Source organism: Zootoca vivipara, chromosome 10 (assembly GCF_963506605.1).
Source record: "Zootoca vivipara chromosome 10, rZooViv1.1, whole genome shotgun sequence".
In the NCBI taxonomy this organism is placed as follows: Eukaryota; Metazoa; Chordata; class Lepidosauria; order Squamata; family Lacertidae; genus Zootoca; species Zootoca vivipara.
The window spans coordinates 70551190-70621767 of NC_083285.1; the positions used below are offsets into that span (position 1 = coordinate 70551190).

The 70578-nt window shown below is 46.9% G+C and overlaps 4 protein-coding genes across 9 annotated transcripts; 3 read left to right on the plus strand and 1 right to left on the minus strand.

Moving 5' to 3' along the window:
• Window positions 1–4565: 4565 nt before the first annotated feature.
• RABL2B (RAB, member of RAS oncogene family like 2B) lies at window positions 4566–19395 on the minus strand. 4 transcript variants are annotated; one of them, XM_035128191.2, is made up of 9 exons: window positions 17052–18368; window positions 16678–16820; window positions 15402–15431; window positions 14420–14499; window positions 11353–11432; window positions 8950–9061; window positions 8333–8430; window positions 8063–8146; window positions 4615–6478 (listed from the first exon to the last, which is right to left on the minus strand). In XM_035128191.2, the coding sequence occupies exons 2-9, from the start codon at window positions 16791–16793 to the stop codon at window positions 6398–6400; spliced, it is 681 nt and encodes a 226-aa protein (XP_034984082.1). In that variant the 5' UTR covers window positions 16794–16820; window positions 17052–18368; the 3' UTR covers window positions 4615–6397. The 4 variants fall into 4 exon arrangements, with proteins under 4 accessions (XP_034984084.1, XP_060135297.1, XP_034984082.1 ...); XM_035128190.2 differs by lacking the exon at window positions 17052–18368 and adding an exon at window positions 19263–19395 and having other exon boundaries at window positions 4616–6478; XM_035128193.2 differs by lacking the exons at window positions 14420–14499; window positions 17052–18368 and adding an exon at window positions 13730–13761 and having other exon boundaries at window positions 4566–6478; window positions 16678–16773.
• On the plus strand, window positions 19372–35496 carry LOC118091325 (nucleoside diphosphate kinase 6). 3 transcript variants are annotated; one of them, XM_060279317.1, is made up of 6 exons: window positions 19372–19414; window positions 22582–22742; window positions 26061–26163; window positions 28325–28364; window positions 31834–31994; window positions 34243–35496. In XM_060279317.1, exons 2-6 carry the CDS (start codon window positions 22650–22652, stop codon window positions 34407–34409), a joined length of 564 nt encoding a protein of 187 aa, XP_060135300.1. In that variant the 5' UTR covers window positions 19372–19414; window positions 22582–22649; the 3' UTR covers window positions 34410–35496. The 3 variants fall into 3 exon arrangements, with proteins under 3 accessions (XP_060135300.1, XP_060135299.1, XP_060135298.1); XM_060279316.1 differs by having other exon boundaries at window positions 19404–19533; XM_060279315.1 differs by having other exon boundaries at window positions 19412–19537.
• A 19921-nt stretch (window positions 35497–55417) lies between these two features.
• On the plus strand, window positions 55418–56972 carry LOC118091323 (olfactory receptor 5T7-like). The gene has a single exon (XM_060279448.1). The coding sequence runs from the start codon at window positions 55471–55473 to the stop codon at window positions 56425–56427; it is 957 nt and encodes a 318-aa protein (XP_060135431.1). The 5' UTR covers window positions 55418–55470; the 3' UTR covers window positions 56428–56972.
• A 9795-nt stretch (window positions 56973–66767) lies between these two features.
• LOC118091563 (olfactory receptor 5B12-like) lies at window positions 66768–67727 on the plus strand. Its single transcript, XM_060279774.1, has one exon. The coding sequence runs from the start codon at window positions 66768–66770 to the stop codon at window positions 67725–67727; it is 960 nt and encodes a 319-aa protein (XP_060135757.1).
• Window positions 67728–70578: the final 2851 nt, after the last annotated feature.

Here is a 70578-nt window from a genome sequence, read left to right on the forward strand (position 1 = left end):
CAGTGGCCGTCCCTTTCTTCCTGCCTTTCGAGGCAAACACATTTGGTTGCTCACCCCTCACTTCTTCTGCGTGTCTTGTTGCTGCAGGGAGACAGTGGGAGCCCCCTCATGTGCAAGGAAGAGGCAGCTCAGCCGTTTTGGGTGATTGGAGTCACCAGCTGGGGTAAAGGCTGTGGCAAAGCACACCAGCCGGGAGTCTACGCCGCCACACAGCCCTTGTATGCCTGGGTGAAAGGGTGGGCAGGACCCATGCCCCAGCCCCCACCCACACCACAGCCTGCCCCTTCGGCACCCCGGAAGCCGAAGACACCTCACGCCACTATCTATTTCCATCCTCCGACAAACCCTTTCCATTGGTCTGAGACCAGCAGCAAAACCACAGCCTCATCTCAGTCGAAGCCACAACCAGAGACCGCATCCACAAGCACATCTCAACCCAAACCCACACCCGAAACCAAGCCCGAAACCACATCTCAACCCATACCCATGCTCGAAACCAAGCCTGAAACCACATCTCAACCCGAAACCAAGCCTGAAACCACATCTCAACCCATACCCATGCTCGAAACGAAGCCTGAAACCACATCTCAACCCGAAACCAAGCCTGAAACCACATCTCAACCCATACCCATGCTCGAAACGAAGCCTGAAACCACATCTCAACCCGAAACCAAGCCTGAAACCACATCTCAACCCATACCCATGCTCGAAACCAAGCCTGAAACCACATCTCAACCCGAAACCAAGACCGAAACCAAGACCGAAACCACATCTCAACCTGAAACCAAGCCCGAAACCAAGCCTGAAACCACATCTCAACCCGAAACCAAGCCCGAAACCAAGCCTGAAACCACATCTCAACCCGAAACCAAGACCGAAACCAAGCCTGAAACCACATCTCAACCCGAAACCAAGACCGAAACCAAGCCTGAAACCACATCTCAACCCAAACCCGAAACCAAGCCTGAAACCACATCTCAACCCAAACCCAAACCCAGGCACACAACTCAATCCAAGCCCACAATCACCATTCATTTCAGGCCTGCAACCCCAACTCAAACCAAGCCTGGTACCCAATCTCAACCCAAACCCACGTCAGCACCTCCAACCAGGCCCACAATCACAATTCTGTTGAGGCCTGCAACCCCACCTCAACCCAAGCCCACATCTACACCTCCAATCAAGCCCACAATCTCAATTCATTTGAGGCCTGCAAGACCACCTAAACCAAGACCCCCACTTCCACCTCAGGCAAAGCCAGAACACATACCTCAACCTGAGCCAGAGACCCCACCTCTGCCAATGCCCAAAGTCCCACCTCAGGCTAAGATAACAACCACACCTGAACCAAACATCACACCCTCATCTCAACCAAAGCCAGAAACCACACCTGATCCAACAATCACACCCTCACCTCCAGCAGAGCCAGAAACCACACCTGATCCAACAATCACACCCTCACCTCCAGCAGAGCCAGAAACCACAACTCAACCAAAGATCACACCTTCACCTCCAACAGAGCCAGAAACCACAACTCAACCAAAGATCACACCTTCACCTCCAGCAGAGCCAGAAACCACAACTCAACCAAAGATCACACCTTCACCTCCAACAGAGCCAGAAACCATACCTCAGCCAAAGCCCACATCCCCTCCTCAAGCAGATCAAGATGACGTATCTGCCTCTCAGCCACCTCCCAACCCCCCAACTCCACCTCAACCTGAGAACGATACTATGCCGCAAGTGAAGCCCCCATCCCTACCTCAAACGGTGTCCGAACCCTCACCTGAGCCCAACAATGAAACACAACCTGAGATGGAGCTAGATGTATCACCTGAGCATGAGCACGAGCATGAAGGCGAGCCTAACGCACCACCTGAGCATGAGCATCGGCACGAGCACGACCCTGGGCCAATTGTGTACGAGCCTGAGCCCGGACCAATTGTGTATGAGCCTGAGCCTGGACCAATTGTGTATGAGCCTGAGCCTGGACCAATTGTGTATGAGCCTGAGCCTGCACCAATTGTGTATGAGCATCATGAGCATCATGAACATCATGAGCATCATGAACATCATGAGCATGAGCATGAACATGAGCATGAGCATGAATATGAGCATGAACATGGACCACCTGAGCATGAAACCCCACTGGAAGCCACGACGGAAGCTCCATCGGAACCTGTGACAGAAGCCCCATCAACACCCACAAAAGTCCCATCAAAACCCACGACAGAAGCCCCAACAGAACCCATGACAGAAGCCCCATCGAAACCCACGACAGAAGCCCCAACAGAACCCATGACAGAAGCCCCATCGAAACCCACGACAGAAGCCCCATCAAGACCCACAGAAGTCCCATCAAAACCCACGACAGAAGCTCCATCAAGACCCACAGAAGTCCCGTCAAAACCCACGACAGAAGCCCCATCAACACCTACAGAAGTCCCATCGAAACCCACGACAGAAGCCCCATCAAGACCCACAGAAGTCCCATCAAAACCCACGACAGAAGCCCCATCAAGACCCACAGAAGTCCCATCAAAACCCACGACAGAAGCCCCATCAACACCTACAAAAGTCCCATCGAAACCCATGACAGAAGCCCCATCAAGACCCACAGAAGTCCCATCAAAACCTACAACGGAAGCTCCATCAACACCCACAGAAGTCCTATCAAAACACACAACCGAAGCCCCATCAATACCCAAAGAAGTCCCATCAAAACCTACAACGGAAGCGCCATCAAAACCCATGACAGAAGCCCCAACAGAACCAATGACAGAAGCCCCATCGAAACCCACGACAGAAGCCCCATCAAGACCCACAGAAGTCCCATCAAAACCCACGGCAGAAGCCCCATCAAAACCCACGACCAAAGCCCCAACAGAACCCACAACAGAAGCCCCATCAACACCCACAGAAGTCCCACCAAAACCTACAACGGAAGCGCCATCAAAACCCACAACAGAAGCCCCAACAGAACCCACAACAGAAGCCCCATCAACACCCACAGAAGTCCCATCAAAACCTACAACGGAAGCACCATCAAAACTCACGACAGAAGCCCCAACAGAACCCACAACAGAAGCCCCATCAACACCCACAGAAGTCCCATCAAAACCCACGACGGAAGCGCCATCGAAACCCACATCCGAAGTCCCATCAAAACCCACCACAAAAGCCCCAGAACCTCAGCCCAAGCCAGAAGCCTCAGCTGCCCCCAAGCCCCACAAAAATACCAATACCACAGTGGCCTCTTTCTTCAGACTGCTTCAGAAATTCTTGCGTGCTGCCAGGGAGGAGAAGTTGACTGAGCTGGAACTCAAGAACAACGGTGCGGAGCGAGAGAGTCCTTGCGCGCAGGCGAAGAATTCCAAAGCACCACTGGCGCGCGAGTGCCTCACCAAAGTCAGTAGGTCTTAGCAGAGCGACAGCCAAATACTAGGAACTCTTGCAGCAGATTTTGTATTGAATCCAGAAGGGAATAAACTTTATGTTTGTTACCTGCGTGTGATGCTCGTCTCGCCACACCCTCCTGAGGCCAATTCTGCTCGGCACCACGCTCTGGTGCCCTGGGGCTGCCAGCCATCTAAAATAACGGCCACTCTGGGGCTGCTTGCATGCTTCCTCGCTGTATTGTAAAGCTTAAGGGAGGGGGGGGAATCCTGCTATTGCGTGCAAGCAGACAAGAGGGGTCCGGTCGAGTAACACTTCCTCTGCTGCTAGAGCTAGCTTCTTAATGGTCTCCAATAGGAGGCTGTCCCAAAGGCTGCCTGCAGAGGTCTGAAGCTCCCCCCCAGTTTGGGATTGCTTGTGTTTCATCAAAGCTATGGAAGATGACAACTCAGTGGTTCCCAAAGAGGGTGGTAGTGCCGCTGGGGGTGGGGAGTGCGATTACCTAGGGGGGCACGAAGAGGCAAGGGGGTGGCGGAAAGGGGGGTCTGGAGGTGGGCCCCTCTGAGCATGTCGATTGCTTATTTACAGTTGGCCAAGCTAAGGTCTAGAACCAAACACCTTCCTCACTTCCTACATAAAGTTTCACCACTCGTCGCTTCCAAAGCTATTTCCTTTGGTCACACGTGTTTGTATTTGCAATTCTAAGTTGCTGCAAGCCACAAGATAACCAATTACAGTGGTGCCTCGCTTAACAAATGCCCTGCTTAACAAAATTTCCGCTTAACGAAAGGTTTTTTCTAGCGGAGGTTGCCTCGCTAGACGAATAAATTTTACAAAAAAATCGTCTAGCAAATCGCGGTTTCCCATAGGAATGCATTGAAATTCAATTAATGCGTTCCTATGGGCAAAAAAAAATTCAAAAAAATTTCAATGCATTCCTATGGGATTCGCTAGACGAATTTTTCGTTATAAGAAAAGACCCATGGAACGAATTAAATTCGTCTAGTGAGGCACCACTGTGCGGTTGTACCTTGGAAGAGTGGCTGGGGAAACCCAGCCGGATGGGCGGGGTACAAATAAATTATTATTATTATTATATCTAACGGAATCCATTCCGCAAGTCCATTGGACTTCCAAATAATAAGAATAAGAATAATTTATTATTTATACCCTGCCCATCTGGCTGGGTTTCCCCAGCCACTCTGGGTGGCTTCCAACAAAATATTAAAATACAATAGTCCGTCAAACATTAAAAGCTTCCCTAAACAGGGCTGCCTTCAGATGTCTTCTAAAAGTCTGGTAGTTATTTTTCTTTTTGACATCTGGTGGGAGGGCGTTCCACAAGGCGGGTGCCACTACCGAGAAGGCCCTTTGCCTGCTTCCCTGTAACTTGGCTTCTTGGAGCGAGGGAACCACCAGAAGGCCCTCGGCGCTGGACCTCAGTGTCCAGGCGGAATGATGGGGGTGGAGAAGCTCCTTCAGGTATACTGGACTGAGGCCATTTAGGACTTTAAAGGTCAGCACCAACAATTTGAATTGTGCCCGGAAATGTACACAACATTAAAAAACCAAAGTGTGGCTTCTGATTGGCTGCAGGAAGCTCCTGCAGCCAATCAGAAGCTCTGTTGGACGTTTGGCTTCCAGAAGAACATTAAAAAACCGGAACACTCACTTCCGGGTTTCGATCGTTCAGAAGCCAAAACGCTTGAGAACTAGTTTGTTTGACTTCCAAGGTACGACTGTATTGATAACAGCGATTGATTTTCTTATAATTCTTTTCCTGTGTATGTGAAGGTTTTGGGGTCTCCACCTGCCCCCATTTTGGGTAAATATTTATATACACCTATTTTATGCTATAAATTTCCTTTGCCCTTACGTTTCCGTAAGAATGCGTGAAAATATTTCTCATTTAGCAATATTCTTTGCTAAAATCTATCAGGCTATCTTTCTGAGGGGATCATGCAAACAGCTGTTCTGAATAATGATCTTTTATGGGTCAGGGTAGGATGAATTTAGGGAACCGAGGATGAACCTAAGCAAGTTGTGCTTCCTTTTTCTGGTTATTTGGATATAACATTTGATAGAATACAGATAATTGAACATTACATTCTTCATTAAATTATCTTTCCATTGATAAATAATTTTATGGTATTACTACGAAAGAAAGTGGTGTTATGAGCCATCAAACTGTGGAAATACACTTTTTCCAAAAGGTTCCCCCAGTTTTGGCTGCTAGTGTAGGCTAGTGGCCACCCCTGCCTCCTGAGATCTGATCCAGCCGCGGGGCTCTTCTCGCTTACGCCAACCTGACTTCCTTCGCTTTTTGGGGGGGAACGCAAGAAAACAGGGGTGTCCAACAGCTTGATCTGGATCGACTGGTCAATCCCCTGGAGGTTTTGGTAGATTGCTGGCTCCTTCATCCGGCCCCTCCCCGTCCTGTAGATCGCTAGAACGGAAGCGAGGCTGTCTCCTTAGCGCCTTTGAACCCCCCACCCCAAAAGGGATGTTCCTCCCTAAAAAAATCTCAACAACTTTGACCTGACCCCCCCCAGGGGTAGATCACTGCCAGATTTTAATCATTTGAGTAGATCGCTGTCTCTTAGAAGTTGGACGTCCCTGCAATAAAAGGTCTCCAAACTCTGCCGCAAGTCCTTCAAATATTTATTTCTGAAGGCAGACGCCATCCACAATAGCTCATGGGTGAAGATCCCCAAAATGTGGGGTGGGGGGACCCGTGATCCCAACTCCCACCAAACCATATATCCCCCCCGCACCTTCCCAGCATTCTTAAGGGGAGGGAACTGCTACGGGTTCTCTGCCTGGTCACCCACACCGCAAGGATCCAGAGGAGCAGAGCTGATCTCCGTCAGGTAGCCTCCCTTATGGAGGGAGGGCTGGCACCTCTGTGCAGGGACCACTGCTCCCCACCCCCAAGTCCCTGCCAAATTGGGCGCCTCTAGCTACTCGAGGAAGCGGAACTAGGCCACCCCATTCCCTGGCCTCAGGTTGACGGGGGGTTTTCTTCTGGGCTGTTCTCCTCTTTGTCAGTCGAGTCCTCCCCCTTCTTCTCCAGTTCGAAATTCTGAAGGAAGACAAGAGAAGAGAAAGTTGGAACAGCAAAACATCAGAGAAAAAGCCCAGTCCACCTCTTTGGCGGCTCCGGCATGGAATGCTTCCTTCCGAGTCCTTCTCAGTTCCAACAGCCACTACAGGCAGCGGCAATTGAGGCTTCCGCTGCACCAGTTTGCGTCTGCCTATCTGAGTTTGGGATTGTTTTCACTGTATTTAAATTACTGTTCTTGTATTATTATTTCCGTAAAGCGCCATTTGAACACAGGGCATACACTAACTATTAAGTACAACTACCACCCGTCCCAGTAAGGAGGCAGCCACTGTTGCCATCACCCTGTTCCTCTTGCCGCAGCACCTGGCTTTTCCGTCGCAGAAGAAACAAGGGCCCTGCTGCTCTGGCTGTTTTTTATTGCTCGATCCCTGACAGCAGCTGCTCTCATCTGAAGCCAGAAGCGAGAGTAGCAGGGAAGAGCAGGTATGGCCACAGAGGAAAAGGAAAGCAGCTGGAGCCTGTAGCTGCTGAAAGCAGAAGTGTGGCAGGGGTGGGACTGGCAGCTAGACCCATGAGCCAAGGTGAGGGGTGAAAAGGGGGTCTTCAGCCACAGCCAGCTGTAGTGGCTGTCAAAACCAGAGGTCACTACAAGCTCGCAGGGGCTTCAAAGCAGTTCAATTAAAATGCAAAATGTGATCCCTGCATTGCAGGGGCTTGGTCTAGATCAGGCATGTCAAACCTGCGGCCCTCCAGATGTTTTGGCCTACAACTCCCATGATCCCTAGCTAGCAGGACCAGTGGTTGGGGAAGATGGGAATTGTAGTCCAAAACATCTGGAGGGCCGCAGGTTTGACATGCCTGGTCTAGATCATGGGTAGGCAAACTAAGACCCGGGGGCTGGATCTGGCCCAATTGGCTTCTAAATCTGGCCCGCGGATGGTCCAGGAATCAGTAAGTTTTTACATGAGAATGTGTCCTTTTATTTAAAATGCATCTCTGGGTTATTTGTTGGGTCCGCCTGGTGTTTTTACATGAGTAGAATGTGCACTTTTATTTAAAGAAGAAGAAGAAGAAGAAGAGTTTGCATTTAATATCCCGCTTTATCACTACCCAAAGGAGTCTCAAAGCGGCTAACATTCTCCTTTCCCTTCCTCCCCCACAACAGACACCCTGTGAGGTGAGTGGGGCTGAGAGACTTCAAAGAGGTGTGACTAGCCCAAGGTCACCCAGCAGCTGCATGTGGAGGAGCAGAGACGCGAACCCGGTCCACCAGATTACGAGTCTACCGCTCTTAACCACTACACCACACTGGCTCTTATTTAAAATGCATCTCTGGGTTATTTGTGGGGCATAGGAATCTGTTCATTTCTCCCCCCCCAAAAAAAAATAGTCCGGCCCCCCCACAAGGTCAGAGGGACAGTGAACCAGCCCCCTGCTGAAAGTTTGTTGACGCCTGGTCTAGATGACCTCCCTGGGTCCTTTCCAACTCTATAAAGTGCTAGGATTGTATGCTCTTCCAAAGGGATGCGGCGCAAGTCTCCTAGGGCTTGGGTGTCTCACAAGGACAGGGTGCGGGAACACACTGGGGAGATTTGTTCTTACCTCCAGTTCCTTCAAGACTTCATCCATAAAGTCTTCTGAATTCTGTTTGTAGGCCACAGCCAGCTTGATGGCATCGTTGAAGACCTGGTGGGAGGGGAAGGGAGAGCGCTGAAGCGGTAAGAAGATGGGGTCTGGGTTTCTGCCACCCCTTTCTCCATTGTAGGAGGTCGGCTGCCAAGCTGATTCCACCACTCAGCAGCTCCTCCCCCCAGGAAGCCTGCCAGCCACCGGTCCGTCCTGCCTCCCTCCCAGGCGAAAGCCCTCTCCTACCTTCACCACATTGGTGCCATCTGCAGCAGACACAAAATAGAAGGGTAGGTTGAACTTCCGCGGGAAGCTGAAGCCTTTCTGAGTCACCTTCATGTCAGCTGGAGGAGCAAAAGAGGAGGTCATTGCTCAAGGAGCCATTGTGGGGAAGGAACACTACATAGGTGCAGCCTGCTTGATAATTTTAAAAAAGCACGGCATGCAAGTTTAATAAAGCGCCCATCTTTCTCCCTGTTATTGCTATTGTTTAAAGTACAAAAAGAATAGTACAATGATGTTGCAAAACTGCTCCATGAATAAGGGGCAGGAAGGAAGGTGGTTGACGTCGCTAATGCTAGCCACTCAGTGCTGTGTCCAACCAGCTTCTGCAGAACTACCTTCCTCCACTGGCTTCGACCCAGGAGAAAAAGCAGATTATATCCTTTACTGCATTCAGAAAAGAACTGGCTTTCAAGGCAGGGTTGACGCCAGCGGAGCTCATCCTGCTGCCCCACAGGTGCTCTTAATTCATGTGGTTGATGGGGCTTGTGAGCTCTGCTTTTACAACTACAGGCCAGCACATATCTGGTATCTTCCCCAGTGGATCCCCCGTGATCCTCCAGAGCGTTGAGGAGACCCACCGTCAATTTTGTTGGCAACCACAATGCAAGGGATCTGGGGGCGGAATTCCCGCAGCTCCTTGTACCAACTGCTGAGGTTCTTGTAGGTGACCTTTCTCTGGACGTCAAAGACCTGGCAAGAGAGAAGGAAGAGCCCATTGCAGGCACAGGTGGCCTTCTGGGCTGAAGGGGTTAAGAATCACAGAACTGCAGTGTCAGAAAGGGACGCCCCAGGGTCCTCCAGTCAGGGGCGGAGCAAGCGGGGGTGGTCCGCCCCAAGCGACGCCCCGGGGGGAGGGTGACAGACACTCGGCCTCCCTGGCCCGCCCCTCGCCTCCACCCGCAAATGCGCAGTCCATTCGGGATGCCTCTGGCGTGCGGCGGCTCCAGTGTTCTGCACGCGCTCGGCGGCTCTTACGGGATGCCGTGCGCGAGTGGCGCTCTGTGGAGCCGCTGCAGGCCGGCGGCACCCTGATCGGACTGCGCAAGCGCCGGATCTAATGCATGCGCAGTCAGCACGGGGGCACAGCGACGTCACCGTGACCCTGTGCTGACTGCGCACGCGCTGGATCCGGCGCTACGTAACGATGCATGCGTCGTTACGTAGCGAAGCCGCACTCCCGGGTGCATAGCAATTTGCCGCCCCGGGTGTCACGGCGCCTCGCTACGCCCCTGCCTCCAGTCCAACCCCCAGCAATGTAGTAATCATGACAGATGGCTATCCAACTTCTGCTTAAAAACCTCCAAGGGAGGAGATTCCCCACTTTCCCAGGAAGCCCGTTCCACCGTTGAACGACTCTTACAGCCAGAAAGTTCCACCTAATTATAGAATCATAGAGTTGGAAGGGACCCTGAAGATCATCTTGTCCAATCTCCTGCAATGCAGAAATATGCACCCGACCCACACAGGGATCAACTCGACCACATGTTTAGTTGGAATCTCCCTTCTTGCAATTTGAAGCCATTGGTTTGGGTCCTCCCCTCAGGAGCAGCAGAAAAGAGAGGGTAGGACCCCAACCAATAACTTCAGGGGTTGACTGGGGGGACGGGACAGCAGGGTCCAAATGCCTCCAGGGAAAAGCATGCTCTGCGGAAGCTAGCAGGAATGCCAAAGGCATCCAGTCTTAAATGAGGTCGTACTGTGCAGCTTGCCCCATTGCAGACCAAGACAAACCACAGTGCAACAGACCCACAGCTGGGGCAACAGGTGACCCCTCCCAGCAACTGAGCTATTGGGAGCTCCTTATTTATTCAATTTATATTTCACCCTTCCCTCCCAAAGGAGCCCCCATTGGCAAACTCATTTTACTGCAGTATGGTTTCATGTTTTTATATTCTTGTAAACCACTGTGACACATTTACACAGTGCTATATAAATATTTTAAAAACACACACCAGTAATAAACATTCTTAAAATATATCTGACCATCACAGTCTCCCATCCAATGTTTTTAGGATTGCCATAAAACACTTGGGTAAACAGGAATGTTTAAAAATTCTTCCCGGGAGTCTATTATTACAGGAGGCAACCTCACTAGGGAGCCGTGGTTCCCAACATTGGGCACACACCCCACAGGGGGGGGGGCAATTAAATTTTTAAGGGGGACAATTTGAGAACGAGTTATTAACACTGAATGGCCTTTTAGGCTTCCTCCAAGTGAATATGAGTTTACTTTCTGAATAAAAAGAATTATATGTCACGGTTCCAGGATTTTAGAGATGCTTAAGTGGGGCATGGCCAAAAAAAGGTTGGGAACCACTGCTGGGGAGGGAATTGCACCCATGGAAGACCCTGGCACAGAAAGGGCTGATAAGCCCACCTTCAGTTTCAAAGGTTTCTTCAGACACCAGATTCCTCAAGCACTCAGGCTTCATGGCCATAACGACCGGATGCAGCGGTACCTTGGTTGTCGGACTTAATCCGTTTCGGGAGTCCGTTCAGCTCCTGGAACTGTTCGAAAACTTCCTGCACTCAATCAGAGGCCGAGGAAGCCGCGTCGGACGTTCGGCTTCCAAAAAAGTTCGCAAACCGGGACACTCGCTTCCTGGTTTGTGGCGCCCGGGAGCCGATTTGTTCGGGAGCCAAGCCGTTCGATAACCAAGGTACCACTGTACTTTTAAAAAAACGGCAGCCAATATCCCCCCCCCCCCCGGACGTATGTAATTCTGCACAGGATTTCCTACTGTAGAATCCCGGCTCTGCAGAATACTCTCAGCCCATAACATGAATCGCATACGGAAGTCTAGGCTGACCCAGAACAAGCAGGGGACAAGACGCAGCTCCATGGAAGAGCTTGGCAAAGCACAGACAGCACAGCCCAGGCCAAGCTGAAGCCTCGCCTGAACTTCTCAAAAAGCCGCACCAGGCTTCCCCGCTTCCAGCCTGCCACCCCTGGTGCCCCCTCTGCAGCCCCCACCACTTACCATGATGCAGGCGTGAGCCTTGTAGTAGTAGGAAGCATGCATGCTCTGAAAGCGTTCCTGCCCAGCCGTGTCCCAGAAGTCTGAAAAGCAGGAATGGCCCATGGCTGCATTAACCACAGTGGGGAAGGAAGCCCCACTTGTAGCTTACCCAGAGGTTTAGAAAGTTGTTACAGGGTTTAATCTGCTCCCAGCCTATCTTAACTTCTAAAGTATCACCCATTTCCACCACCCTTCTGAGTGATTCCCCCTCCCCATCCCCACCCCTCCCCACCCCTTCTCTACATAAGTGCCTGGGGACTTCCATTTCACTGTATCTGAAGAAGTGTGCATGCACACGAAAGCTCATACCAAAATAAAAACTTAGTTGGTCTTTAAGGTGCTACTGAAGGAATTTTTTTATTTTACTTCGACCCAGACCAACACGGCTACCTACCTGTAACCTTAACTTCTAAAGTTATTGCTGAGGTTGCTTCGTGGAAATTCTATCGCTTTACATTCTTTGGAAACCCCCCTGAGGTTTTCTGATGATCAAGCGGTGTGTAAATGGATAAACAAAGGAATAAATCTCTAGATACAAGCACGCTCTGGTCACAGAATGCTTCTTGAGTGCTTAGCAGGTCAAGGAGGATGTAGAAGCTCTTCCTCCATTGCCTGGGGCAACAGGAAAACAAGGCTTCCTGTCTGTGATCTGCCTGACTTATATTTTCCTGGCTCTAGCTAGCCTACCCCTTGTTGTTGTTGTTGTTTAGTCGTTTAGTCGTGTCCAACTCTTTGTGATCGCATGGACCAGAGCACGCCAGGCACTCCTGTCTTCTTCCACTGCCTCCCGCAGTTTGGTCAGACTCATGTTTGTAGCTTCGAGAACACTGTCCAACCATCTCATCCTCTGTCGTCCCCTTCTCCTAGTGCCCTCCATCTTTCCCAACATCAGGGTCTTTTCCAAGGATTCTTCTCTTCTCATGAGGTGGCCAAAGTATTGGAGCCTCAGCTTCACGATCTGTCCTTCCAGGGAGCACTGAGGGCTGATTTCCTTAAGAATGGATAGGTTTGATCTTCTTGCAGTCCATGGGACTCTCAAGAGTCTCCTCCAGCACCATAATTCAAAAGCATCAATTCTTCGGCAATCAGCCTTCTTTATGGTCCAGCTCTCACTTCCATACATCACTACTGGGAAAACCATAGCTTTAACTATACGGACCTTTGTCGGCAAGGTGATGTCTCTGCTTTTTAAGATGCTGTCTAGGTTTGTCATTGCTTTTCTCCCAAGAAGCAGGCGTCTTTTAATTTCGTGACTGCTGTCACCATCTGCAGTGATCAAGGAGCCCAAGAAAGTAAAATCTCTCACTGCCTCCATTTCTTCCCCTTCTATTTGCCAGGAGGTGATGGGACCAGTGACCATGATCTTGGTTTTTTTGATGTTGAGCTTCAGACCATATTTTGTGCTCTCCTCTTTCACCCTCATTAAAAGGTTCTTTAATTCCTCCTCGCTTTCTGCCATCAAGGTTGTGTCATCTGCATATCTGAGGTTGTTGATATTTCTTCCAGCAATCTTAATTCCGGCTTGGGATTCATCTAGTCCAGCCTTTCGCATGATGAATTCTGCATATAAGTTAAATAAGCAGGGAGACAATATACAACCTTGTCGTACTCCTTTCCCAATTTTGAACCACTCAGTTGTTCCATATCCAGTTCTAACTGTAGCTTCTTGTCCCACATAGAGATTTCTCAGGAGACAGATGAGGTGATCAGGCACTCCCATTTCTTTAAGAACTTGCCATAGTTTGCTGTGGTCGACACAGTCAAAGGCTTTTGCATAGCCAATGAAGCAGAAGTAGACGTTTTTCTGGAACTCTCTAGCTTTCTCCATAATCCAGCGCATGTTTGCTATTTGGTCTCTGGTTCCTCTGCCCTTTCGAAATCCAGCTTGCACTTCTGGGAGTTCTCGGTCCACATACTGCCTAAGCCTGCCTTGTAGAATTTTAAGCATAACCTTGCTAGCGTGTGAAATGAGCGCAATTGTGCGGTAGTTGGAGCATTCTTTGGCACTGCCCTTCTTTGGAATTGGGATGTAGACTGATCTTCTCCAATCCTCTGGCCATTGCTGAGTTTTCCAAACTTGCTGGCATATTGGGTGTAGCACCTTAACAGCATCATCTTTTAAAATTTTAAACAGTTCAGCTGGAATATCATCACTTCCACTGGCCTTGTTATTAGCGGTGCTTTCTAAGGCCCATTTGACTTCACTCTCCAAGATGTCTGGTTCAAGGTCAGCAACCACACTACCTGACCCCTAGTAGCCCACCATCACTAGCCTACCCCTAGTAGCCCACTACTGGGCGGGGTGAGAAAGGAGGAAGCAAAGAAAATTTAATTTCACCGAACTTCTGTATTTACTCCCTGATGAAGAGCCTGAGTAAACCATAAGGAACCCCCCACTTTTGGGGGACTAAATTTTAAGAAAATGAGGGGAGATGGCCCAAAGCTGTTGAGCCTCTCTCCCCACGCAGCTGCATGCAGGAAACATTCCCTAGATCATTTCTCATGCGCAGCGGCAGCAGGTGAATTTGCGCTCCCGACAAGAGATGGCTGGCGCCATGCAGCTTCTCCCCCCCCCCAACGCAGCTGCGGGCAGGAAACACCCCCCAGATCGCTCCCCACTCGCTGTGGCATCGGGGGAAGCAGCGCTCCCGCCAACTGAATGGCTTGCGGCACGCCTCTTCCCCCCCCCCCCCCCCCGCCCGCCATGCCACTATCTGTGTATTGGACAACCCCCGTTTTTTGACATGATTTTTCTGTCAAACATTTGTGCCCCAAGCTTTTTAGACTCATCTACATCCGAAACCCAAGGGGCATACTGGTTGTCACATGTGATTCCCACCCCCACCCCCCAGCTCTCCTACTACCCCACTAAACTTTGCATGAGCCCACTGGGAGGACTCCTGATCTGACAGGGGGCAAGATGCAAGCGCTTCCCCCAGAACTGGTGCCACTCTGAAAGAGAGTGGGGGAGACCCCAGTTCCCGAGTCCCACGGGGCCCAAAGCTGCCCTGCCAAGCAAGCCTCTCACCCACGAGGATCGTCTTGCCATCCACGGTGGCTGTATGCTTGTAGAGCGTCAGGGCAAAGGTGGAGAGCTGGTGCGGCTTGCTGCGGGTGCGAGTCAAGGCGCCTTTCAAGCGATGTCACTGTTTTTTTATCTAACCATGGGGGTGCCAGAGAAACTAGCATTTCAGACGGCCATCATTTCACCGCTAAGCAAGAGATGCAGCCGTCAGCTACATGTCAGGACACCTCCCTGCCCTTTTATTGCTTATTCATTTTATTAATCTACCACCCTACATCAAAAGATTCCAGGGCGGTTCACGGAATAAATACAGGATAAGAACAAGTAAGTGAAACAAAACAGCAAAACAATAATGCCTCCCCCCATCCCACAGACACATTTTAAAGGCTGTAGAATATTAATCAGCCAAAGGCCTGGTTGAAGAAAAATGTTGTAAGTAAAATGACTATTCGCTTTTTAAACCATTTCCGCTCCCTATCAAAGAAAAGTGTGTCCCAAAAACACCTAATACTTCATTAATTAATATAAGAGAAGCTTATATTACACATCTATTGCTCAGGAGACAGCGTTCTGCATGCTGCATGTATGTTGGCGGGGTGTATACAGTATGCAAATATGGATGAGCTGCAGACAGAATCGTAGAAGGGACCCTGGGGGTCATCTAGTCCAACCCTCTGCAATGCAGGAATTACGCAGCATGGCGCTCTAACCCATGCTTCCCCAAACTTGGGTCTCCAGCTGTATTGGGAATACAATTCCCATCATTCCTGACCAGTGCTCCTGCTACCTAGGGATGATGGGAGTTGTAGTCCAAAAGCAGCTGGAGGCCCAAGTATGGAAACTCTGCTCTAATCACTAAGAACTGTTGCCATGAGTGCAAGGGAGTTTCAATCTCAAACAAGCAAATGAATTAAATGTCGCCGCCACCCCACCCCCTGCTTTCTGGGCTGCAGCTTGTGTAAGTTTGCAAGATCTCAAAGGATACAACCCATCCAGGAGAAAGCGTTCCATTAACCTGAAAGAGAAGGAAACAGAAGCCTGGTGAGGAACGGGCCTATTCAGAAAAACCAGAGAGGTGGAAAGATAAAAAGGCTTTTTTGGCCACACTCTTCCCCCAACTCTCAGAATAATCTGCATCCTCCATTCTGAGATGCGCCACAGAAGACGGACTCAGGCTACTTGCCACAATGGCTATGCTCTACCTCTGGGGCCAATGGGAGCTGTAGTCCAAAACACAGAGAGGGTGCCATATATTAATCTAGGCCGCCCGTCCAAAAGAAAACAGGTTTTACTAGCGCTGGAACCAGGGCCGGATTTTGGTCTGATGAGACCCTAAGCTACTGAAGGTCATGGGGCCCTTGTTATGTCCAGTGTCCTTTGTCAACAACAAATGGTCGCTCTTTTTTGTGTTGAATATATGCTATATGGTAATTTATGGATGTAATAGGTTTCCAAAGCCATTTGCACATAACAAAATATGTATTTTATCAAAGTAATTGTTGAGCTGAAATACAATTAAGAAGTATATTAATAGTGAGAGACAATTAAGAAGAAGTCTATGAATAGTGAAATAATTCTTAAGCTCTAACTTAAAACGATTTTTTTATTCATAACAAACTTAATAATGCAAACACATTGGCATTTGGCAATAACAAAAGTTCCTTTAGAAACACAATTTACTAAGACTCGTAATGTAGTCTCTAGAACAGGCATCCCCAAACTGCGGCCCTCCAGATGTTTTGGCCTACAACTCCCATGATCCCTAGCTAACAGGACCAGTGGTTGGGGAAGATGGGAATTCTAGTCCAAAACATCTGGAGGGCCGAAGTTTCGGGATGCCTGCTCTAGAAACTTGCTATAACATGAAATAATAATAGGTGTGTATATGCAATGCAAACTACTAATAATTATAAAGAGCAGAATGTAGGCACCCTATATATAGAAATGAGCAAACCAGTGATATTTTAGGGAGCAGGCGAGGCCCATGAGTTACATCCTAGGAGCCTACACAACCCCAAACACGGTTGCTGTATGTAGGTTTTATTTTATTTGTTTTTTATCTTATATTTTGGAAATGTACATCCAGGTTTTTTCCCCTTTAAATTGTTTGGGGGGGCGAAGAGAGTGGGGCCCTAAGCTATAGCTTGTAAATCCGGCACTGGATGGACCTCTTAACGGCAATTGAAATGTCAGCGACAGAAGCAAAGCGTGAATAGTCAGATAAGCCAGACATCCTTTGGGACTTTTTCTTGGCCACTCACTTGGACTTCCCCACTGCACTGTCCCCAAGGCAGATAATCTTCACGTTCTCATCCGCGTCGTATTTCTCCTGATCCAGCTCCAGGCTGCCGTCTCCATCGGCCATCTCCTCCGCCATCGGGCTTTGGCAGGATCAGAGCGGCACCTGTAAGGCCAGAGGGACAACGGTGGAATTCTGCATCCTGTTAGGCCTGGTACCCTGCCCAGGACTATTCCCTGCCCAGGACTGGAGCTTGCCACAGGGCAAAGGGGATGCCAAAAGCTCCAGTCAAGGTTAGGTTTTACGGGATTTGTAAAGCCTCAAAGTGATTTGGACTCATTTTTTTAAAAATGACAATACTGATTGATAATGAAATAAAATAAAATTGCAGCTTACTAAGAGCAATAGGCCTTTGCAATCTAAAAGACATGGCACAAGAGGGAAATGAATTGGAGGAGTCTGGTAGAACGGCTGCTGTCAGGTCAATGGGATCTGGAGTTAATGAGACTGTTAATTACACAATTCACCAAGTTCTATACGAAGGAAGCTCAGCCTGTATTTCAGCAGAAGAAGAATCCAATAAATTGTAAGATGTTTTGTTTTCCTCAGTTTGTCCAGGATTTGGATCCAGGCACTGCTGCCAAAAGCCCCCGTTTAAATTATTAGGTTTTCCACATCGTTTCCCACCAAGAAAGTACTGAAACGATTTACAATCCATCACACACATTACTAAAATTGCATAAATGATACTACTGCATTTATAGCAGATTTCATTTTGCAAGCAAGGTTCTGCATCGCAGGGGGTTGGACTAGATGGCCCCATGTGGTCCCTTCCAACTCTATGATTCTGCGACTAGCGTGGTGACAGACAGGCCTCCAAAGGGAAGGCATTTGATTGAATGGGGCAGGGGGGGGGTCTACTACAGGGACGAACCCACTTCCTTCTTGCCCCCCTAAGAGGAAATGTGCACAAAAGGGCCGGAGGCAACTATTTTGGGGTCTGGGTGGCTTCCTTTGGAAATTTCAGCCCTTTTATTATGTTTTTATATCTGCTGGAACCTGCCTGGATAGCGTGGCTGTGGCAAACCACACCTGATGCCCTTTTAAAATGTGGCTCTTTTTTGGGGGGGTGTTACTGGGTTGTTTTTATTTTGATCTTATAGATTGTGGTTTTTATGTTGATCTTTTCTGTGAACCACCCTGAAACCTCCAGGTATAGGGAGGTACATAAATTCAATAAATAACTAAAAATGAACACAGTCAGATAGGTGGGGATACAAATAGCAACATTATTATTACTATTATTATTAGCATCTAGGGGTCCCACTACCAAGCATAGCTGCCAAGTTTTCCCTTTTCTTGCGAGGAAGCCTATTCAGCATAAGGGAAAATCCCTGTAAAAAAGGGAGAACTTGGCAGCTATGCTACCAAGCCTGATGCTGTTTAGAGAAGTTTTTAATGTTTTATGTTTTATTGTGCCTTTAATTCTGTTGGGAGCCACCCAGAGTGGCTGGGGAAACCCAGCCAGATGGGCGGGCTATAAATAGATTAGTAGTAGTATCAGTGCTTTTTTTCTTAAAAAAACTGTTTAGGGGTACTCTCATTTTCTGACTCATATTGAAATGCTTCCCATCAATAAGGCCGAACTTAGATTCACAAAATGTTTAGGGGTATGCGTACCCCTGCGTACCCCCAGAAAAAAGCACTGATTATTATTATTGACCGCTGGCACCACCACATCAGGACCACCTGTGCATCACGGACACAGGCATGCGGAGCCCACCTCTTGTCAGAATGAGCCCCCCCCCCCCGCAACAAGGCATCTTTCCTGGCTGAGCTGCACCCCTATTATTATTATTATTATTATTATTATTATTATTATTATTACTGCTCCCCCCCTAAAAAAATGCTTAGGGGACTCTCATTTTCCTACACATATTGAAATACTTCCTGTCGATGAGGCCAAGCTTAGATTCATAAAATGTTTAGAGTTATGCGTACCCCTGCATCCCCCCAGGAAAAAAGCACTGGTTGTTATTATTATTATTATTATTATTATTATTATTATTATTATTATTATTATTATTATTACTGCTCCCCCCCTAAAAAAATGCTTAGGGGACTCTCATTTTCCTACACATATTGAAATACTTCCTGTCGATGAGGCCAAGCTTAGATTCATAAAATGTTTAGGGGTATGCGTACCCCTGCGTCCCCCCAGGAAAAAAGCACTGGTTGTTATTATTATTATTATTATTATTATTATTATTATTATTATTATTATTATTATTGACTGCCTGCACCACCCCCACCAGTCAGGATTACCTGTGCATCACGGATACAGGCATGCAGAGCCCACCTGGTGCCAGAATGAGCCCCCCCTGGCTCAGCACCCCCTTTGCCTGCCTATAGCAGGGCAGACCCCCTGCCCATAGGGGACCAGCAGAGACACACACACCCCAAATCTGGGGGGGGGATCTCCCCATCTCCTAAGGCGAGGGGACCAGAAGCAGCGCCCCCCCCCAACAATACTGCCCCCCTTGCAAAACGAAACAACCCCCCCCCGCTCCTTTGGGGAAAGGCAGCCCCCCCAGCCCCCCTCCGCACCTCTCCGGGCCCCCGAGGAAAAGGGCGGCGTCTTCTGCCTTCTCGGCCCCCTTCCCCGCCCAGGCGCCGCCGCCGCTGCCTCCGCCTCCTCCTCCTCGCCGGGCCAAGAGGCTACGCGAGGCCGGGGCGCCCCGCGCGGGAAGGAAGGGAAGGTAGGCCTCGCCGGAGGAGGAGGAGGAAGAGGAAGAGACGGAGCCCCGCGTCGCCACGGAGACCAGGGAAAGGGAGGCAGGAAGGAGGAGGAGGGAGACGGAGACGCCGCCGGGGACAGGCAGGTAGCGGAGCAGGATGAGGCCTCCTCCCTCCCTCCCTCCCCTCCCTCCTCTCCCCCGGGCAGGATCCTCTCGCCCCCCTCTCCCTCCCTCGAAAGCGGAGAGACCCCCCCTCTCCCTCTCCCTCACCCCCCCCAGCCCCACTCGCGAGGGGGGAGGAGTTGGGGGGCCCCACCCCCGTGGCTGGGCTTCAGGGCTCTCTTTCTTTTCCCTTCCCTTCTTCCATTCCTTCATCCTTCCTTCCCTTTCCCTTCCCTTTCCCCTTTCTGTCTGTCTGTCTGTCTGTCTGTCTGTCTGTCTTCCTTCCTTCTATCCTTCCCCTTCCATCCTTCCTTCCATCCATCCCTTCTTCCTTTCCTTTCCTTTCTTTTCCCTTCCTTTCTTCTTTCCATCCATCCCTTCTTCTTCCTTCCCTTTTCCCTTCCATCCTTCCCTTTCCCCTTCCCTTCTTCCTTCCTTCCTTCCATTCTCCCTTCCTTCCTTCCATCCTTCCCTTCCCTTCTCACCCCACTCTTCCTCTCCTTCCTTCCTTCCTTCCTTCCTTCCTTCCTTTCTGTTTCTTCCTTTCTTCTCCTGGCGCCCTCCTACCAGGTGCCAAGGGGATCAATGAACCGCCCTGAGACGGCAGGCTGTAGACAAATTCAAATAATAATAATAATGACCTTCAGAAGACAACTGAAAACAAACCTGTATTGGGAAGTGTTGTGTTTTGTTTTGTTTTGTTTAAATGTTCAAAGTTTCATTATGCTTTTTACATATATAAGCCAGGTGACTCCTCTGCATCCCACAATATCTGGAGCAGAACTGGCCATCTCTGTGCACCATTGCTTTTTATATTATTTATTCAGTTTATGTCCCACCTAAAAGAGCAATAATAATAATAATAATAATAATAATAATAATAATAATAGAATTTGTTGTTATTGTTTTGCTTGCTTTTCTTTGATGTACTTTATACAAAATGCAAGAACTCAATAATACAATTTTAAGAGAAGGGTAATATTTTTTTTGCAATGTAGGGTCCTCCCCCCCACCCACTATTGACCTGCTTGCCACCAACATTGCAAAAAAAATACTACCTATTATTATTATTATTATTATTATTATTATTATTATACTGCTGTATACCCACAGGTCTCAGGGTAGTCCTCAGCATAAAATCACAAAGGGATAATAAAGTATTAGCTCCTACAAAGAATCTTTTTTACAAATAATGAAGATTTACAAAACTAAAAGCATTCTCCACCCGCTGTGAGTCCCATCAAAGGTTTCATATAGTCTTAAATGAGCTATACATTTTGCATAGACGGATGGCACGGAGTCACCTCCATGTGCCTCAATATCTAGTTCCCACACCTTCAAGGAACATGGGCTGCCCCTAATACGCCCCCTGTTTTCATCCTTTCAACAGCTCCTTGTATATTAATGCAGGAATCTTGGACCTAGCCTGGTAGCGCAAGGGCAGCCAGGGCAGAATTTTGAGCACTCAAGTGATGTTCTGGTGATAGCCTGTGCGCGCCGACAGTCTGGAGGCAGTGTTTTGCACCAGATGGAGCCTCCGCACCGGGCACAAGCGTGGTCCCACATAGAGCACATTGCAGTAGTCGACCCCTGAGGTTGCCAATGAATGGCATTGGCATGACTAGGCTATTTTTCCAAGGATGGCTGTAGCTCAGGGGTACCCAAACTACGGCCCCCGGGCCGGATGCGGCCCAATTGGCCTCCCAATCCGGCCCACGACGACCCCCGCCGCCCGCCGCCGCCCGCTCTTACGGCACGCGGCGCGGCGGCGATCTTCAAAATCGGCAAAAAATCGCCGAAAATCCTTTGTGCGCATGCGTATGGGCCTCTCCCGACCCAGAAGAGGTCATTTCTGATGCACTTCCGGGTCGGGGGAGGCCCATACGCATGCGCACAAGCGATTTTCGACGTTTTTTTTCCAACCGTGTGCGTGTGCGCATGCGCACGGGCGCGCACTCCCCCGCCCTCTGGCCCGCTGCGCGCGCACTCCCCTGCCCTCCGGCCCGCCGCGCGGTCGGCGCGGCGGGCACCGGCCCGAAGCCCGGTAAGTCTGGGGACCCCTGCTGTAGCTGGTCAATAATAGTAACCCACTCACCTTCCTGTGGTTGTTGGAAAGCAAGGTGGATAAAAATCAATGTTGTTGTTTTTTATTTTAAAAAAAAGGATTTTTAAAAATTTAAATCGGAGTTTTAAAATAAAATGCTTTTGGAGGAAAAAATCTTTCTAAAGATAGTTTTCTATTGAAGTTACATTCTAGTCCAAAGGCTATTCATCAGGAAATAAGGATTTGTTTTAAGTTTTTCATGTGTGCTAAAACTCAGGGTTGACAGGCTTCCTCTCTTCACAGCAAGAGAGGCGTTTTTCTGGCTTTCTTTACAGTATTTATATCAAGTCATTAGCACGTAATAATCACTCATCTGAGTCATTCCATTCAGATCTCTGCTGAGCCCTGCGCTGGCCCTTCCAGCAACCCAAAAAATGATTGACTCGGGCAGCTGAGACTTGCGCCCTCTTGCTGGCTGTCCAATGCTCTCCAAATCTTGCCCCCCACCTCTTTTTTTTTTTGCATTTTTTGTCTTTATAGCCCACCTTTCCCTCCAAGGAGCTCAAAAGTGGCAAACACGGTTCTCCCCAATCCCCACAACCCTGTGAGGCAGGCTGGAGAGGCAGTGACTGGCCTGAGGTCACCCATTGAGCTTCATGGCTGGCCAGGGATTCGAATCCTGGACTCCCATGGCCTAGTTGGACACTCTAACCCAGGGGCCGGCCACCTAAGGCCCGTGGGCCACAAGCGGCCCACAGGGGTCGTTTAACTGGTCCACGAGCCGCCCGCTCGGCGAGTCGTCGTGTGCTGCGCTAAACTGGCGTGGGGACTCGTTTCCGCGGTGCCGGAAATCGCAGGCGCGAGCACACGCAATCCGGCCCACGGAGGGATCTCCGCTGGAGTGAACAGGCCCAGGCGAGGTAAACCTTGCCGACCCCTGCTCTAACCACTATACCGCACTGACCTGACTTTGTATTGCCAGGCTGATGCTTTGGGGACGAGACGGACAGACAGAGCACCCCCCAGCCCCAGTCCCAACCTCTGAGCAGGATGAGGGCCGTCCTGCGTGCTCCGCGGCGGGTGCTGCAACTCACCCTTGCCATCATCAAGCCTGATGCCGTGGCCCACCCTCTCTTCCTCGAGGTAAGGACAAAACAGGGTGGATTTGATTTAAATCAAATCGATTTACATCACGATCTAAATCACTGGTCATTATGACTTCATTTAAATCACTAGTCAGTATGACTTCATTTAAATCGTTTATTTATTTTTACAGAAAGACTCATTCTTGCTGGTATAATCTTAATATTTACAACCAGATGAAGGTTTCATTTTTGGAATCATAAATTTTCAGAGTAGTTTTTACAGTTATTATCAAAAATTGCTGATTTGGTTATGCTATTAGAAATACATAGATCATTATGAAATCATTGTGAGGTTTAATAAGTTAACTGTTTATATTTGGACAACTTTTCTGCTGTACTTTATTGGAAGGAGAATAATAATAATTTCCTCAATAACAATTTAAACAATTTATTTAACTTATTAAATTTTGTGTGTTTGGTTTTTGTTTTTCTTATTTGGTTAAGCCAAAGGGCACTTTATTTAAAATTATTTAACTAAAGCAATAACCAAAATAAAAACTTAGTTGGTCTTTAAGGTGCTACTGAAGGAATTTTTTTATGAAGCAATAACATTATAGCATATGTATCCATGTTCGGAAAAAATGTTTGAATATTTCTCACTTTCCGATTTCTTTGACCATTGACCAAACTTTCCGGTCACACGTTGTATTAACCTCAAGCGGCCCAGGGTTGTGCACGAGAGTGAGTAGGGGGAGCATTGCCCACAATGTGCTTATCTGTCGCCCACTACCATAAGTGCTTGGGGCAGGGCTCAAAAGGGGAAAAGATCGAAGGACCCTGCGGCTTGTAACTCCTTTTCAGGCATTAGGAAATGCTGTGTCTCCCCTCTGAAATCTCTATGGTACCCTGCCTCATGTATTCTCAGGGTTTCTTTATACAATACAGTGGTACCTCGCAAGACGAATGCCCTGCAAGACGAATTTTTCGCAAGACGAATGTGTCCTGCGATCTGATGGTGACTCGCAAGACGAATTCGTTTTGCAAAAAATTCGTCTTGTGAATCGCAGTTTCCCATAGGAATGCATTGAAATTTAATTAATACGTTCCCATGGGCAGAAAAAGAAATTTCAATGCATTCCTATGGGAAACCGCGATTCGCAAGACGAATTCTTCGCAAAACGAATTGACTCGCAGAACGAATTAAATTCGTCTTGCGAGGCACTACTGTATGCTGCTTTTGGGCCCCCAAGGCAGCAAAGAGCATGTTGAGACAAAAGAAACAGGCAGCAAAAGTGCAGGAAACATAATGAAAACAAAATAAATACAACAGAACCAGTGAAGGCGGTGAAGGTCCTGTGTGAGTGCCTGGAGGCGGTTGGAGGATGGATGGCGGCTAACAGATTGAGGTTGAATCCCATCAGATGTCAAAGAGAAAAACAGCTACCAGATTTTTAGAAGACATCTGAAGACAGCCCTGTTTAGGGTGGCTTTTAATGTTTAATAGTTTATTTCCTTTTTCTGTTGGAAGCCGCCCAGAGTGGCTGGGGAAACCCAGCCAGATGGGCGGGGTATAAATAATAAATTATTATTATTATTTATATTTAATAAAATATTATTATTATTATTATTAATAATAATAATATACAGTGGAACCTCTACTTACGAATTTAATCCGTTCCGAATGCACATTCGTAAGTAGAAACATTCGTAAGTCGAAACGATGTTTCCCATAGGAATGCATTGGGAATGGATTAATTCGTTCCGGAGCCTAGGGAAAATACACTTTAAAAGAGACTTTGAAGACTTTTAAGGCATGGAACCTGCACAGCAACATTACCTTGCAGTGCAGAGAGCACGGCGAGGCTGCGGGAGACCGGTTAGTGGTGGCGGTGGGGGCCTGATCCAGCTGTAGGCCGGCCAGTGGCGTCGGCGGGGCCCGATCTGGTCGTGGGCCGAGCTCCAGAGGCGGCGCGAGGCCGCTGTGAGCGGCGGCGGGGCCCGATCCGGCCGTGGGCCGATCGGCAGAGGCGGTGCGAGGCCGCTATTGGTGGCGGCGGGGCCCGATCCGGCCATGGGCCAAGCTCCAGAGGCGGCGCGAGGCCACTATGAGCGGCGGCGGGGCCCGATCCAGCCATGGGCCGATCGCCAGAGGCGGCGAGAGGCCGCTATTGGTGGTGGCGGGGCCCGATCCGGCCATGGGCCGATCGCCAGAGGCGGCGCGAGGCCGCTATTGGTGGCGGCGGGGCCTGATCCGGCCATGGGCTGAGCTCCAGAGGCAGCGCGAGGCCGCTGGGAGCGGAGGCGGGGCCCGATCCGGCCAATGTAGGTCTTTCAGGACCAGTGTTAATATGGTCTCGGCGGCCGCTCCCAGTCACCAGTCTAGCTGCCGCATTCTGGATTAATTGCAGCTTCCGGGTCACCTTCAAAGGTAGCCCCACGTAGAGCGCATTGCAGTAGTCCAAGCGGGAGATGACCAGAGCATGGACCACTCTGGCAAGACAGTCTGCGGGCAGGGAGGGTCTCATCCTGTGTACCAGATGGAGCTGGTAGACAGCTGCCCTGGACACAGAATTGACCTGCACCTCCATGGACAGGTGTGAGTCCAAAATGACTCCCAGGCTGTGCACCTCGTCCTTCAGGGGCACAGTTGCCCCATTCAGGACCAGGGAGTCCCCCACACCTGCCCGCCTCCTGTCCCTCAAAAACAGTACTTCTGTCTTGTCAGGATTCAACCTCAATCTGTTAGCCGCCATCCATCCTCCAACTGCTTCCATCCAAATAAGCAGGCAGATTATAATAGTTATAGCTAATAATTATAGTTAATAAGAACAGCATGTAATGATAAATTATTATTATTATTATTATTATTATTATTATTATTATTATTATTAATTTCTATAGTGCTATATGTTCTAAAGAAAATAATCTCAAAGAAACATCAAAGAAAACAATCCAGAATAAAACAAATTAAATGTTTTCCATTGCTGGGCTGTTGAAATCCCAGCTGCAGTTCACATCCATGTCAGAAGCTCTTGCATGTTGTCAGTCCACCTATTCAGCAGTGACAGTTGTATGGGAGGCCTGAACAGGTGATTTCATTCTATTTAGATGTTTGCTGCTCCAATATTTCACAGCCGTTACACCCCGAAGGAGAGACCTAAAGGGGCCACTTGCCCTGTGGGGCTTCCCCACTGTATGGCATTCGGAATAACTCTGGGCCACTGCACACGGAACAGTTCCAGAGCGCTTTGCCGTGAGATACGCTCGAGGGCGTGGCCAGTAGACTCGAACCTTGCTCCCAAGGCAGCAAAAAGTCTCCCCGCTGCCCCTTCTGCCCTTCTTCAGAGGGACTCATCCTCTTCTCTTCTTTTCCCAGGCCGTGCACCAGACCATCCTGGACAACCGGTTATTGATCGTCAGGAGCAAGGATCTGACGTGGAGCAAGCAGGAGAGTCAGACGTTCTACCAGGAACACTCAGGTCAGGAGCATCCGCGCGCCCCCCCCCAAAAAAATACCCCATTGCTAAGTCCAGGAAGTAGGTGGGGTCAGCAGAGAATCCAGGAATGGGCACTTAGACAGATGGCTCTAATCCAGGGGAAACAGGGAAGCTGTTTCCTTAGAATCATAGAATCTTAGAGTTCAAAGGGACCCCCAAGGGTCCTCTAGTCCAACCCCCTGCAATGCAGGAATGTCAGGTCAGACATCCATGACAGATGCAACTCATGGCAGTTACCCACTGGTCCATGCAGCTAACAGGGCAAGTTAGGTACACAAAGAATTATTATTATTATTATTATTATTATTATTATTATTATTATTGTTAGGGATTTTTGCACTGCAGGGGGGTGGGCTAGATGAACCTTTGGGTCCCTTCCACCACTGTGATTCTTTTTTTAAAAAAATACTTTTTAATAGTTTCCAATTACAAGAATCCAAAAGACACCTCATTATATCCATATCAAATCACAATACCAAATCAAATATCAATTAATCAAATATCCAGTTGTATAATTTTGGTGCCCCCCCCCCACGCCGCGTGCTAGAATTACAGGTTTAATAGTTTATTTACTTTTTTATTCTGCTTGCAAAGCCTTATTTAATCCAGTTGTATTCAAGTCATAATAGTAATCTGATCAACAGCTGCAATGTTGATAACTTCTACCCATATTAACACATTCAATAATCCACCTCCATGATTCTGTTATGATGATTAATCAACTGCCCCGCACCCTAAGGTCTCAGGGCAGGCTGCAACATTAAAACGCAATCTTGTGGGCTCACCTTCCTTGGAGGTTTTCAAGCAGAGGTTGGATGGCCACCTGTCATGGACGCTTTAGTTGAGATTCCTGCATTGCAGGGGGTTGGACTAGATGGCCCTCGGGGGTCCCGTTCAGCTCTACAATTCTGTGATTCTGTGGTCTTGAACATAACTTACGAGCTCGCATGGTCTTGCCTCCTGCCCATGTCACGGGATGTCCTTCATACAGGTTACGACAAGTGTCCTACATGGAATTGATGCATCCACGTAGGAACTGTGTCTTGTCTGGGGTAGACGTGAAACTTTTCGTGTGGAGCCTAGGAAGCTGGCTTTTACTGAGACAGGGCCGGATTTTGGTTTGATGAGACCCCAAGCTAGTGAAGGTAATGGGCCCTTGATATGTCCTTTGTCAACAACAAATTATCGCTTTTTTTTTGTGTTGACTATATGCTCTATGGTAATTGATGGACCTAATAGGTATTTCAAGCCATTTGCACATTTTGCCATGCAACCAGTCCATGCAGAATGTAGCCACCCTATATATAGAAAGGAGCAAAGCAGTGATATTTTAGGGAGCAGGCTAGCAGGCAGGACCCATGACTTACATCATAGGAGCCTACACAACACAAAACACTGTTGCTGTAGGTAGGTATTATTTTATTTGTTTTTTATCTTATATTTTGGAAATGTACATCCAGGTTTTTCCCTTTAAATTTTCTGGGGCCCCCAAGAGAGTGGGGCCCTAAGCTATAGCTTGTTTAGCTTATACGTAAACCCGGCACTGCTAAGTCAGACCTTCCGAGCATCTCCCGCAAAGCTTCCAACCCTCGCTGGCAGCATTTGCACGCCAGGGCTTTAGGTAGGAATAATAATAATAGTAACAATAATAAATTTATTATTTATACCCTGCCCATCTGGCTGGGTTTCCCCAGCCACCCTGGGTAACTCCCCACAGAATATTAAAAATAGAATCAGATAGTTGTTTATTTCCTTGAGATCTGATGGGAGGGAACCGCCAGAAGGCCCTCAGAGCTGGACCTCAGTGTCCAGGCTGAACGATGGAGTCTCTCGTGACCTTACCTGGAGATTGAATTTGAGACCTTCTGCATGCAAGGCAGGTGTTCTGCAACTGAACTGGGGCCCTTCTCCAAGGGTCTGTCCTCAGGGCCCTGGTGTCCTTCAAGAGATGGCTTGGAGGTCACGCGAGACAGTGCAGGTGGGGGACCCCCGGTGGTCCTTCTGGCGTGGTCCTTCTGACTGCAGATCCCACCCACCCTTGGCGTGCATAGTGGAAAGGATGGCAATAACTCTGGAGAAGGGTGCTCTCAAGACCTCTCCCAGAAGGGTGCACTTGTCTCAGGACTCTCAATCTCTTTTTCAGGGCGCTTTTTCTACCAGAGGCTGGTGGAATTCATGGCCAGGTATGTCTGTGGCGCACATATATACAATATATATAGAGAGAGACACAGAGAGAGACAGACAGACAGAGAGAGAGAGAGAGAGAGAGATTTTTCAAGGAAACAAAAATTGCGTAATAAAAAAACAAAACACATAAGGCATAACGGAGGCTGGTGGAAGTTGTAGTTCAAAACATCCGGATGACACCAGGTTGGTGCCCTAATGTATATTATTATTATTATTATTATTATTATTATTATTTATTGATTTATTTATTTATTGCCCCTTCTATACCACTTTATATTTTTAAAAACAAATCTCTTTTTTGAAATCATTTTATTTGGTTTTTACAATGCAAAATTATATTTTAAAAATTCAATTACATATCCATATAAAGAGATTCCTCCGAGTCTCAGGATTTCGCCCCCCCCCCCGGAGTCCCTTTTAAATCATTTAAAACTGCATCTTCTCCTAATATCGTTCCATATTTTCCATGGTAATTGTTACACTACAAGTGAAATCCAAATCCTGCCTGTGTTTCCATCTGCTTACAGTGGTCTCTTTAAGGTTAATTTCCCCATCTATATATATATAAAAATGTTCCCACTGTGTGCACGAATGAGACAGCCTTTCACCGTAACCGCTGAACTGAATTGCATCAAATTAGGACAAAGCGTACCTTGCCCATCAGGGAGGGATCTTGCATGAAAATTTTTCCAGAAAAGCACACCTTTCATACCTAAAATAATGATTAAACACACAAAAAAGTGGCGCCCAAATTAGACATCACCAGCAGAAGCTCTGAAGACTCCAGCAGCATCCAATAGAAAGGCAGATCGTGCGCTGTCACCAGCAAAAGCTCTGAAGGGCGGCACCAAATAATGACGTCATCAACCGAGCAACTGAAACCACCAAGGTGGCCATTACCAGACAACCCACAGAATCAGGCCAGGGCCAAGGAACGGAGATACAGGGCGGAGGCCTCGGCTCGCATTTAAATACTAGCCCAAGCCAAGGCCGACAGACTAGGCCTTGCCTCTACTTAAAGCCTACAAACTAGGCCTTGGTTCTACTTTACAGACTAGGCCTCTGCTCTACAGCCTACAGACTAGGCCTCGGCTCTACTTTACAGCCTACAGACTAGGCCTCAGCGCCGCCCTTCAGAGCTTTTGCTTTACAGCCTACAGACTAGGCCTCAACTCTACTTCACAGACTAGGCCTCGGCTCTACTTAACAGCCTACAGACTAGGCCTCGGCGCCGCCCTTCAGAGCTTTTGCTTTACAGCCTACAGACTAGGCCTCAACTCTACTTCACAGACTAGGCCTCGGCTCTACTTAACAGCCTACTACAGACTAGGCCTTGGCTCCACTTTACAGACTAGGCCTCAGCTCTACAGCCTACAAACTAGGCCTCTACTCTTACTTTAAATACTATCCCGAGTGGAGCCCTGGGTGGGGGTGGGGGAGGAGGGCCCAAATAGGTCATGGGCTGATGTAGGGTGGGGGGAGCCACAGGGTGGGGTAAGGGGGGACGGGATACCTCATGGGTCGCTACAGGATGGGAGTAATCACAGGGATGAGACACAACAACGGGGGGGGGGGCGGGACACACATAGTCCAGGGGGGAACGGACACATCCTCTCCCTTTCCTGGGAAACAAGGACCCTGATTCAGGCACAGCAAACAATCATAAGAAAACAAAAATAAATTTCATACATCCGGAAAAGCATATTACATCAAAACACTAACCAAAAACAAGTTACGCAACCATTACCATTCAAAACACAAATGACATCAATACTCCCCCCCCCCCAAAAAAAACCCACAGCAACGCGTGGCTGGGTCAGCTATCCTCTTGGTCCCTGAGTTTTCCGGTCAGCTTTGCCATTTCAGCATAGTCCACCAGCTTGGTTTGCCGTTAAAGAACCAATCTCAATGTGGTTTACAACACCTGGATAACTCAGTGGGGTAAAGCATGGTGCTGATAATGCCAAGTTTGCAGGTTCGATCCCCATATGGGACAGCTGCATATTCCTGCATTGCTGGGGGGTTGGACTAGAAGTGGTGTCCAAAAAATTTTCAAAGAGGGCCAGATTTGATGAAATGAAGGGCTGTGAGGGCCGACCCTTTTTGTTAACCTTTTTTTTTAGAATTGAAGTTGTTGAGTTTTTTTTTAGGATTTTACCCCAGGAAATAAATGGCTACAGGGGCCGGATTAAACTGACCGGCGGGCCGGATTAGGGTCCCTTCTAACTGCAATTCTATGGAAACATCAAATAAAACAACCCAGTCTAAAACTTTCTTTCTTTCTTTCTTTCTTTCTTTCTTTCTTTCTTTCTTTCTTTCTTTCTTTCTTTCTTTTCTTAGCACATTAAAATGATTGCATTTATTAGCAAATATACAGCTTGAGCATAGGCAGAGAGAAATTAAACCCTGGGTGGGCAAACTAAGGCCCGGGGGCCGGATCCGGCCCAATCGCCTTCTCAATCCGGCCTGTGGACGGTCCGGGAATCAGCGTGTTTTTACATGAGCAGATTGTGTCCTTTTATTTAAAATGCATCTCTGGGTTATTTGTGGGGCATAGGAATTTGTTCATTTCCCCCCTCTTCAAAATATGGTCCGGCCCCCCACAAGGTCTGAGGGACAGTGGACCTTCCCCCTGCTGAAAAAGTTTGCTGACCCCTGAACACTCCATCAGTACACTGCTCCCATGTTGAATCTCCAGAGACACAGCATTCATCCTTTTAAAAAAACCTTTATTGCAAAACAATTTACATATAACAACACAGACAACCAAAGACAGTACCTCAATGACAACTAAACATTAACTAACAACACATCGTCTAACGTCACACACACTTTTGACTTCCAATTCACCTGATTGTGCTTTCTACATATTCTTCACCTTTACGCCTTTCCTGTTATATCTGTTACATACAGTCACACCTCGGGTTACAGCCGCTTCAGATTGTGTCTTTTCGGATTGCGTTCCGCGCCAAACCCGGAAGTACCGGAACGGGTTACTTCTGGGTTTCGGTGTGTGCATGCGCAGAAGCACTAAATCACGCTTTGCGCAGAAGCGCGACCCATGCGTGCGCAGACGCGGGTTGTGAACATGCCTCTCGCACGGATCACGTTTGCAACCCGAGCGTCCACTGTACAGACTAAAACTATTTCAAGCTTCAAGGAAAATATTTCTGACCCTTCTCTTAAGTGACGTTTTGCTTTCCCCAGTCGACAGCCTGCCATCCAGAGATCTCCTCTTGGTTGCAATTGGAGCTGTGCCAGTCGCAAGATGCAACTGGCGCCTGGCCAGTTTTGAACACTGGGAGGGAGATATCCTGGGCCAAGGCCACTTAGGGCTTTTAAGATTTATCACCTGCACTTTTGACTTGTGCATGGAAGCCAGTTGGCTGCCAGTCGGGCTGCTTGCAAGATCCGTGTGACGCGACCCCCTGACCTTCCTTGTGCCTTCTCTCGCCTCCTTTCCAGCGGCCCCATGAGGACGTACATCCTTGCCCACGAGGAAGCCATCCCGCTCTGGAGGTCTCTGATGGGACCCACCAAAGTTTTCCGCGCCCAGCACACAGACCCAGGGTCCATCCGTGGGTCGTTCGGCCTCACGGACACTCGGAACACCGTGCACGGCTCAGGTGAGTCCAGGAGGGGCGGGAAATGGGGGAGAAGGAGAAATTTGCAAAGGAGCCCCAAAGTCTGGGCCCAGCAAAGAGGGCTAAGAAATGTCGTAGCCAAGGGAGCAGGATTGTACCAAGGGATCCTTTGGAATCCACCCCATTGCAGGGGGTGGGACTAGATGACCGTCGGGGGTCCCTTCTAGCATTACAATTCTAGGATTCTGAGAAAGGCAGCTGGGACGTGGAAGTTCAAAGCTGGAACAATGATAAATCCTGACACTGTTGGGTTTGGGTTGGGGGCGTGCTCTGGTCCATGGGGTCACGAAGAGTCGGACACGACTAAACGACTAAACAACAACAACAACAGAAGTGAGTTTATGGGGTTTTTCAGTGAATAAACAATATCTTGCATGGAGGAAGACTTAGCGAAGTCTGATAGGTGATATGATAAAAGGTAAAGGGACCACTGACCATTAGGTCCAGTCGTGACAGACTCTGGGGTTGCGACGCTCATCTCGCATTATTGGCCGAGGGAGCCGGCATACAGCTTCCAGGTCATGTGGCCAGCATGACAAAGCCGCTTCTGGCAGACCAGAGCAGCACATGGAAACGCCGTTTACCTTCCCGCTGTAGCGGTTCCTATTTATCTACTTGTACTGGCATGCTTTCAAACTGCTAGGTTGGCAGGAGCTGGGACCAAGCAATGGGAGCTCACCCCGTCACAGGGATTCGAACCGCCGACCTTCTGATCAGCAAGCCCTAGACTCTGTGGTTTAACCCACAGCACCACCTGGGTCCCAGGTGATATGATAGCCATCTTCAAATGTCTGAAAGGCTACCCCATGGAAGATGGAGCAAGCTTGTTTTCTGCTGTTCCAGATGGTATGACCTTCTCTGGGTTAAACATCCACAACTCCCTCACCCATTCCTCACAAGATTTGATTTCCAGACCCTTGATCCTCTTGGTCACCCTCCTCTGCCCACCTTCCAGTTTGTCAATATCCTTCTTAAATTGTGGTGCCCAGAACTGGACACAGGACTCTAGGTGGGGTCTGATGATGATGATTTATTTATAGCCTGCCTTTTCCCCCGACGGGGAAGGTAGCTTACAGGTAAAGACAAAAACCGCTAAAAACATTTAAAATATCATTAAAAGCAATTAAATGTTGATAGAATCAAAACTCTAATCATATATAAAATCTGTTTGAAACGTACAAATAATTACAATTATTACAACCAACCCTTTTGTTAAAAGCAGTCAGTTCCCCCAAGTCTGTTGGAACAAGAAGGTCTTTACCTGCTGACTATAGGACATCAAGGAGTGAGCCAGTCCAGCTTCTCCAGGGAGGGAATTCCAAAGTTTGGGAGCCACCACTGAGAAGGCCCTCTCCCGCTCTGATGGCTGCTCCCTGAACTTCCCTGATCGAGGCCGAATATTGTTATGATTGGCATCCTCTGTCTGTTTTGAGGGCAGAGCGATACTATTACAGTGGTACCTTGGTTCTCAAATGCCTTGGTACTCAATCAACTTGGAACCCAAACACTGAAAACTCGGAAGTAAGTGTTCCGGTTTGCAAACTATTTCCAGAAGCTGAACATGCTCCGTTTTGAGTGCCATGCTTCCGTTTTGAGAGTTACGCTGAGCTCCGTCTGTTTTTGTTATTTTGGGGGTTTTTTGTGTGTCTTTTTGTTTTTGTGACTGTGTGGAACCCAGTTCAGCTCCTGATTGATTGTGTGACTGCAGTACATTGTTTATTGCTTTCATTTTATGGATCTATGGTCTTGTTAGATCGTAAAATTCATGTTAAATTGCTGTTTTAGGGGTCGTTTTAAAAAGTCTGGAAGGGATTAATCGGTTTTGCATGACTTTCTATGGGAAGGCGTGTCTTGGTTTTGGAACGCTTTGGCTTTGGAATGGACTTCCGGAATGGATTAAGTTTGAGAACCAAGTTTGAGAACCACAGATCCCTTGGTCTGGCCACTGCACTTCTGCGGATTCAGCCTAGAACTGAATTAGCGCTTTATTTTTGTTACTGCAGTTATGAAAGTGCAAAGCTATGCAGGACACTGAAAGTGATTTCTAACACCTTGAAATCGACCTGCTTGGCAGGGGGTTGGACTGGATGGCCCTTGTGGTCTCTTCCAATTCTATGATTCTATGACCTGGGATTTTTATCGGCTGCCGGGTGCAGCCAGCTGATTTCGAACTCCACTCTAAAGATCAACCTGGCCCCGCACTCGCTCACATTTTCCCCCTCCCTTGCAGATTCAGCAGCATCAGCCAGCCGAGAAATCGCCTTCTTCTTCCCAGATTTCAACGAGGAGCGGTGGTACCAGCAGGAAGAGCCTCAGCTGTGGGAGAGGGAGGTTGGCCGTGACACCAAGGCGGTCCCTCACCACGTGCCCAGAGATGGCTGGGCAGAGGCAGACTGAAGGACACTTTACACGGGAGACACTGCCAGAACGGATGCAGGGATCCTGCTTTGGAGACAGGGGGGGGGGCCTCCTCTCTCTTCCCCAAAATCAGCACTAAACATGTCGCAGCTTACTCAGGGATGGCTGCTGAGGTGTGTACATCTCCCCCCTGGATAAGAGCAGCATCTGCCAGGCTGTGCCACACAGCCAATTTATCGCTTGCCCAGTCTGGGTTAAAGGGTGCCCATTTAGGGCTCCAGCAGAAGCACTAAATTTCTAATTGACTTAAGCATGCCTTTTCTCTTGGTTGCAACTGCCATTTCCACAGGTCTGTGCCTAACTATGTGCCCATGTGCCATCTTCACTGTGACCCACAAATTCCCAGGAATGTTTACTGGGCGGGGGAGGGGTGGGGTGCGTCGTCAGAGTTTAATTGCCAAAGGGAGAGGGGTCTTGATTCATGGTTGTCCAAAAGACACGATTCCTAATAGTAATAATCTCACCTTTTGATCCAAAACGTGCGTCGGCTTCCTGTGGTTTCTGGGTCAAGATAAAGACAGGTCCTCTGCACATGCGCAGACGCACTCTTTCCTTTATGTTTTCCATGGTAGAGAACCAACTCTGGAAACAAACTCGGGAGCTGAATCTCAGGCAGTCTTGCTGTTGTCAGGGGTGAAACTGGGGCACCGCTATTCCACGATGCTTAGAAATTCCTGCTGGCAACCAGGTTAAGTGGAAGCGGCTTGGGCACAAATGCAGAGATAAAAGCATAAGAAGATCCTGTTGGGTCAGTATCCCTGAAGGAGCGTCTCCACCCCTGCCGTTCAGCCCGGACACTGAGGTCCACCTCCGAGGGCCTTCTGGCGGTTCCCTTCCTGCGAGAAGCGAAGTTACAGGGAACCAGGCAGAGGGCCTTCTCGGTAGTGGCACCCTCCCTGTGGAACGCCCTCCCGTCAAATGTCAAGGAAATAAACAACTATCTGACTTCTAGAAGACATCTGAAGGCGGCCCTGTTTAGGGAAGTTTTTAATGTTTGATCATTTATTGCTATTATTATTATTATTATTATTTTGGGAGCTACCCAAAGTGGCTGGGGAAACCCAGCCAGATGGACAGGGTATAAAGAATAAAATAATAATAATTATTATTTTTATTTATTTATTTATTTATACCCCACCCATATGGCCAGGTTCCCCCAGCCACTCTGCGCAACTTCCAACAATATATTAAAATACAGAAATCCATCAAACATTAAAAGCTTCCTACTAAAAGTAGTAGTAGTAGTATTACCCATCTAGGGCAGTATTCTGTTCTCGCAGGGGCTTAACAGATGCCTGTCAGAAGCCTACAAGCAGGATCCGGCCACAAGAGCCCTCTCCCCTCCTGAGGTTTCCGGGATTCAGAAGCATAATTCCCCAACTGTGGCTAGTAACTGCTGATAAAACTTTTCCTCTATGAAGTTGTCTCATCCTCTTTCAAAGCGGACCAAGTGGGTGGCCTCTGCTACGTCTTGTAGGAAGTGAATCCCTGAGTGCTTCGATTAAGTACCTTTCAGTTTATAAAAATTATGGATGAATTAAGGAGAAAACGAATGGAGAAAAAAGTCGTTCTCCCTCTCTCCTAACCCCAGAACTCCTGGACACCCAATGAAGCTGAATGTTGGAAGATTCAGGAGAGGTAAAAGCAGCGCATAGTCAAACTGTGGAACTCACAGCTGCAGGAGAAGGCGATGGCCACCAATTTGGATGGCTTTAAAAGAGAATTAGACAAATTCAGGGAGAAGCAGGAGAGGGCTATCGATGGGTAATAGCCACAACGGCTCTGGGAGGCAGCCATGCTTCTGAATACCAGATGCTGGAAACCGCAGGAGGGGAGACTTGTTCTTGCGCTCGGATCCTGCTTGCAGGTTTCCTATGTTAGGCATCCGGTTGGCCCCTGTGAGAACAGGATGCTGGACAAGATGGGCCCCTGGCCTGATCCAGCATGCTCTTCTGTTCTTAATGAAAGGCACTGACATGTAAGGTGGGCCCAGAAAGATTCGGAATCAAATAACTTCCTGATCTTAACTGCTTGGGGCTGCAAAAACCGTTGGGTTTTTTTCAAACACTTGGCCATTATGGTTCCGCAATACAACCGTTCTGCTTAGCCCAAGGCGGCTGAGAAAGGCAGCCTGGATGAATTGGAATGGCATCTGCCAGAAGCTGATGGAGATATTGGGGGGCATGTCGGAAATCTGGAAGTTCCAGGGTGAAAAGTAACAATAAAGAGCAAAGGACATTTCATCACTTAAAACAAGGGTGCACAACTCAATTATGTCAGCATTGATGTGGGTCGCAAGGGGGTTTCATAATGAACGCACTCGGCAGTCTCCTGAGCGCCCCGCTGCGATTTCTGTTCCACGGGGAGTGAACTGAAAGACAGACGGGAGCAATAATGTAACTTCACACAGTTGCAAGATGAAAATGATGAAATTAATTGCATTTCTCATCAAAGGGTGCCTCTGACAAGGGCGCAATCGAACAGAGGCGCAGCAGTGGAGCCTGTCTCTGGCGAGCAAACTTTTAATGGCTCCCTTGGCCTCTCGTTTGATTGTTATGGAAAAATATCCTGGCTAATGAACCCCCGACGGCGATGCCAGCTCCATCCCATTAGCGCACCCCAGCGATCTGCCCCATAGAGACACTTCCCGGCTTTGGGGTGCAGGTCCCGAGGGGAGAGATTCAGCGATGGTAAACTCCATGCTATTAAACTGCTATTTAGAATAACCAGTTAATGACACCGGGGAAGAATTTTTAGAACTAAGACATTCAGCAAACTCTTCTGGTTGATTCGCAAACGTTGAACTGGTTGCGTGAATTGTTCGATGCAATACCACCTGGACTATTTGGAGTCGGGGGCGTCAAGAAAGCTTCGCATGTGGTGGGTTTGCTGCTTTGTTTCACAGTGTCCTGATTTAGTCCTTGAGTACAAAAAAATCATAGAATCGTAGAGTTGGAAGAGACCACAAGGGCCATCCAGTCCAACCCCCTGCCGAGCAGGAAACACCATCAAAGCATTCTTGACATATGCCTGTCAAGCCTCTGCTTAAAGACCTCCAAAGAAGGAGACTCCACCACACTCCTTGGCAACAAATTCCACTGTCAAACAGCTCTTACTGTCAGGGAGTTCTTCCTAATGTTCAGTTGGAATCTTCTTTCTTTTAGCTTGAATCCATTGCTCCGTGTCCGCTTCTCTGGAGCAGCAAAAAACAACCTTTCACCCTCCTCTATATGACATCCTTTTATATATTTGAACATGGCCCAGAACTGGACACAGTATTCCAGGTGAGGTCTGACTAGAGCAGAATATGGTGGTATTATTACTTCCCTTGATCTAGATGCTATACTCCTGTTGATGCAGCCCAGAATTGCATTGGCTTTTTTAGCTGCTGCATCACACTGTTGACTCATGTCAAGTTTGTGGTCTACCATGACTCCTAGATCCTTTTCACATATGTCATAGAATCATAAAGTTGGAAGGGACCCCTGAGAGTCATCTAGTCCAACCCCCTGCAATGCTGGAATGTCAGCCATGGCAGATGGCCACTCAACCTCTGCTTAAACACAGCACACAGTTAAACTATGGAACTTGCTGTCACAGGAGCCTAGATGGCTTTCAAAGGGGATTAGAAACGAAATAAATTCCTTCCAGCAGCACCTTAGAGACCAACTAAGTTTATCATTGGTATGAGCTTTTGTGTGCATGCACACTTCTTCAGATACACTGAAACAGAAGCCACCAGACCCTGATATATAGTGAGAGGGTGGGGAGGGGTATTACTCAGAAGGGTGGTGGGAATGGATGGACCAGGAGGAAGACCTTGAGGTCACAGTAGACATCTCATTGGAGATGTTGATCCAGTGTGCTGCAGCCGCGAGAAAGGCAAATTCTATGCTAGGGATCATTAGGGAAGGAATTGAACATAAGACTGCCATTATCATAATGGCAGTACAGTATACAAATCTATGGTGTGACTGCATTTGGAATACTGTGTGAAGTTCTGGCTGCCTCTCCTCAAAAAGGAAATTGTAGAGCTGGGAAAGGTTCAGAAAAGAGCTACCAAAAAGCGTATTGGGAAATGATCCATAATGATTTTTTTTTTGGGGGGGGGGGGAATGTTTTAAAGTACTTATCCCAAAAAAAACTAGAGTCCTTCCTTGTGAAGATAACTCAGACTGAAATTCCCAGGTGTCCAAAAAGGTTATTTATGTATGCCACCACTGCGGTCCGTGTTTCGTTAGCCCCAAAATGGAAAACGAGCGAGGTCCCAACCAAAGAAGAATGGCAACTTAAGTTGACAGAACATGCACAACTCACAGTCTTATAGAATAAGAGAACAAGAAGAACATACGTTTAGAGAAGATTGGAAAATGTTGATTGAATATATGGGAAATAATTGTGTACAGCTGAAAATGCTGGCAGCATTAAGATAAATTCAACAATGTAAATAAGCTTAGAAGGATGCAATAATGGAAGACTGAATGGTATAGTTTTTGTAAAATATGCAGGGATTTAAGATATGTAAACTGAACCATGGAAAGAGAAGGTAAGTCACTGGTATCTTAAGGATGTAAAATGAGCATTTTAAATTGTAAAACAGAAAACTTAATAAAAATATATATACAAAAAAAGGAGGAAGCAGGCGGGGGGGGGGAAGAGCTATCAAAACGATCAAGGAGTTGGAAGGACTTCTCTATGAGGAAAGATTTCAGCGTTTGGGGCTTTTAAGTTTAGAGAAAAAGATGAGGGAGAGGAGACATGGTAGAAGTGTAATTAAAGGAAGCATAGCAGGGGGACAGTGGAGGAGGAAAAAGGTTTCCTCTCTCCTAACGTTAGAACTCGGGGACATCTGACTCAGCCGAATGTGGGAAGATTCAGGAAAGGAAAAAAGGAAGGACTTCTTCATCCAGGGCAGAGTTAAACTGGAATTTGATTCCGCAGAAGGCGGTGATGGCCACCAACTTGAATGACTTTAGGCATGGATGGATTAGGCAAATGCTCCACTGCCACAGTTGTGTTGGTTCAAGGGGAAATTAGGTATAAAAGGAGAATTCTTGGATGCCAGGTTCCAGGTTTGAGGCAAGTATTCTTTGGCGACAGAACCCCAGCAGAGATTTAAAGGCACAAAATATGCATGGAAATATGGGCTGCTAGACCTTTAAAATATGCCCTTCCATGTTTTAGGGCATATGAGGGCATATTTTAGGGCCAAGTGAGTTCCAGAACTTCCCTCTTCCCCCAGCATAGGAAAAGACCACACGTTTGGTACATTTAAAAAATGATTTACTTACAAACTCATAAAAGGTCAGGTTCCTGTGCTTTTACATACATCAGCCAGAAAAGTTGCACACGCAGTAAAAAAAAAAAGGCTTTTCTACAAAATGATGACAGTTCCTAAATGATTGGCATAGGAACTCAATAGTGGCTGGAGAGAGAGATGTAAACTGCAGCAACCAGCTCAGACCTCCTCACATGTTGAGCTTCTCAGATACACTGATGGAGAACAACTTGATTACCTAGTCCCCGTCCCCCCAGATGAGGGGAAGTGGACAGAGCTAAGCCTGGTAGGACAGCTTTCTCTGTGGTATTAACCCCTTCATGCATTAATTAAACATAAGCGTGTTGGTTATATGAGGCTTCCGGTCTACCGCCAGCGCTGTTCGGCGAGGTTTCCCTCGAGCTCTGGGGGACCTGGCTTTGTGAGGGGGGGGGAGAGCTGTGAGAGTGACACGGATCCCCACAAGAGCCCCAGATTGAGCGTTCTGGGGTCGAAGAGCTTGGCAGCGCTCCAGAAGCGACTCCTCTGCTCCCCAGTGAGCCCTAGTAAGGGACCCGGAGAGAGCAGGGTGGCAGTCACGGGAGCCATTTTTGAGCACCATCGTTACCCTCGCGGAGTGAAGCTCCAAGCCGGCAGCGAAGAGCGGTGGATTTTTCCAAGCTAAAGATTCAATTTTATTGGATACCGTGAGTAAAAGAATTGAATTTGACTTTTAAATTGAAAGAATTGGCCACGGGAAGAGAACCAAAAAGGAAGTTGTTCTCTCCCATTGAGTGAACTGTGATGCAGTATCATAGAATCATAGAATCATAGAGTTGGAAGAGACCACAAGGGCCATCCAGTCCAACCCCCTGCCAAGCAGGAAACACCATCAAAGCATTCCTGACAGATGGCTGTCAAGCCTCTGCTTAAAGACCTCCAAAGAAGGAGACTCCACCACACTCCTTGGCAGCAAATTCCACTGCCGAACAGCTCTTACTGTGAGGAAGTTCTTCCTAATGTTTAGGTGGAATTTTCTTTCTTGTAGTTTGAATCCGTTGCTCCGTGTCCGCTTCTCTGGAGCAGCAGAAAACAACCTTTCTCCCTCCTTTATATGACATCCTTTTATATATTTGAACATGGTTATCATATCACCCCTTAACCTTCTCTTCTCCAGGCTAAACATACCCAGCTCCCTAAGCCGTTCCTCATAAGGCATCGTTTCCAGGCCTTTGACCATTTTGGTTGCCCTCTTCTGGACACGTTCCAGCTTATCAGTATCCTTCTTGAACTGTGGTGCCCAGAACTGGACACAATACTCCAGGTGAGGTCTGACCAGAGCAGAATACAGTGGTACTATTACTTCCCTTGATCTAGATGCTATACTCCTATTGATGCAGCCCAGAATTGCATTGGCTTTTTTAGCTGCTGCATCACACTGCTGACTCATGTCAAGTTTGTGGTCAACCAAAACTCCTAGATCCTTTTCACATGTACTGCTCTCAAGGCAGGTGTCTCCCATCCTGTATTTGTGCCTTTCATTTTTTTTGCCCAAGTGTAGTACTTTACATTTCTCCTTGTTAAAATTCATCTTGTTTGCTTTGGCCCAGTTGTCTAATCTGTTAAGGTCATTCTGAAGTGTGATCCTGTCCTCTGGGGTGTTAGCCACCCCTCCCAACTTGGTGTCATCTGCAAACTTGCTCAGGATTCCCTCAAGCCCATCATCCAAGTCATTGATAAAGATGTTGAACAAGACTGGGCCCAAGACAGAACCCTGTGGCACCCCACTAGTCACTACTCTCCAGGATGAGGAGGAGCCATTGATGAGCACCCTTTGGGTTCGGTCAGTAATCCAGCTACAAATCCACTGAATGGTAGCATTGTCTAGCCCACATTTTACCAGCTTCTTTACAAGAATATCATGGGGCACCTTGTCAAAAGCCTTGCTGAAATCAAGATAGGCTACATCCACAGCGTTCCCTTCATCTACCAGGCTTGTAATTCTGTCAAAAAATGAGATCAGATTAGTCTGACATGACTTATTTTTCAGGAACCCATGCTGACTTATAGTGATCACAGAGTTTCTTTCTAGGTGCTCACAGACTGTTTGCTTAATGATCTGCTCTAGAATCTTTCCTGGTATTGATGTCAGGCTGACTGGGCGGTAATTGTTTGGGTCCTCTCTTTTCCCCTTTTTGAAAATAGGGACAACATTTGCCCTCCTCCAGTCTGCTGGAACTTCGCCTGTTCTCCAGGAATTTTCAAAGATTATTGCCAGTGGTTCTGAAATCACCTCTGCCAGTTCTTTTAATACTCTTGGATGTAGTTCATCTGGCCCTGGAGACTTGAATACATCTAAACTAGCCAAGTATTCTTGTACTACCTCCTTACTTATTCTGGGCTGTGTTTCCCCTGCTGAATCATCTGCTCCATATTCTTCAGGTCGGGCGTTGTTTTCTTTCTTGGAGAAGACTGAGGCAAAGAAGGCATTGAGGAGTTCTGCCCTTTCTCTGTCCCCTGTTTGCATTTCACCATCTTCTCCTCTGAGTGACCCCACTGTTTCCTTGTTTTTCCTTTTGCTACGGACATACCCATAAAAGCCCTTTTTGTTGCTTTTAACCTCTCTGGCGAGCCTGAGTTCATTCTGTGCTTTAGCTTTTCTGACTTTGTCTCTACACGTGCTGGCTATATGTTTGAATTCCTCTCTGGAGATTTCCCCCCTTTTCCATTTTTTGTACATATCCCTTTTAAATCTTAACTCAGTCAAAAGTTCTTTAGATAGCCAGCCTGGCTTCTTCAGGCACCTTCCATGTTTCTGTCTCATTGGTATTGCCTGAAGTTGTGCTTTTAATATCTCCCTTTTAACAAACTCCCAACCATCATGAACTCCCTTCCCTTTTAGTATTACTGTCCATGGGATTTCACCCAGCGTTTCCCTAAGTTTTCTGAAGTCGGCTTTCTTAAAGTCTAGAATTTGGACCTTAGTATGCTTGGTTGCTCCTTTCCGCTGGATAATAAACTCCAGAAGAGCATGGTCACTCCCACCTAATGATCCTGCCACTTCTACCCCACTAACCAAGTCATCACTATTGGTTAGGACCAGATCTAAAATGGCTGATCCTCTTGTTGCTTCTCCCACTTTCTGGACAATGAAGTTGTCTGCAAGGCCAGTGAGGAATCTGTTCGACCTTATGCTCTTGGCTGAGTTTGACATCCAACAAATATCAGGATAGTTGAAATCCCCCATTACTACTATCTCACTTCCTTTGGAATGCTTGGCCATCTGTTCCAGGAAGGCATCATCTGTGTCCTCAGTTTGGCTTGGGGATCTATAGTAAACTCCCACAATGAGATCACTGTTGTTTTTCTCTCCCTTAATTTTGACCCAGATACTCTCAATTTGGCTTTGAAGTTTTAAATCCTGGATCTCTTCACAGGTATACATATCCCTAACATATAAAGCTACTCCTCCTCCTTTCCTGTTTGGTCTATTTCTCTTAAATAGATTGTATCCCTCTATTACTACATTCCAGTCATGAGACTCATCCCACCAGGTTTCAGTGATGCCTATTATGTCATATTTAGTTTGCTGTACAAAGAGCTCAAGTTCATCTTGTTTATTTCCCATGCTCTGTGTAATTTGACCCCTAGCCGAAAAGGTGAAAGGAAGTTATCAATTTACCAAGAATTGGACCTAAAACCCCTCCTCCGAGGCAGGAGAGGGGAGATGAGTGATTTATTTTAAATTTCCTGCAATATCTAAATTTTTCTTTAAAGAAAGTCCCTCAGGAAGCTGGATCTGGGTGCCTGGAGGGATCAGTGAATGGAATTTATATATGGCTATAATAAAGCTTGGTTTAATTTATTGGAACTTTGATTTGCTAATTTTAAAGTGGATCTGAAGTTGTGTTCAATACTTTGGATAAAGATTTTGAGTTGTGATTAAAAGAAATAAAAAGAAGATGATATCCAGATCGGACATCAAAATGGCGTTTGAGGTTTGGAAATAAGATTCCTGGCACTTCCGGTTTTGTAATCTGCTGTTTTCCCATGAAACTTGAGATGGTTAAGATGGATATAGACACAACATCATCACAAGACCTGGTTTGGCAAAAGATTTTCCTGGAGCTTTTGGACATTAAAAATGTGCTGGCAACGAGCAACAAGCAGCTGCATGAAAATAATAAACAATCAAGTGAAAGGAATGGAAGAAGATGCTTGGAAAATGGAACTGGAAAAGAATTAACACCACTGGATTATGTCGAGGAGCAAGAAGATCAACCACCAACATTTGACATTGCCATGGAATTTAAAAAACTTAAGTATTTTAAAGAAGAAGAGGAAGAAGTTGGGCAGAATGTTTCACAAGTGGGAAGCTCTCTATATTGGACAAACAGGCCAATATTTCTATATTTCACAAGTGGGTCAGCTCTCTATATTGGACAAACAGGCCAAACCCTACGCCAAAGGATAAATGGACATAAATCTGACATCAGGAACCAGAAGACAGAAAAACCAGTAGGAGAACACTTCAATCTCCCAGGACATTCTATACAAGATCTCAAAGTAGCTGTCTTACTACAAAAGAATTTCAGAAATAGACTGGAAAGAGAAGTTGCTGAATTACAACTTATCACCAAGCTCAAAACCATGGAGGGACCTGGTTTGAACAGAGATATCGGATTCTTATCTCATTATACATGATAAGCGATCTTCAGCCATCTCAAACCTTGCTTTTTCATGCAAAACCATTTGCAGTCGTTTTCGGTCATCAACAGCTATCAGTCAGTCAATCACCCACTTCCACCACCCTTCTGAGTGATCCCCCCTCCCCTCCCCATCCCCACCCCTTCTCTACATAAGTGCCTGGGGACTTCTATTTCACTGCATCTGAAGAAGTGTGCATGCACACGAAAGCTCATACCAAAACAAAAACTTAGTTGGTCTTTAAGGTGCTACTGAAGGAATTTTTTTATTTCACAAGTGGGAGATATGGAACAGGACTTGGATATGATTCAAGGATCCCTCAAGGGAGAACCAGTGTGGACTGTTGCTCTCCTAGTGAGAGAGGGAGGGCAAGGCACACACTGGGAAATTGGAGGAGATGTGAGGAAGCAGAAGGGGTGGGTAGTAGGAGAAGTGTGGATACAGCAGAGCTGGTTTAAAAAAATATTGTTGGAAGTTTTGGGAAAGGTGGGAGTGGGTTAAAAAAAAGTTAAAGGTGTGATTTTAGGCTGGATTGGTTGAAAAAGTCTGATACTGGTATGAAATATGGAATTCACTGAGATATCTAGGAAATCTGGGTCCAGGAGAAGGGGGGATGAATTGTTATTAGATTGTGCATAAATATTATGAGTGAAGAGGTAATATTAAAATGGAGATTCATTGTTGGTAAAAAATTGTAAGCTAAGGGGAGATATAATTAATAGAATAAAAGGATATAGATTAAAATTGAATGGTGATATTTAGAGAGGATATTAAAAAGAAGTTTTAAATATTGTGAAAACTGCCTGAAGATTAATTGAAATAGGGACTCAAATAGGGGGGAATTGGGGAAGTCTACAATGTTATGAAGAATGTAAGATTATTAGATTTTCTTTTTTTCGGACTTCCGGTTGGTCGCGACACCATCGCAGTTGGAGGTCCGTTCAGCAGAGTGGACCTTGGCACTTTGAAGAAGGGGAGAATCGCTCCAGCGAAGCGGATTCCCCCGAAAACCCCCAAGTCAAGTGTCTTGGGGCCAGGTCGTCTGGCAGGCGTCAAAAGCGGGCTCCCCCCCCCCCCCCGGCAAGGCTCTGTTTTGAGCCCCCGAGAGCGGGGGGATCGGAGCTGCGACGCGGCAGACATCAGATCGCTAGCTTCAAAGTGCGACGCTGCAGAACTGCGAGGCTACAGCGGCTAATTCTTTCAAAGAATCTGGATTAAAAGTGTGAGTAGAGCCTATTGGACTTTAATTTGGACTTTAATTTTGACAATTCGGTTAAGGGAAGCGGCTTAAAAACGGGAGTCGGTCTCTACCCACTGAGAAATTAAGAAGCAGTGTTCGAGCCCTAAGCCAGGGAAAAGGATATGGAGACTTAAAATCTTCAAGAAAAGACTTTAACTTCCCCACCTAAGGCAGGGTGAAGCGGGGAAGAGTTACTGGACTAAAAAAAAAAACCTGCAAAAGTAAGAGGGAGCTGTGGGGGCAAACCCCCTCCCAACCCGGGATTCAGCACCCCAGGAGAAGCAGCAAGGGTTAATGAAAGGAAAGACTGACAGCTGTCAATAACAAAGTTAAATTGGCTTGCGATGGAATAAGATGTTACATGAATGTGGAGCTATAAGAACTCTGGAACATTATTTTTTAGCCATGTTGGAGCCTTTTGCCTTGGAGTTGGAGTCTCCATTGTTCTTTGTCCTCTTATCTCTTTTCTGCCCTTGAGTTGGAAAGAATGTCAACATCCGGAACATCTGCTTTCCAGAGGACAGTGTTAAAACTGTTGGGAGACCTTGTAATTGGGCAGCAACAATTTACTGCACAGTTAAGAAGCGCCAGAGAGCAATACCAGGAATCGAAAGAAATCACTCAGAATGGGATTGACAATATGAAATCAATTACTGACAACAAAACGCAAGAACATATAGAAGAGGAAGAAGGAACCACTCAACCAGGAGGAGAGAATGACCAGGACTCTCATGACCAGGACTCTCATGATAGCCCTGATCTGTTTAAGTTGGAAGAACAAGAATTGGAACTGATTTCATGGGAAGTATGGGAAAATGTGAATAGGCAAGGGAAAAAGTTTGTGGAGAAGGGGGGGCAAAAAGAGGGGAGGTCAAAACTATGGGTGGCTAAATGGGAGAGAATGGGAGTGGGATGAAGAGAGGTTGAATTTTTTAACTAGAGGGGAAAATATAGTTATGAAATCTGGATTGTATTAAGGAACTGCTGCATCAAATGGGGGAAAGAATCTAGGGGAGAGGAGGAGGTATGGTGTAATTAAGGATAAAGGAAAATATATGGAAATAAAGAAAGGACTAATTATATGAAATTTTTCTTGGAGCATAGATCAGGCTAGGGAAGAGTAAATATGATATTAGTTAGAAAAGAAAAAGGAGATAAAGTTTCAAAATAAGATTAGTAGTAAGAGTATTTTTGTAAAAGAAAATGAGTTGAAATTGGGTTATATGAAACTGTTATGAAAATAGAATTTGGTTAATAATGAAAATCAGTTGGGGGACATCTGGGGAAGTCATCAAAATAATGTTAAGTAGATTATGAATTTGAAAAATTGATCTGTTGTGTCTTTTATGTTATATGTCTAGGGATAGATAGTTGGGTGGGCAACCACCTGCACCTCTCCCTGTCATACTAGAGCCTCTCGGTGGCGGGGGGGTTCTGGGGGGAGGGGGGATGGGGACAAACCCAATTATAAAATGGACCACCTCCGGCTGCCCACTTTCCAGGGGTCTCTCTCGTGGCAGGAGGGGGCTTGTGGAGGGTGGGTTAGAAGGAGGGGGATAACATGTTATGTATGGTTGTATATATGTTTGTTTCTTCTTTTTTATTATGCAAAATCAATAAAAATTTATTATATATATATATATATATATATATATATATATATATATATATATATATATATGTATAAAGATTTTCTTTTTTTTCTTCCTCTTTTGTATCCCCCCCTTGTCTTTTTCTCTTTTTTGGTGGTTTTTTTTTTTTGCATTTTTGTATTATTTCCTGTTGTTTTATTGTATTGTTTTTTATGTGATTAAAATGAATAAAGATGAATTAAAAAAGAAAAGAAAAGTCACACAGGCACTAAAAAAATGGCTTTTCTACAAAATGATGACAGTTCCTAAATGATTGGCATAGGAACTCAAGAGTGGCTGGAGAGAGAGATGTAAACTGCAGCAACCAGCTCAGACCTCCTCACATGTTGAGCTTCTCAGATACACTGATGGAGAACAACAACTTGATTACCTAGTTCCTCCCCAGGTGAGCGGAAGTGGACAGAGCTAAGCCTGGCAGGACAGCTTACTCTATGGTATTAACCCCTTCATGCATTAATTAGACACAAGCGTGTTGGTTATATGAGGCTGGTTGTCATACAAGTCGGAGGCAGTGATGCTTCTGAACACCATTTTCTGGAAACCACAGGAGAGGACAGTACTCATCTCTTCATGTTCTGCTCCCTGATTCCCAGAAGAGCCATCTGCCTGGCCATTGTGAGAATAGGATGCTGGACTAGATGGGCTATTGGCCTGATCCAGCTGGAGACTCTTCCTATGTTCTTATTTGTTTTAATTTATTTTGAACTGTTCTTAATGCTGTATTTCAGGCATGTCCAACAGGTAGATCGTGATCTACTGGTAGATCACTGGACATCTGCAGTAGTTCCCTGGTAGATCATTGGCTCCCTCCACAGAAACTGAACAACTGTGGCTCCCCTTAAAAAAAGCTCAACATTTTACCTCCTCCCTGAAAACTTGACAACTTTGACCTGAACCCCCCCCCCAAAAATGCAGCTGGAACCCCAAAAAGGGGGTAGATCACTGCCAGTTTTTAACTCTGTGAGTAGATCACAGTCTCTTGGGAGTTAGCCACCCCTGCTGTATTTTATATTGCTGAAGCCCTCACTGGGGCCTTCTGGAGAACGCTGGGTAATAAATCTGATGAGGAGGATAATGATGATGACATCTTCTGGAGAACTTCATCTACTTTGTGATGGGTCCCGCTGACATCAATTCCACTGGGCTGTGTACGTCTCCCCAGATTTCTCACCTCCGCTGGCTCTGCTGGAGCATGTTTCCCCTGGGACACACAAAGCATGAAATATCTGTTCCAGCTCTTAGCAGCTTCACAGCTCAGGGAGCACAGGACGCGATTCCTGACCTTGCGCAGGTAAGACGAGGGCAGCGATAGGGGGCTGCTGAGGTGAACTTCTGGCCAGGAGTCTTAGGGAAAGCTGGGGTGCTGTTCTCACCTCTTCAGTGTCATTTGCAATGGGGAAGTCTTTGTGTGTGCGCACAACTGAAGGATCTAAGCCAGGGCTGGATTGAGGTTTGATGAGACCCTAAGCTCCTGAAGGTAACGGGGCCTTGATATGTCCAGCTGCCTTTGTCAACAACAAAAGGTCGCTGTTTTTTTGTGCTGAATGTGTGCTATATGGTAATTTATGGACCTCATAGGTATCTAAAGCCATTTGCACTTTTAGAATGTAGGCACCCTATATATTGTTGTTTAGTCGTTTAGTCGTGTCCGACTCTTCGTGACCCCATGGACCAGAGCACGCCAGGCACTCCTGTCTTCCACTGCCTCCCGCAGTTTGGTCAAACTCATGTTCGTAGCTTTGAGAACACTGTCCAACCATCTCGTCCTCTGTCGTCCCCTTCTCCTAGTGCCCTCCATCTTTCCCAACATCAGGGTCTTTTCCAAGGAGTCTTCTCTTCTCATGAGGTGGCCAAAGTATTGGAGCCTCAGCTTCACAATCTGTCCTTCCAGGGAGCACTCAGGGCTGATTTCCTTAAGAATGGATAGGTTTGATCTTCTTGCAGTCCATGGGACTCTCAAGAGTCTCCTCCAGCACCATATATCCACCCTATATATAGAAATGAGCAAACCAGGGATATTTGAGGGAGCAGGCTAGCAGGCGGGGCCCATGACTTGCACCCTAGGAGCTTACACAACACAAAACACTCTTGCTGTATGTAGCTTTTATTTCATTTGTTTTCTATCTTATATTTTGGAAATGTGCATCCAGGTTTTTTCTTTTTCTTTAAGTTTTTTAAAGAGAGTGGGGCCCTAAGCTATAGCTTGTTGAGCTTATACAGTACGTAAATCCGGCACTGATCTAAGCAGATCCTTGGATGGCTTTCAAAGAGGATTAGACAAATTCAGGGAGGAGAGGGTTCCTAATGATTGCCAGCCAGGGTGGCTCTGCTCTCCCTCCGCAGCTGGAGGTGGAAATGCTTCTGAACGCCAGGTGCTGGAAACCACAGGAGGGGAGAGACAGCTCCTGTGTTCGAATCCTGCTTCCTGGTTTTCCAGAGGCAACTGGTTGGCCACTGTGAGAAGAGGATGCTGGGCTCTTCTGATGGGAGTTAATAGTCCAGCAACACCTGGAGGGCACATAGAACATAGAATCGTAGATTTGGAAGAGACCACAAGGGCCATCCAGTCCAACCCCCTGCCAAGCAGGAAACACCATCAAAGCATTCTTGACATATGCCTGCCAAGCCTTTGCTTAAAGACCTCCAAAGAAGGAGACTCCACCACACTCCTTGGCAGCAAATTCCACTGTCGAACAGCTCTTACTGTCAGGAAGTTCTTCCTAATGTTTAGGTGGAATCCTCTTGTAGCTTGAATCCATTGCTCTGTGTCCGCTTCTCTGGAGCAGCAGAAAACAACCTTTCTCCTTCCTCTATATGACATCCTTTTATATATTTGAACATGGCTATCATATCACCCCTTAACCTTAACATCTTTGATCAAGGGTTTCGCCAGACAAGCTGCTTATTGTGTGTTCATCCTACTTTGGCTGCAGAAAGCACATGCAAAGGTCAGATTATATTCTAGTCTTTATTGAGCGTTTGTTCTGGTTTGTTTTGGCAGGGCGCCATCCACCCTGACTTCCTTGCTGAGTGTTTATGCATCTTCCTGTTAGTCTCTCATCCCCCCCCCCTTTTCCTCTGTACTGCCCTATCGGTTTCCAAACCTCAGCTTCTTCTTTGAAGTGGATGAGTTGTGCCAGGGCAACCGAGTGCTTTAATCCACTTTATTTGCACAGATCTAAATTCAGGGTCTGTGCTTTAATCCCTCCTGTAAAACAACAGCAGTCTGGAGATGGCCTTCGCCCATTTGGCACCCTCCAGATGTTTTGTGACTACAACTCCCATCATCCCTGACCACTGGTCCTGTTAGCTAGGGATGATGGGAGTTGTAGTCCCAAAACAGCTGGAGACCCTGCCTTAGTATATACTGCATCTGAACATTTTCCAGTCCACATTTTTCTTACCTCTGCCTCTAGTTGTGACACGGTAAATGTATTGTTCATTGCAAATAACATCTTCTTTGTTTCTGCAAATAACAGAAACATTATTTGACTACTTCCTCTTTTTTTAAAAAAAAAATTAGATCCAGTAAATCAAACAAAAATATCCATAAAGAAATATTCATACCATTAAAAGAGGTTTAAAGCAGCATGAGGCTTTTATCAGTAAACTTACTATTTAGAAACATTACAAAACATATCAATTTCCCCAAAAAACTATTAGGTTGATTTATATGTATTATTTTATAATATGTTAATTTAATCGTTTTTACTATATGCTAGGTTTTTCCCCAAACCGTTCTCATGCCACTCATTTTTAGCTATCACAATCTCTGCAGCAGTTATAATGCTGATTACTATTTCTCGATCATTTTCTGGGGTAACATCCTGGAGTGACACAGTAGAAATATTTTGGCTTCTAATGGGATATGATGTCCTAACATATCAGAAATACTAGCCTCAACAAGTTTCCAAAAATATATGCATTTGAGAGCAGTTCCAAAAGTTTTGTACATAGTTTGCTTTATGCAATTCGTTATTCTTTCTTTTCTAAAATTGTGTCCAGTCCAGTCCCCCATTCATTCCACATTCCAAACAGGCAACAATAACAAAATGTAAGCTAAAACAGTACAGACAAGTGCAATAGATGAAAACAGCTCAAAGGAGGGTTCTCCAGCATAAGAGCTTTCACCTGCCTAGGCAAATCCTTGCTGACATAAATAGATGTTAAGCTATGAAAAGAATAAGGGGGTTGCAATGAGTGACTCTTATGTGCAAGATATTCCGCAAACGAGGTGTGATTGCAGAGAATCTCTCACATCCTGCCAAGTTCTGCTTCAAATGCCTCAAACATGAGGAAGAATTCCCTCTCTTCCAGCAGCTCTAAGGGAGCAAGCAGGCTGATGTGGAAGAAGATTGTAGGGTTGGAAGGGACCCAAGGGTCATCTAGTCCAACCCCCTGAAATACAGGAATCACAGCTAAAATGTCCACGGCCAACCTCTGTTGAAAAATCTCCAACAAAGGAGAGTCCACCACCATCTCAATGCAGCAACCAGACTGGTGATTGGGAGCGGTCGCCGAGACCACATAACATTGGTCCTGAAAGACCTACATTAGCTCCCAGGACATTTCCGGGCACAATTCAAAGTGTTGGTGCTGACCTTGAAAGCCCTAAACAGCCTCAACCCAGTTGACCTGAAGGAGCGTCTCCACCCCCATCGTTCAGCCTGGACAGTGAGGTCCAGCTCCGAGGGGCTTCTGGCAGTTCCCTCACAAGAAGTGAGGTTACAGAGAAACAGGCAGAGGGCCTTCTTGGTGGTGGTGCCCGCCCTGTGGAATGCCCTCCCTTCAGATGTCAAGGAAATAAACCACTACCTGACTTTTAGAAGACATCTGAAGTTAGGGAAATTTTGAAGTTTTATTGTGTTTTTAATACAGCATTCTGTTGGGGGCCGCCCAGAGTGACTGGGGAGGCCCAGCCAGATGGGCGGGGTATAAGTAAAAAGAACATTATTATTATTCTCATTTTTATTCTCATTATTCTGAGAGAGTCCATTCCACTCTCACGCAGCTCATACTGTCCAAAGATTCTTCCTCATATTTAGTTGGAATTTTCTTTCTTGCTATTTGAATCCATTGGTTCTTCTGGAGCAGGTGTAAACAAGTTTGCTCCATCCTCCACGAGACGCCTCTTCAGATATTTGAAGATGGGTTTCATAGCACCTCTCCTCCTGGCTAAACACCCCCAACTCCCTAAACCAGTGATGGGCAACCTTTTAAGCTTGGTGTGTCAAAATTTGCCAAAAAACCCGAGCATAACTCGGGGGGGGGGGGGTGTCACTTCGAGAAAAACCCATAATTTCACAATATTTATAGTTTAAATAACAAAAATGTATAATTGTAATATATAACTGTATTTAATAAATCAAAAACTAATTCTTTAACCAAACCTAACCAAACAAAAAGAACCCCTTATTTGTTGTTGAGCTTTTTGGGGGGAGCTGCTAACCTTTGGAGGTTTTTTGGGGGGGTGCAAAATTTGCTTTGCTTTTTGGGGGGAAAGAGAACAAAAATAAATGACGAAAAATACTTTCGCTGGAACTAACACGCAGCACCGACATAGTCTGCCAAAGCGCCAAAAAACCAGCACAGAACGGGTTAAAAACGCTGTTACACCCAATCATAGTCTGCCAAAGCGTCAGAAAAAACAGCACAGAAAGGGTTAAAAAAACAACCTCTGGCTACCAGCAGCAGCAGCAACAAAAAAGGATCTGGGTTTTAACAGCGTAGAGGAGACAAGGAGAACAAATGGGGGGGGGGGTGAAACAACAACAACAGTGCGAATGGGCCAATGGGGCATGTGCCAGCAGTGAGGGCTCTGCGTGTCACATCTGACACGCGTGTCATAGAATCATAGAGTTGGAAGAGACCCCAAGGGCCATCCAGTCCAACCCCCTGCCGAGCAGGAAACACCATCAAAGCATTCTTGACAGATGGCTGTCAAGCCTCTGCTTAAAGACCTCCAAAGAAGGAGACTCCACCACACTCCTTGGCAGCAAATTCCACTGTTGAACAGCTCTTACTGTCAGGAAGTTCTTCCTGATGTTTAGGTGGAATCTTCTTTCTTGTAGTTTGAATCCATTGCTCCGTGTCCGCTTCTCTGGAGCAGCAGAAAACAACCTTTCACCCTCCTCTATATGACATCCTTTGATATATTTGAACATGGCTGTCATATCACCCCTTAACCTTCTCTTCTCCAGGCTAAACATACCCAGCTCCCTAAGCCGTTCCTCATAAGGCATCGTTTCCAGGCCTTTGACCATTTTGGTTGCCCTCTTCTGGACACGTTCCAGCTTGTCAGTATCCTTCTTGAACTGTGGTGCCCAGAACTGGACACAGTACTCCAGGTGAGGTCTGACCAGAGCAGAATACAGGTTCGCCATCACTGCCCTAAACCAGTGTTTCCCAACCTTGTGCCTCCAGATGTTTTGGGACTACAACTCCCATCATCCCTAGCTAGCAAGACCAGTGGTCAGGAATGATGGGAATTGTAGTCCGAAAACATCTGGAGGCACAAGGTTGGGAAACACTGCCCTAAACAGTACCACATATGGCTCAGTTTCCAGAGCCTTGATCGTCTTGTTCGCCCTCCTCTGCACACCTCCCAGCTTTTCAAAATCCTTGTCCAATCAACGGAGGAGAGGGCTCTTGGCCACCATGGCTATGTTCTGCCTCCAAAGTCAGAGGCAGCCATGCTGTTGAATCTCAGTTGCTGGAAACCACAAGAAGTGGGGTGTTGCTATTCTGCTTGGATTTTGGTGGGCCACTGTGAAGACAGCATGCTGGACTGGATGGGCCCTTGGCTTCATCCAGCAGGCTCTTCTTAGATTCTTATGTACGACGGAGGAGGAGGAGGAGGAGGAGGAGGAGGAGGAGGAGGAGGAGGAGGAGGAAAGGAAGGAGCCACTGAGCTATTCCTGCAGATTCAAGCTATTGTTGCCTGCCAGCCCAGTGGAGCTTGCGGCAGATGTCTCCTATGTCTTTGGGCTTTTCCGAAAGGAGGTTTCGCTCAAGTAGCGTGCATGTTATTGACAGAGGGATATATCTATGCTTTGTGTGACGTGACCGCCTTCTATGTTTTCCCTGGCGCTGGGCATCAACTGCATTGTTGCATATGTGGGGTAAACAAGGATTGCATGATCTTCACATTCGGGACCAGCAGGACATCCCTGGGAAGTGTGGGGTTGTGAGGTGGGTTGCGGGACTGCACTGGTTGTACTTTCACTAACTTTGGACTATGCCACATTATCCATGTCCCCACCAGGTGTGTCTGACCGAGAAAAGGGCATCCCCCAAAGATCACAGAGCCTGGGCAGGTTCATATGGGACACTGCAGATAGTCTAGGGCTAAGATATTTGGGGGTTTATGAACCACTAGTCTCATTCAGCCCGTTAAGAAAACGGGCGCTAGAGGTGCGACGGGGCAGCGGCCTTCCCTCCCTTTCTGTGCTTGGCTGCGGGGCATGCCGGGAACACATTTAAACAAAGCGCTCTCCCGTCGTGTCCCGTGGCCGAGCGCAGAGAGGGAGGGAAGCCCGCGGCCCTGCTGCTCCTCCCACGGGCCAGGTAGGGTTGTCAGGAGGAGGCGGCGGCGGACCAAGATGGCGGCATTGGGCTCTGGGGCCGCGGCCCATGGCAGCGGCGGGGGGAGCCGGACCGGGCTCCCACCGCCGCGGCCCCGGAGCCTGATGCTGCCATCTTGGGCTGCCGCCGCAGGGGAACAGGAGGCAGAGGGTTGAGGGGGGGAGAGCGTGTGTGTGTGTACGTCCTGCCTCTTCGTCCAGTCCCTGTGTCCGTGGGGCACATGCGCATTAGCACGGACACAGGGACACAGGGACTGGACGCAGAGACACAGGGACTTTATTATATAGGATTACCAGCACTTTGGAATGTGCCCAGAAACAGAGAGCTAGGCAATGGATCTGTTGTAACAAGGGGGTCGTATTTACAACCTTGCTTTTCTCCATTAGACGTTGGGAGGTGACCATCCATGTTGTATTTTTACCTCTCCTAGGGCCTCCTGGTGATGGATGTATAAGAAATCCCAGAAATACAAAATAATTGCGGTGGTAAGAGCAAGTGCAAGAGGTGGCACACAATCCCTACCTCTTTGCGAGCGAGGAACCTCCATTCTGTTGCTTCCACACTCCTTGTTTCTCCTTCTCTACACAGATTCGCTTTCCCATGGAGGTCAGGAATCAGACCCAGGTGGAGGAGTTCATCTTCCTGGGTTTCTCAGGCGTCCCACATGGCCAGATTTACCTCTTTGTCGTGTTCCTAGCAATTTACTTGGTCACCGTTCTTGGAAACACCACGATAGTCACCTTGATCCAGCTGGATACCCGCCTTCACAGCCCCATGTACTTCTTCCTCAGCCATTTATCCTGCATGGATGTCTGCTACTCAACTGTCACTGTTCCCAAGATCCTGACCAACTTTCTGCGTCAGAGGCACACCATATCCTACAACCAGTGCATGGCCCAGATGTTCTTCCTGATGACCTTTGCGGGGTCTGAGTGCGCCCTGCTGGCCGTCATGGCCTACGATCGCTATGCCGCCATTTGCCAGCCTCTGCATTACAGCAGCCTGATGAGCAGCCAGGTGCGAATCCCGCTGGCCATCGCTTCTTGGATCTGGGGCTTCCTGGACTCGGCCATCCACACCACTCTGGCCACCCACTTGTCCTTCTGTGGGGCCAACCAGATCGACCACATCTTCTGCGATGTCCCGCCTATCCTAAAGATTGCCTGCAGCGACACCTACGTCAATGAGATCACCCTCCATTTGGCCAGCATCTTCATGGGCCTGAGTCCCTTCTTGCTCATCCTCCTCTCGTATATCTACATCCTCTCCGCCATCTTGCAGATCCGCTCGAATACGGGCAGGCGCAAGGCCTTCTCCACGTGCGCTGCTCACATGATCGTTGTCACCGTCTACTTTGGGATGGCCAACGTGAACTACAACCGTCCGAGCGCAGGCTACTCCTTGGAGATAGACACCCTGGTTTCTACACTCTACTGCATCATCACCCCTATGCTGAACCCCCTCATCTACAGCCTCCGCAACAAGGAGGTGAAGGAAGCTCTCAGGAAGGTTCTTGGGGGGCAGAAGAAGGACTACGCTTCTACACAGAGAAAGTGAGAGGTAGACTTTGGCAAGGGGGCAGCTCTGCTCTCCTCTTACACCCCCCATTGCCCTTAGTGAGCTCAAGGTAATCCTCCAAGACCACAGAGAAACCCACTTCCTGTACTCCATTTCGGTCAAATTTATAAACACGTTTGTATTATTTCCACGGAGACCCCCCCAAAAAAATATATGTTATGAAAACCTACAGTATGTTTCTGTACAAACACCACAACTAATCAGCAAAGCATGTTCCTATTAAGTAAAAAAATAGGTCATGTCAGAGTAATCTGATCTCATTTGGCAGTGGAATTTGCTACCAAGGAGTGTGGTGGAGTCTCCTTATTTGGAGGTCTTTAAGCAGAGGCTCGACAGGCATATGTCAAGAATGCTTTGATGGTGTTTCCTGCTTGGCAGGGGGTTGGACTGGATGGCCCTTGTGGTCTCTTCCAACTCTATGATTCTATGAATTTTTAAGAAATTTCTAAAGCTTCCTTCAAACGTAGCAGCTGAAGGCGAGCTAGTTGTGACACAGCTATCTCGGTAGGGGGGGAATGATCTCCGTTTCCTTATTTAATTCCCCTCCCTTGGACAAATTATTCTTTCAATCAATTACAAAATTTATTCACAGTCCAATTCGATTTTTTGAAGGTATCCATCGCTCTGTAGTCTTTGGCTCGGAGCTGCACACCACCGAGGAAGCAAAACGACCCAAGGCTCCATCCCACTCTGTCCTGCTCTCGGAGCTCCAAAAAGGGGGCTTACCGGGCAGCGAGCGGGACTTCAGGGAGCACAGCTGGGTGCCCATGTCCCCAGAAGGCTCGATCTGGGAGTTTTCCGGGGGGCACAGCCCTCGTGCGGCTCCCCCCCCTTCTCGGCGGCACTAGGGACCTCGGAGACCATGGTTTCCCCGCCGAACAACAATGGCGGCAGACCGGAAGTCAGCAGAAAACAACCTTTCTCCCTCCTCTATATGACATCCTTTTACTTCATGGGCCTGAGTCCCTTCTTGCTCATCCTTTTCTCGTAAGTCTACATTCTCTCCGCTATCTTGCAGATCCACTCGATTACGGGTAGGCGCAAGGCCTTCTCCACATGTGCTGCTCACATGATTGTTGTCACCGGCATGGCCAACGTGAACTACAACTGCCCCAGCGCAGGCTACTCCTTGGAGATAGACACCCTGGTTTCCACACTCTACTGCATCATCACCCCTATGCTGAACCCCCTCATTTACAGCCTCCGCAACAAGGAGGTGAAGGAAGCCCTGAGGAAGGTTCTTGGGGGGCAGAAGAAGGACTACGCTTCCACAAAGAGAAAGTGAGAGGTGGACTTTGGCAAGGGTGAATCTCTGCTTTCCTCTGACCCCCCCCCCATTGCCCTTAGTGAGCTCAAGGTAATCCTCCAAGACCACAGGAAAAACCCACTTCCTGTAGACTCCATTTCGGTCAAATTTATAAACACGTTTGTATTATTTCCACGTAGACACCCCCCCATAAAAAATGTTATGAAAACCTATGTTTCTGTACAAACACCACAACTAATCAACAAAGCATGTTCCTATTAAGTGATCTGCAAGTTAGGATAAATCTCAGGAACTGGTCTTTGGTTTTCTGGAGAATTTGTGAATGAAATGAAGCTTCACCATTCTTCCGCAAAGATGTCTTTGTAAATTGTTCCTCCTGCCGGTCTTACTTTGTGAGTCAGGTTATCCACCAGGGCCATACTCCAAAGATTCAAGTTTTCACCTTTTAAGTCCTTCCAGAATTTGGCTATAACCAAACCCGCAACCACAAAGAGAAATCCAGTTAGTGGTTTATCAACAAGTCCTGAGTCCCATTTAAATACTGATTGAGTAACACAAGTTCTGAAGACTTGCTGACAAGCTGATGGGTAATTTCCCTTATGTCATTAAGCACTTGTTCCCCCAAATATGCCACCTTTAGGCATGTCCACCACAAGTGCCTATAGTTCCCATATTCAGAGAACTGCAGGCAACTGGTGAGACCCGTTAAAACTCATTATTCCAACCAGAGACTCTAAACTGTAGATTGCTCTATTTATTTATACTGAATGGTTCTTCATGAACGATTGGCTCTGTAGGAGCCAATATATGCCAATCTCCTTACGTGTTCTCCTATTTTCATAGGCCTGTTTCTTTTCACAGCATGGGCCACAGCAGTGATGTCAAAGAAGCAGAAACAAGCTTTGGGAGACCTAAGACCAGGAACTCAGAGGAGAAGGGCTTGTAGTGTGGCTGCCCCTGTTCTGTGGAACAGCATTGCTGTCAAGATAGGAGCCCATTATCTGCACTTTCCAGGGGATAAAACTAAGACATTTTTGTTCTGGCAGATGGATAAATGGGTCTTTACCATGAGTGTCCACTAGTTTGGATTTCAGCCCCGTTTTAAATGTGTTTGTTGTTTGCGTGTTTGTTTGTTTTTTAAATTTTATTTATGCTTTTCAGGTTTATACATTTCACAAATGTTACAATCATTTTAACATTTCAAAGCTTGACTTCCTTCCCCCTCTTTCTGTGGTTCCTTCAATCTATTTCTAATACCTTCTGCATATCCTAATTAACTTAATTTGCTAGTTTATTCATCTACTTTAAATATATACTCTTATAAAATTGCTGGTTATTACAAAAATCCTGCCAATGTTCTTATCTGTTTACAATTTATCTGTAAATATTCAGCAAACTTTTATAAAACTTTGTTATCAATTAGAGAATATTCCCAAAGCACTGGAAAAAATAAAATCATTTGGAAAGGTCTCAGGGTTCAAACTTAATAAATCTAAGTAAAGCTCTTCTGGATGAAACACAATTGCCTCTGGTCTATTTTTTGGGGAATCCTGCAATGGGTTTAAGTTTTTGATCGACTAACTATACATTGGACTCCTCTTTGGATTATTCTTGGCTTTCATGTTTGCATTAAAAGGTGGGGTAGAAATACCACAAGTGTGTAAATAAACATCTAGCCATTGAGCAATGCCTCCCCTGGGACTCTCATTCCTCTTGGCTCCCAGAAACTCGCCCGCCCCCCCCCCACCGGGGAGAGTGGATTTCCTTCCCCAACCCTCCTTGTTAACTTGCATGTTGCAGTTGCCACGAGAGCATCCCTTGGGTCCATCCTGGGTATAACTCCTCTCTCCCTGCCCAGACTCTGCTGGTTGGATGCAATGCAGACTGCAGAGGGAGCCACCAGTCTCTTCCGTGTCTCACCTGTGAAGCAGGGATCTGCCTTCAAGAGCCCCGATGCCAGGCCCTCTCTTGCCACTCGGATGCCAGCGTGCTCTGGCCCCGTGAAGCTGGAGCAGGGAAAGGCTGGTACAGGAGAAGCCCGAGGTTGAAGGGGAAGGACGACCTGAAGCTGAGCATCCTGACGGGGGCAGGAGCAAATGCCCAGCCTCACTGAGCTCCCAGTGGTGGGGCCTCCAGGTGAGTAGCTTTACAGGGCACAGGGAGGACTCAGGATAGGGAAGCAATTCAGTCTGGTCTGCATTTGAACGCAAATCTGCCCCATTCACACTTCCTGAAATGATACGAGAACAAGAATTCGGCTAGCCTCTGAAATTTGCAAAAAGGTGGGTTATAAATGCAACAAATAGTAAATTCATTTATAGGACAATATATATGGGGCTGGCACAGCAAGAGATTTCTCCCCCCCCCCACCTCCCCTCCCCCAAGTCTTACCCAATCCACGCTTTCCAATGCACAAAAGAGTCTATAATTCTGTGCTTCACATTCCAATCCCTGAGCAGTGAGATATTTTGGAGTGCAATGTCCACTGTTGTTGTTTAGTCGTTTAGTCGTGTCCGACTCTTCGTGACCCCATGGACCCCAATGTTCACAAACAGTTTACTTTCCTTGGAATGGGAGGTTACAGAAGAGAGAAACTACCATGGAGTTACCGTCTCCATACCATAACATAGTAGCTGTGGAACATAGAAGACTATATGAAGCAGCTCCCTTATACTGAGCCAGACCTGTGCTCTGGTCTCTGAAACATTTGCTTTATCTGCAAATATAGAAGCAGAATAGAAGTGGAGGCGAACAAGCCCTAGTTCAGCAGGCACCTCATCTCCAGAGATCATCTTGCTGCTTCCACCTGATTTCCCATCTATTCCAACTAGAAGTGTCACAGCATCAGGGAAGGGACCTCCAAACGTCATCTAGTCCAACCTCTTGCAATGCAACCATCTCAGCTAAAGAATCCCTCACAGAGGGCCATCCAACCTCTGCTTAAAAACCTCCAAGAAAGCAGCGTCCACCACCCTCTGAGAGAGTCCCTTCCACTACTGAACAGCTCCTACTGTCAAATAATTCTTCCTAATGTTTAATTGGAATCTCCTTTCTTGTACAGTAAGCCCAGAGCCTATGGGGGGGTAACAGTCTGGGAATTGCACCGGAAGCCAAAATCGCATATAGGCAAAACACACTGCGTCCAATTGCTAGTGGGATTGCCAAAGTCATTTTGTTCCCTGGGACCCTCCCCCCTCCTTTCCACATAATTCTTGGTCATGTGCATGAAGCCTAGTACACACAAGTTATATGCCCATAAATTGTGGGCTTACTGTAATGTGGATCCTCCCCTTGGAGCAGCAGAAAACAAGCTCGCTTCACCTTTCATGTTTAGATGTTTGGAGAAGGCTCTCAGACCCCCCCATCTCTGTTCCCCAGGACACAGACACCCAGCTCCCTCAACTGTTCCTCGGGGCGACCTTTGGGGTCCTTTGCAACTCCACAATTCTATGATCATGTCTTCAGCCCTAGTCAGAACAGTCTAAACACAACATCCCATCCTCAAAGCAGAACAAAAGGTTGATTACGTTGCCTCTTCCAAAGCAGAGGAGAAAACATCATCTTGCTTGTCTTGCTTCTCATTCCAGGTTCCTCTCCAGCTTCCTTTCCTGACCAAGGCAGGTCCTGAAGACTAGAGATGAGAATTCTGGGAGTGGAGAGGAAATGTCACAGCCACCAGCCTGTTGAGGATGTCTCCAACAGCACCCACGATTCACCCAAGCAGGGTTGCCACTCTTCCCCCCTGAAGGGAGAGGAGAGACACCCGACCATCCCTGGAGGACCCTAACCCACCCACCACTGATTTGTAACAGCTGGCCTTGACACAAGACTATTGGGTGGGGCAGATCAAGGTGAAAAACCATTAGTTTGATGTGAATGATTATTGGAATTGGGGGAGATGGAGGTTTATTTGCTTCTTAGTGGGTCAGAGTGCTACTTAGTTTATTATTTGCTTGTTGTCAGCGTTGTTTCCTCCTGTGTATATGGCTGGTTTCCCCCTCCCCTCCAATAGACTGTTATGTGAAATATTAATATATTATATTATCCCCCCCCATGGGTTGAAAGAGACCACAAGAGCCATCCAATCCAACCCCCTGCCAAGCAGGAAACACCATCAAAGCATTCTTTACATATGGCTGTCAAGTCTCTGCTTAAAGACCTCCAAAGAAGGAGACTCCACCACACTCCTTGGTAGCAAATTCCACTGCCGAACAGCTCTTACTGTCAGGAAGTTCTTCCTAATGTTGAGGTGGAATCTTCTTTCTTGCAGTTTGAATCCATTGCTCCGTGTCCGCTTCTCTGGAGCAACAGGAAACAATCTTTCTCCCTCCTCTATATGACATCCTTTTATATATTTGAACATGGCTATCATATCACCCCTTAACCTTCTCTTCTCCAGGCTAAACATACCCAGCTCCCTAAGCCGTTCCTCATAAATGGACCAAATGGAGCAAGCAGCATGCAGACCTAGTGGTGGGACGAAAATATCCTTAAATAAGAGACATGGGGGAATGATCAACGGTCTTCAATGTCTGTATACTAATGCACAGAGCATGGGAAATAAACAAGATGAACTTGAGCTCTTGGTACAGCAAACTAAATATGACATAATAGGCATCACTGAAACCTGGTGGGATGAGTCTCATGACTGGAATGTAGTAATAGAGGGATACAATCTATTTAAGAGAAATAGACCAAACAGGAAAGGAGGAGGAGTAGCTTTATATGTTAGGGATATGTATACCTGTGAAGAGATCCAGGATTTAAAACTTCAAAGCCAAATTGAGAGTATCTGGGTCAAAATTAAGGGAGAGAAAAACAACAGTGATCTCATTGTGGGAGTTTACTATAGATCCCCAAGCCAAACTGAGGACACAGATGATGCCTTCCTGGAACAGATGGCCAAGCATTCCAAAGGAAGTGAGATAGTAGTAATGGGGGATTTCAACTATCCTGATATTTGTTGGATGTCAAACTCAGCCAAGAGCATAAGGTCGAACAGATTCCTCACTGGCCTTGCAGACAACTTCATTGTCCAGAAAGTGGGAGAAGCAACAAGAGGATCAGCCATTTTAGATCTGGTCCTAACCAATAGTGATGACTTGGTTAGTGGGGTAGAAGTGGCAGGATCATTAGGTGGGAGTGACCATGCTCTTCTGGAGTTTATTATCCAGCGGAAAGGAGCAACCAAGCATACTAAGGTCCAAATTCTAGACTTTAAGAAAGCCGACTTCAGAAAACTTAGGGAAACGCTGGGTGAAATCCCATGGACAGTAATACTAAAAGGGAAGGGAGTTCATGATGGTTGGGAGTTTGTTAAAAGGGAGATATTAAAAGCACAACTTCAGGCAATACCAATGAGACGGAAACATGGAAGGTGCCTAAAGAAGCCAGGCTGGCTATCTAAAGAACTTTTGACTGAGTTAAGATTTAAAAGGGATATGTACAAAAAATGGAAAAGGGGGGAAATCTCCAGAGAGGAATTCAAACATATAGCCAGCACGTGTAGAGACAAAGTCAGAAAAGCTAAAGCACAGAATGAACTCAGGCTCGCCAGAGAGGTTAAAAGCAACAAAAAGGGCTTTTATGGGTATGTCCGTAGCAAAAGGAAAAACAAGGAAACAGTGGGGTCACTCAGAGGAGAAGATGGTGAAATGCAAACAGGGGACAGAGAAAGGGCAGAACTCCTCAATGCCTTCTTTGCCTCAGTCTTCTCCAAGAAAGAAAAAAACGCCCGACCTGAAGAATATGGAGCAGATGATTCAGCAGGGGAAACACAGCCCAGAATAAGTAAGGAGGTAGTACAAGAATACTTGGCTAGTTTAGATGTATTCAAGTCTCCAGGGCCAGATGAACTACATCCAAGAGTATTAAAAGAACTGGCAGAGGTGATTTCAGAACCACTGGCAATAATCTTTGAAAATTCCTGGAGAACAGGCGAAGTTCCAGCAGACTGGAGGAGGGCAAATGTTGTCCCTATTTTCAAAAAGGGGAAAAGAGAGGACCCAAACAATTACCGCCCAGTCAGCCTGACATCAATACCAGGAAAGATTCTAGAGCAGATCATTAAGCAAACAGTCTGTGAGCACCTAGAAAGAAACTCTGTGATCACTAAAAGTCAGCATGGGTTCCTGAAAAATAAGTCATGTCAGACTAATCTGATCTCATTTTTTGACAGAATTACAAGCCTGGTAGATGAAGGGAACGCTGTGGATGTAGCCTATCTTGATTTCAGCAAGGCCTTTGACAAGGTGCCCCATGATATTCTTGTAAAGAAGCTGGTAAAATGTGGGCTAGACAATGCTACCATTCAGTGGATTTGTAGCTGGATTACTGACCGAACCCAAAGGGTGCTCATCAATGGCTCCTCCTCATCCTGGAGAGTAGTGACTAGTGGGGTGCCACAGGGTTCTGTCTTGGGCCCAGTCTTGTTCAACATCTTTATCAATGACTTGGATGATGGGCTTGAGGGAATCCTGAGCAAGTTTGCAGATGACACCAAGTTGGGAGGGGTGGCTAACACCCCAGAGGACAGGATCACACTTCAGAATGACCTTAACAGATTAGACAACTGGGCCAAAGCAAACAAGATGAATTTTAACAAGGAGAAATGTAAAGTACTACACTTGGGCAAAAAAAATGAAAGGCACAAATACAGGATGGGAGACACCTGGCTTGAGAGCAGTACATGTGAAAAGGATCTAGGAGTTTTGGTTGACCACAAACTTGACATGAGTCAGCAGTGTGATGCAGCAGCTAAAAAAGCCAATGCAATTCTGGGCTGCATCAATAGGAGTATAGCATCTAGATCAAGGGAAGTAATAGTACCACTGTATTCTGCTCTGGTCAGACCTCACCTGGAGTATTGTGTCCAGTTCTGGGCACCACAGTTCAAGAAGGATACTGATAAGCTGGAACGTGTCCAGAAGAGGGCAACCAAAATGGTCAAAGGCCTGGAAACGATGCCTTATGAGGAATGGCTTAGGGAGCTGGGTATGTTTAGCCTGGAGAAGAGAAGGTTAAGGGGTGACATGATAACCATGTTCAAATATATAAAAGGATGTCATATAAAGGAGGGAGAAAGGTTGTTTTCTGCTGCTCCAGAGAAGCGGACACGGAGCAACGGATTCAAACTACAAGAAAGAAAATTCCACCTAAACATTAGGAAGAACTTCCTGACAGTAAGAGCTGTTCGGCAGTGGAATTTGCTGCCAAGGAGTGTGGTGGAGTCTCCTTCTTTGGAGGTCTTTAAGCAGAGGCTTGACAGCCATCTGTCAGGAATGCTTTGATGGTGTTTCCTGCTTGGCAGGGGGTTGGACTGGATGGCCCTTGTGGTCTCTTCCAACTCTATGATTCTATGATTCTATGATTCTATGATTCTATAAGGCATTGTTTCCAGGCCTTTGACCATTTTGGTTGCCCTCTTCTGGACACGTTCCAGCTTGTCAGTATCCTTCTTGAACTGTGGTGCCCAGAACTGGACACAGTACTCCAGGTGAGGTCTGACCAGAGCAGAATACAGTGGTACTATTACTTCCCTTGATCTAGATGCTATACTCCTATTGATGCAGCCCAGAATTGCATTGGCTTTTTTAGCTGCTGCATCACACTGCTGACTCATGTCAAGTTTGTGGTCTACCAAGACTCCTAGATCCTTTTCACATGTACTGCTCTCAAGCCAGGTGTCTCCCATCCTGTATTTGCGCTTTCATTTTTTTGCCCAAGTGTAGTACCTTACATTTCTCCTTGTTAAAATTCATCTTGTTTGATTGGCCCAATTGTCTAATCTGTTAAGGTCATTTTGAAGTGTGATCCTGTCCTCTGGGGTATTAGCCAACCCTCCCAATTTGGTGTCGTCTGCAAACTTGCTCAGGATGCCCTCAAGCCCATCATCCAAGTCATTGATAAAGATGTTGAATAAGACTGGACCCAAGACAGAACCCTGTGGCACCCCACTAGTCACTACTCTCCAGGATGAGGAGCACCCTTTGGGTTCGGTCAGTCAGCCAGTTACAAATCCACTGAATGGTAGCATAGTCTAGCCTGCATTTTACCAGCTTCTTTACAAGAATATCATGGGGCACCTTGTCAAAGGCCTTGCTGAAATCAAGATAGGCTACATCCACAGCGTTCCCTTCATCTACCAGGCTTGTAATTCTGTCAAAAAATGAGATCAGATTAGTCTGACATGACTTCTTTTTCAGAAACCCATGCTGACTTTTAGTGATCACAGCGTTTCTTTCTAGGTGCTCACAGACCGTTTGCTTAATGATCCGCTCTAGAATCTTTCCTTGTATTGATCTGGTCAGCCTGACTGGGCGGTAATTGTTTGGGTCCTCTCTTTTCCCCATTTTGAAAATAGGGACAACATTTGCCCTCCTCCAGTGAGCTGGAACTTCGCCTGTTCTCCAGGAATTTTCAAAGATTATTGCCAGTGGTTCTGATATCACCTCTGCCAGTTCTTTTAATACTCTTGGATATAGTTCATCTGGCCCTGGAGACTTGAATACATCTAAACTAGCCAAGTATTCTTGTACTACCTCCTTACTTGTTCTGGGCTGTGTTTCCCCTGCTGAATCATCTGCTCCATATTCTTCAGGTCGGGCATTGTTTTCTTTTTTGGAGAAGACTGAGGCAAAGAAGGCATTGAGGATTTCTGCCCTTTCTCTGTCCCCTGTTTGCATTTCACCATCTTCTCCTCTAAGTGACCCCACTGTTTCCTTGGGGTCACTTAGAGGAGAAGATGGTGAAATGCGAACAGGGGACAGAGAAAGGGCAGAACTCCTCAATGCCTTCTCACTTGGGGACCTTCGGGTGACAAGAGACTAAGAAGTTTAATCAACAACACCGAATTTCATGGATCAATGGTCTGAGTGGGTAGAAGACCAATTACAATCATAGAATCACAGAACTGTAGCATTGTAAAGGGACCCAGAGGTCCTCTAGTCCAATCCCCTGCAACGCAGGAACTTCCTCTGTTTCCCTTTTCTGCCTGGCAGCCTTTCCCTCAAACACCGTCCTTCTTTCTCTACAGATAACCTCCTCATTTCCCATGGCTGGCAGCAGTAATTGGACACAAGTGACAGAGTTTGTTCTTCTGGGCTTCTCTGGGATCACGCATGGCCAGACCTACCTCTTCCTGGTGTTCTTGGTAATCTACTTGGTCACCCTGTTGGGGAACCTCACCATAGTCGGCCTGATCCTGCTGGATCCCTGCCTTCACAGCCCCATGTACTTCTTCCTCAGCCATTTGTCTTGCATGGACGTTTGCTACTCGTCCGTCACCATCCCCAAAATCCTGACCAGCTTTCTGCATAAGAGGCACACCATTTCCTACAACCAGTGCATGGCCCAGATGTTCTTCCTGATTACCTTTGCAGGGTCTGAATCCGCCCTGCTGGCCGTCATGGCCTACGACCGCTATGCCGCCATTTGCCAGCCTCTGCATTACAGCAGCCTGATGAGCAGCCAGGTGCGAATCCCGCTGGCCATCGCTTCTTGGATCTGGGGCTTCCTGAACTCGTCCATCCACACCACTCTGGCCACCCACTTGTCCTTCTGTGGGGCTAACCAGATCGACCACATCTTCTGCGATGTCCCGCCTCTCCTGAAGATTGCCTGCAGCGACACCTACGTCAATGAGATCACCATCCTTTTGGCCAGCATCTTCATGGGCCTGAGTCCCTTCTTGCTCATCCTTCTCTCATATGTCTACATTGTTTTGGCCATCTTGCAGATCCACTCGAATACTGCCAGGCACAAGGCCTTCTCCACCTGCACCTCCCACATGATAGTGGTCGCCCTCTACTTTGGAAATGGAATGGTGAACTACAACCGCCCCAGCACAGGCTACTCCTTGGAGGTTGACACCCTGGTTTCCACACTCTACTGCATCATCACCCCCATGCTGAACCCCCTCATCTACAGCCTCCGCAACAAGGAGGTGAAGGAAGCCCTGAGGAAAGTTCTTGGGGGGCAGAAGAAGGACTATGCTTCTACACAGGAAAAGTGAGAGGTGGACTTTGGCAAGGGGGCATTTCTGCTCTCCTCTGACCCCCCCCATTACCCTTAGTGAGCTCAAGGTAATCCTCCAAGACCACAGAGAAACCCACTTCCTGTAGACTCCATTTCAGTCAAATTTATAAACACATTTTTATATTTTCCATGGAGACCCCCCCCCAAAAAATGTCATGAGAACCTATGTTTCTGTACAAACACCACAACTAATCAGCAAAGCATGTTCCTATTAAGTGATCTGCAAGTTAGGATAAATCTCAGGAAGTGGTCTTTGGTTTTCTGGAGAATTTGTAAATGAAATGAAGCTTCACCATTCTCCCGCAAAGATGTCTTTGTAAACTGTTCCTCCTGCCAGTCTTACTTTGTGAGTCAGGTTTTCCACCAGGGCCACACTCCAAGCATTCAAGTTTGCGCCTTTTAAGTCCTTCCAGAATTTGGCTATAACCAAACCCGCAACCACAAAGAGAAATCCAGTTAGTGGTTTATCAACAAGTCCTGAGTCTCATTTAAATACAGATTGAGTAACACAAGTTCTGAAGACTTGCTGACAAGCTGATGGGTAATTTCCCTTATGTCATTAAGCACTTGTTCCCCCAGATATGCCACCTTTGGGCATGTCCACCACAAGTGCCTATAGTTCCCATATTCAGAGAACTGCAGGCAACTGGTGAGATCCGTCAAAACTCATTATTCCAACCAGAGACTCTAAACTGTAGATTGCTCTATTTATTCATATTGAATGGTTCTTCATGAACGATTGGCTCTGTAGGAGCCAATATATGCCAATCTCCTTACGTGTTCTCCTATTTTCATAGGCCTGTTTCTTTTCACAGCATGGGCCACAGTAGTGATGTCAAAGAAGCAGAAACAATCTTTGGGAGACCTAAGACCAGGAACTCAGAGGAGAAGGGCTTGTAGTGTGGCTGCCCCTGTTCTGTGGAACAGCATTGCTGTCAAGATAGGAGCCCATTATCTGCACTTTCCAGGGGATAAAACTAAGACATTTTTGTTCTGGCAGATGGATAAATGGGTCTTTACCATGAGTGTCCACCTGTTTGGATTTGAGCCCCGTTTTAAATTTGTTTGTGGTTTTCATGTTTGTTTGTTTTTTAAATTTTATTTATGCTTTTCAGGTTTATACATTTCACAAATGTTACAATCATTTTAACATTTCAAAGCTTGACTTCCTTCCCCCTCTTTCTGTGGTTCCTTCAATTTATTTCTAATACCTTCTGCATATCCTAATTAACTTAATTTGCTAGTTTATTCATCTACTTTAAATATATACTCTTATAAAATTGCTGGTTATTACAAAAATCCTGCCAATGTTCTTATCTGTTTACAATTTATCTGTAAATATTCAGTAAACTTTTATAAAACTTTGTTATCGATTAGAGAATATTCCAAAGCACTGGAAAAAATAAAATCATTTGGAGAGGTCTCAGGGTTCAAACTTAATAAATCTAAGTAAAGCTCTTCTGGATGAAACACAATTGCCTCTGGTCTATTTTTTGGGGAATCCTGCAATGGGTTTAAGTTTTTGATCGGCTAACTATACATTGGACTCTACTTTGGATTATTCTTGGGTTCCATGTTTGCATTAAAAGGTGGGGTAGAAATACCACAAGTGTGTAAATAAACATCTAGCCATTGAGCAATGCCTCCCCTGGGACTCTCATTCCTCTTGGCTTCCAGAAACTCGCCCCCCCCCAACCGGGGAGAGTGGATTTCCTTCCCCAACCCTCCTTGTTAACTTGCATGTTGCAGTTGCCACGAGAGCATCCCTTGGGTCCCTCCTGGGTATAACTCCTCTCTCCCTGCCCAGACTCTGCTGGTTGGATGCAATGCAGAGGGAGCCACCAGGCTCGTCCGTGTCTCACCTGTGAAGCAAGGATCTGCCTTCAAGAGCCCCGATGCCAGGCCCTCTCTTGCCACTTGGATGCCAGGGTGCTCTGGCCCCGTGAAGCTGGAGCAGGGAAAGGCTGGTACAGGAGAAATCCGAGGTTGAAGGGGAAGGACGACCTGGAGCTGAGCATCCTGCAGTGGACAGCAGCAAATGCCCAGCCTCACTGAGCTCCCAGTGGTGGGGCCTACAGGTGAGTAGCTTTACAGGACACAGGGAGGACTCAAGATAGGGAAGCAATTCAGTCTGGTCTGCATTTGAATGCGAATCTGCCCCATTCACACTTCCTGAAATGATACGAGAACAAAACTCTGCTAGCCGCTGAAATTTGCACTTCTCTGAATTTTGCAGAAAAAGGTGGGTTATAAATGCAATAAATAGTAAAATCATTTATGGGACAATATATATGGGGCTGGCACTGCAAGAGATTCCCCCCCATCCCCTTCCCCAAATCTTATCCAACCCACACTTTCCAATGCACAAATTCTGTGCTTCACATTCCAGTGAGATATTTTGGAGTGCAATGTTCACTGTTGTTGTTTAGTCGTTTAGTCGAGTCCGACTCTTCGTGACCCCATGGACCCCAATGGTCACTAACGGTTTACTTTCCTTGGAATGGGAGGTTACAGAAGAGAGAAACTACCATGGAGTTACCGTCTCCATACCATAACATAGTAGCTGTGGAACATAGAAGACTATATGAAGCAGCTCCCTTATACTGAGCCAGACCTGTGCTCTGGTCTCTGAAACATTTGCTTTATCTGCAAATATAGAAGCAGAATAGAAGTGGAGGTGAACAAGCCCTAGTTCAGCAGGCAGCTCATCTCCAGAGATCATCTTGCTGCTTCCACCTGATTTCCCGTCTTTTCCAACTAGAAGTGTCACAGCATCAGGGAAGGGACCTCCAAAAGTCATCTAGTCCAACCTCTTGCAATGCAAAGAT

Bases quoted from the DNA above. Each gene is read 5' to 3' on its own strand.
- LOC118091323 (XM_060279448.1), top strand. From the start codon at position 55,471: ATGGAGGTCAGGAATCAGACCCAGGTGGAGGAGTTCATCTTCCTGGGT.
- LOC118091563 (XM_060279774.1), top strand. From the start codon at position 66,768: ATGGCTGGCAGCAGTAATTGGACACAAGTGACAGAGTTTGTTCTTCTG.
- RABL2B (XM_035128191.2), bottom strand. From the start codon at position 16,793: ATGGCGGAGGAGATGGCCGATGGAGACGGCAGCCTGGAGCTGGATCAG. The intron at 9,062-11,352 runs GTAAGTGGTGGG...CTCTCTTGCCAG, and splicing joins AGGCTCACGCCTGCATCATG to GTCTTTGACGTCCAGAGAAA. The intron at 6,479-8,062 runs GTAAGAACAAAT...GTCTTCCTTCAG, and splicing joins AAGTCTTGAAGGAACTGGAG to AATTTCGAACTGGAGAAGAA.
- LOC118091325 (XM_060279317.1), top strand. From the start codon at position 22,650: ATGAGGGCCGTCCTGCGTGCTCCGCGGCGGGTGCTGCAACTCACCCTT. The intron at 22,743-26,060 runs GTAAGGACAAAA...TTCTTTTCCCAG, and splicing joins CCCACCCTCTCTTCCTCGAG to GCCGTGCACCAGACCATCCT. The intron at 31,995-34,242 runs GTGAGTCCAGGA...CCTCCCTTGCAG, and splicing joins GAACACCGTGCACGGCTCAG to ATTCAGCAGCATCAGCCAGC.